This window comes from Rhineura floridana, chromosome 9 (assembly GCF_030035675.1).
Source record: "Rhineura floridana isolate rRhiFlo1 chromosome 9, rRhiFlo1.hap2, whole genome shotgun sequence".
Taxonomy (NCBI): Eukaryota; Metazoa; Chordata; class Lepidosauria; order Squamata; family Rhineuridae; genus Rhineura; species Rhineura floridana.
Window position 1 is genome coordinate 94,433,649 of NC_084488.1, and position 72,089 is coordinate 94,505,737.

The following is a 72,089-nucleotide window of genomic DNA, read 5'->3' on the forward strand; positions in this document are numbered from 1 at the left end:
TAATTAAAAGCGTTAATATCATTATATGGTTTATTTTTCCGACAGGTGTTTCTTCATTAAGTTCCTATATTGAATGGTTGCTACAGTAAATTTGGCGACTACAAAGGTCACCTCCGGTGAATGGTTGCCTAACAAATAATCTAAATAAAATGATTGAGTCCTACGTGGGAAAGATAGTAAAATAGGTAGAATTAGTTTATTTCTTAGATCACAATAATAAGTACAACGCAGAAGAACATGCTCGTTAGATTCAATTTCTCCTTCAGCACATGGACAGAGTCGCTCAGAATATGGAATTTTGTTATATCTGCCATCAACGACAGCAGATGGCAAAATATTTAGTCTCATTAGCGTAAAGGCTCTGCGATAGTTGGGGAGCTCCAAGGTTGAGAGATAGGACATTAAGGTACAAAATTTGGGGTTATGCCTTTGGTTTCTGACGAGAAGTAAATGATGCTGAAAATCAATATCTCTAAGTCGTTGTTTAACTAAATCGCGAGCAGGTTCAAAGCCCAGTTGTAAAATATAAGATGGGGATAAACCTAAATTAGATATTTTGTCGTGAATCATTTTTTCCCAGGGCGAATGATGGTTATCTGAGAGAACATGTGGAGCCAATCCAGAGGGGTTAAAAATCAATTTCAACCATGTCATCTGATAGTCCTCACTTTGCCTTTTAGTTCGCTCTTTCCCAATTAAAAAAACACACTTTTTTGCACCCGCACACGCAGCGGTAAGACCCCTACATTTTTTTTGCTTTTTCTAAGCTCCGCCTCTAAAACCTCCCCCTATCAACCAATTGGTCAGCAAAAAAATTAGGTATGCTCCTCTCCCCCTTTGCAACAAAGCACAATATGGCTGTAAAGGAGTTCTCGCCTCCAAGGAAAGGCTGCTGGTCGGTTTCAAGTCTGCCTTCCCACAGAGAATGAAATTGACAAAAATTTCCAGAGCAGGCTTGAAACCGACCAGAAGCCCTTTTCTTGTTTGCATTTGCCATATTACACTTAAAAATGTATGCTTTTCTGATTTGAAGCAAAAACCCCAGCAAGTAGAATGAAATTGACAAAGCTTTCCTAGGCAGGCTGAAACCGACCACCACCCCGTTCTCACTTGCTGTGCATTGCAGATCTCACCCAGAGCAGCTGCCTAGTTTGCAGGCTGGCAAAAAATAAAATGCATCTGTGCAGTAGTTGCAGATTGACCCCCAACACCCCACCATTGCGATGATTGGTTCAATTTTCCTGGGCTTATTCTCGCACATGCACAAAAGCACAGATACGTGATTGGCTGGAATGAGGAGAAGGGGCAAGGGGAAACGCCCAAGAACCGCCCATCAGCTGTAAAGTCCCGGTATTGCATCCTAACTCCTGAAGGCACAGCAGATGATTCCCGATTTTAAACAGCAAATCGCATTTTTGCTGGTATTGCAAGGAGCGGATTTAACCCGCGAAAATGCGTAACAGTGCTAGACATCATTTGGACGACCGAAAAATAATGAACACACATAGCAGGCGTGTCACACATTTTGCAGTCATCTAGATGAGCCCTTAGATAGAAAATTGCATGCACAAATTTCTGCTGTGCATCCAGTTCCCTTGCCCAATCAAAAAACCAGGGTCATCCACAAGACTTTGTCCCATTCACATATTCTGAATGCTTACTCAGAAACCTAATAAACTTTTGAAAGCTTATTTTAGCAGTCCTGGCTTCTTACATTAGCAATCCTGGCATCTCACCCATTTCATGTTCGAATAGGAAACTAAGCAGCTGTTAGAAAAACTTCAAAAGAGTATTATTATTATTATTATTATTATTATTATTATTGGCAGTTAGGTAGCGGGCTACATCCATTATTATCTCCGTGAGATTGCAATCTAATCAAAGGTCTCAGGGAGGCTCACATTTTCCATTTGGTGGAAGGCGCTGGGAGGAATAAAGCCGCTTGGGTCTTTCCTCTCTTTGTAACTTCTGGGATTCAGGGTTGTTAAGAGCTATTTCAGTGCAAGTGGGAGACCTCCCAGTGCAGCGCGCCCCCCTTCCCCTTCTCCTCTTGAAAGGCCTCTCCAGAGGCACCGCTTCTTCCCGGCGACCGCCTGCAAATGGTTAAGAGGGGGGAAATGGCTGAGAGAGGGGGGTGGCTGGGGGAGAGAGAAAAAGAGAGGGAGGTGAGGGGTGCTTATGAAGAGCATCCTTCTCTAACAAGCAAGGACCTTCCCACTTCATTCTGCGGCGGGGGCGGGAGGAAGCCTCTCTCGCCTTGCCCGTCCAAGCCTTCTCTCAGCATTGAGAGAGCCGTCGACTCGAGCACGCCCTCAGACACCCCCACCCCGCGTGCTTTGCTCTTCCCCTCCAGTCCTGGCCTCCCTTGCGCTCTCCGCACGCACGCACAGAGGCAAGTTAATGGAGAATAAAGAGGCTGGAGTCCACGGCAAGTGCCTGCTCCTTACAAATGAGCCTCCAGGCAGCTTTTCCCACCAACCTACCCCGACTCCGCCGCCCGCCCCTATGCTGAGAAAGGGGGGGCGGCCAAACGTGGCCGCTCGCTGCGTTGAGCGCTCTGAAGGAGAAGGGTGCGGGGGAGGGGATTGGTGAGGAAAAGAGGAGCAGTGGCCCGTGCGCGGCTCTTGTTCCCGGTGTAATTTGCAGCCAATCATCAGTAGGTGTCCACATCCCTGCATCCTCCTCACCTCCTTGGCGCGGCTCAGCCTCCCCTCCCCCCGCGCTCTTTCCCTCCCCCTCCGCCTCTTCATTTTCCTCCCCTCCCCCAGCAACCACACACACGCAGACACACACAAACAGAGAGGGGGAGAGCGAGCCTCCCCCGGGTCCCTCCCTCCCTCGCACACAGCGACTGGAGAGACGGACGGAGCGCGACGCGCAGGGAGAGGAGACCACCGAGCACCACCGAGCCAAGCGCTCTCACACATTCACGCGCTCACGGACACACACACACACATTCAGCGCCTGCTCTTTCCTCTCGCCCGCTCCCTTGCCCCCCCCTCCTCCTCCTTTCTCTGCAACAAGGAGAGAGAGGGAAAGAGGAAAAAAAAGAAAGCCACTTACAGGTATTTGCTTAGTGGATCGGCGTCTTTATCTCTTCCCCACCAACCAAACTCCCCTCCCCCCATCACCGCCCTTTACAGTTTGTTTACAAGTATCAAAGTTGTAATTGAGGAGCTGCCAACGACACATCGGGATATTCTGCTTTTTTTTTTAACCCCCTCCTTTGTGTTAGGGAGTGATGTGCAACTAATTAAAGACAGACAGGCGGGCTACACGTCTGCAAATCCAAGTGTCCCCCTCCCAATACAGACGGGTAAGTGATTGTTTTTGGATCTCTCCCCCCCTTTCTTTCTCTTTTCTTTCTTTTTCTACCTTCCCCCTTCCTGCTCTCTCTCTTTCTCTCTCCGCCCGACTCTTGGTCCGTTGGGGTTGTTAAAGTAGATGAACGCCAGGCTTGGGCAATAAAAGGCGCTGCTGTGTTAATTTATTAATTAATCTGCACCAGCCCCTCCTCCTGAATGTTAAATATGACCTTTGATCTCTCTTGTCTCTAGCAGAACAGATATGCAATATTGAACATGTGCAGTCACATTGGCTTAAGCAGCGAGCAAATCGGGGATTCTTTAGCTGCTTTTAATTATCCTTAAAAAAAAGATCGTACGATAGTTTTATTTTTTTTTAAAAAAATCAGTACCTCTGGCTTAGATACCTCTTTCGCGCTCCAGAGATGCATCGATTAAACAATAATGACCTGGTTGGTGGGCACAATAATTTTCTCGTTTCTGGTAATAATAAACCTTGAAAGAGGATTTGGTGATGATTGGAAGAGGCTAGAATTGTAAGAAAGAGAGCTTTTGTGGAGAAAAAAGCCACTTTACTGTTACGAAAATGGGGGCATAGATGCCTGTTCTATTTAGAGCCTGTATTATTTTTTGAATGAAGACTCAAACATTAGTGCTATGCTTTCCTCTGTGAGTGGATGACCTACACAGAATCTGTAAAACTACTTGTATTAAGTGGTTGTTGTTAATGAAAATAGTTTATTTGTAAAGTAGCCTTATTTCATACATGTAACCTTTCTATGGTTGGTGTGGTTTTTGTGTGTTTTAAAAGTAGAAAGATATTTTTCATTGTCACCAAATCCCTACAGGAAGCAATGATTTTCATTTTTTTTCCTGATGTGATAATGCAGAGGTGGCTCTTGTATGATTAGGGTCTTTCAGTGATTGAATGGTTGCATGTTGGTTCTCATGCCAGGCAAAGCTGAGATGACTTTTTCTGGATTTGCTCCATCATAATCTGGACTAGTTTTCCTAAAACCCTGCTTTTTAGTATATCCCATCAATTAAATTATCCAGCCCCCCCCCAGGTGGTAGGTTGGGCTGGAAATAGTTCATTAGTCCAATTATGACTGTAATTAGTATAATTGATAACTATTTTTCAACTGCAGGAATTGAGTATAAAACTGTACCTGGGCCCTTTTTTAGTGGCTTTGGAGGACCTAATATTCTGTTAACAAGTTTTTTTAAAAAAAAGGTTGGGGGGGCAATGATGCAAGTGAAATATTTTTGAGGGAGAAACCAGATTCTGGATTACAAAGAGCTGGAGCTGCATCTTGTGTTGTTTGGCTTACAGTTTGTTTTACTTCCTAAAGGTTGTGCTTTCTCGCTGTGTTACAAATTAAAACACCCTCTCACATATTGATGTATGGGTGGCCTATGTGGAATAAAAACAATAAAAACCCGTAACCCATATTAAGGTGGAGGTGGTGTGTCCCTCCTTGTCTTTTGTGTGTGTGGGTGTAAAATGCAAATATATGCCTCCCTGGTTTGGAGGTTGTATACCATGTTCAGAGAAGATATGGATATTCGGTCCCTATGCAGCTGCAAGATCTCAGACCAAAACCTGTGAAATTGCCTTGCATATATTTCACCCCTCCCCCACCCAACCCAGTCACCTTCTTTTTTACTTAATTTGGGAGGGGGTGGGACGAAGAACCTTGGATGCCCCTTCACCAGAGACCTGGCCTGGAGACCCTGTAGCAGAGCCGGCTGTGCTAAGGTTCAGACTAATGACCCTCAGACACAGAAGGGCACAGTGTGGCAGCTGGCAATTAATAGAATTTTTAAAAAAAGATATTCCGATTGAGGAAAGCAGGCGCTTGGCGGCATTGTGCTTGCTTCCAGTTTACTTTTCAACGCCTGGCCAGACTTTTTCCCCTTCTCCTCCTCCTCGGCACTCCGTTTGCTAATTTCCTCTTCGTTTACTCCTTCCAGCCTGCCCTGGCAGCCCGGCTTGTTCACACATTTTCTAATGTTCTGATGCCCTTTGGTTAGAGGATTTGGAGTCCTTTTCCTCCCACCATTTGCATGTGTTTAGCACTCCAATTGCCCCTTCTCCCTTGGCATTTGTCAGCCCTCCCTCTCCTCTCCCCCCTGCCGCTATTAAAGCATTTACTGGTGGTGTGCGTGCGTGCGTGCGTGGAGGTTAAGGAAAGGTAGCCAGCGGGAGGAGAGTGGTGGTGGGGAAGAGGAGGAGGGGGGGAGGCTGCGGCGGTCGGATCATGTCTTTATTGATTGTTATGCAAACGAGCTGGAATGACTGATGGGCATTTTTCCTCTGCGTGTGTTGTGTAGTGTCTTTTTAACAAAAACAAAACAAAACCGCACACGCACACACGGTGTTTCCTCTCCCGCCCCCCTCGTTCTGTGTCTTTTTCTCCCTCTTGGTAGACTTTTTTCCCGAAATGACTTTCTTTATTTCAGTAGTGACAGTTCCCGGAGAGGAGGATGCAAGCGAAGAAGCTGCCTGAGACTTCGCCGTCTTCCGAGATGCATCCCAAAGAGGATTAAAGGGCACCGTTTCCCCCCCTCCCCTTCCCCTCCCCTTGACCCCTCTGGCTACCCAGCATCCCTCCCTGCCCACCCGACGGCTCCAGTGGCCCTCCTCCCCACCCTGCCCTTCCCTCCCCTGGCCCTCCCCGGTCCCCCCTTCCTCTCCTCGCCCCCCTCCTCCTCTTCCTCCTTCCCCTCCACCCTGTTGCCCCAGGCCCACCCCCACCACCCCTTGGGCACCATGAACACCAACGTGTGCGTGGAGACGGGGCCCAACCCGGAGGCGCCGGGGCTGCCCAAGGAGAACCACCTGCCCGACGGCGCCCTCAACAGCCTTGTGGATTACAACTCGGAGATGGAGAGGTACCGCTCCTTCGCCACTTTCTACAAGACTAACGGCGGGGCCTTCCCGCAGGCGGCCAAGATCGCGCGCATCACCACCCCCATCTTTCCCAGCGCCGCCGCCGCGGCCGCCGCGCGCATCGGTATGTCCCCCTGGAACTGCGACACAGCCACGGCCGCCGCCGCCACCGCCATGCTGTGGGGCAGCGGCGCGGGAGGCGGAGGGGCGGGCGTCGGCGGCCCGAACCCCGCGGCCGCCGTGGCCGGCGGCGTGGCTCGGAAAGCGTCGTCCTCCGCGGCGGCCGCCGCAGCCGCCGCGTCAGTAGCAGCGTCGTCGTCGTCGTCTTCGCCCGCCTCTTTGCACGCCGCCAACAGAAGCGGCGGCGGCGGCCTGCACCATCGGAACGACTCCCAGCGGCTGGGCAAGCCTGGCTGCCCGCCAGCCGAGCAGCCCTCGTTGCAAATGGCAAATAATAATTTCCTCTCCACCTTAGCCCCTGAACACTGCAGACCTTTGGCTGGGGAATGCATGAACAAGCTCAAATGCGGCGCTGCTGAAGCAGAGATAATGAATCTCCCCGAGCGCGTGGGGACTTTTTCCGCTATCCCGGCTTTAGGGGGCATCTCATTACCTCCCGGGGTCATCGTCATGACAGCCCTTCACTCCCCCGCAGCAGCCTCAGCAGCCGTCACAGACAGTGCGTTTCAAATTGCCAATCTGGCAGACTGCCCGCAGAGCCATTCCTCCTCCTCTTCGTCCTCCTCCTCCCTGGGAGCCGCCGGAGGAGGAGGCGGGGGAGGCGGGGGAGGCGGCGGCGCGGGAGGAGCTGGTGGCGGCGGTGGAGGAGGAGGAGGAGGGGCAGGCAACCCTGCCAAGAAGAAGAGGAAAAGGTGCGGGGTCTGCGTGCCCTGCAAAAGGCTCATCAACTGTGGAGTCTGCAGCAGTTGCAGGAACCGCAAAACGGGACACCAGATCTGCAAATTTAGGAAATGTGAAGAGCTAAAGAAAAAACCTGGCACTTCGCTAGAGGTCAGAGGAGATGATTTCTTTCTTCCCAGCCTCCCGCCGTCCCTCGTGAACCCCCTCCCCCCACCTCTCCAGTGCTTCTTGTCTAGTTTCAAGATGCAGCATCCCTTCTCTGAAGCCTCCTTCAGGTTGTGAGGGGGAGGAGAGAGCCCCCACCCACCTGCCGTCTCCCTCGCCCCAGTTTGGCCTCTCCACATTACCGCCCACATGCAACATAGCCACAGGCGCCCAGCCACTGGTTTGGACCGACCATGAACCCACTTTAAAAGGGAGGAGGGTGGCAGGTCCCCTGGAATAAATCTATGGCAGGGGATTTGGGGGTTGCCCACTTTTAATTTTTATTTCCTTTTGATCCTATGGAAAAGAAATGGGGAATGGGGGAAGTCCATTAATTTTGCTATGTGGAAATGACAATTATTTAACATCAGAGAAAAGGATTTTTTTATATATATAAAAAAATCATTATATGAAGATATAAAAAACTTCAACACAAGTTGAGCTTATTACACTATACATTGATCTGAACAAATTCTGTATATTTTATCTGTTACTATAAAGAGTTCTGTCTGGTGACATGTAATCTATTTTTTACTTATGTGAAAATGGTGAAGGGTGAACCTTTTGAAAATCTGAAATATTTTTAATGCACATGAAACATTTATTTTTAAGTTTTAAATTAATTGTGGCCATTCGGAGGGATTCCTGCCCCCCCCTTTTGTGTGTGTCTCCTGTGTGGATTTTGCTTCATTTGGAGGTTAGGGCAGGAAACCTTTTTGTTTTGTTTTTAGTTGAACCCCCCAATGTTATTGTCATCAGTTCAGAACAAATTAATAGCTAGCTAATATTTAGGGTGACTTTTTAGGGGGCAAGTTGGTGGTAATTTGATGCAAGAAAATAATTGGTGGTAGAGGTAAAGGAGTTGGTGAAGTGTGCTAAGAATAACATACTTTTTGGCAACACATCTTTACCAAAAATAACCCTTTGTGGTATGTTTTACAATCAGATAAAGTACACCTACGACTGAAGTTGTTATGTGTGACAAATGTATATACATTTATTTTTTAAAAAATCTTGTTCTCAGAATTGACAAAGTATTGAGTATCACAGAGCTGTAAAGACGGATTTTCCAGTTTGGTAGGCAACACAAACAACAGCCATGAGGGGATGTTGAAATTTCAGTTCATGAATTTAGTCTAGCAGGCAGCAAAAAAAAAATATAGAAAAAATAGGGAAAATGTGTAAAATGACTAATAGTATTATTTTTAGATGGAGGAAAACAAGAGGAAAGACTTGTAATCATATTTAAACCCCTGTCATTATTAAAATTATAGTGTGGCTGGTAAGATGAACATATCAGAAGAGACTGTTTGTGGTGGGAAACAACTTAAATGGTATAGAAAGTACTTTACTGGCTGAGAGATGTAAAGCAGGGATGGGGAACCTGTGGACCCTCCAGACATTGCTGGCCTTCAACCACATCAGCCCCAGCCAGTGTGGCCAGTGGTCAGGGATGATGGGAGCTGTAGTCCAATAATATCTGGAAGGGCACATGTTCCCCATCCCTGATGTAAAGTCACTAAAATTAGCAGTGTGATGAGAATTGCAACTGTGACCAACAGGAATTCTATCAATGGAGCCATTGTATTGGTATTAATGTTACAACTAAGTTAAAGGTTTTTATTTTAGAAAGTAATACTTGGATTATGATAGTTTTATTTTGCCCTTGTGTGATTGAACTATCCTTTTGGCAAGTTTAATACCTCAGGCTGCAATCCTATGCACACTTTCCTGAGAGTAAGCCCCATTGAACACAGCAGATCTTGCTTTTGAGTAAACATGCATAGGATTGCATTGTCATTCCTTCTTTATTTCCCATTGCTGCTTATTGTGCATATATGATAAATGAATCTCGCAGAATGCAACAACCTCTATGGATTATATTTCAGATGGTAGAAATCGGTTGTATATAGATTTGCCTGTTATTTTTGGTTGAGAATGCACTCCTGTTTATTTCATAGAACATTTCAAAGAATGTATATTGTGATTTTTACAATAAACAGTAAATGCTGGATTTGAAGACTGAACCAAGACTAAACTAAAAATAATTTTTATTTCTGTTCCTGGTGGCAGTAAATGTAATCTTTTCTACAGTTATTTGATTCTCCTCCTTAGACACAATGACCGCGATTTAGCTAGTTTTGTTATGATTACAGCAAGGCTGTAAGCACATTTACTCAGGAGTAAGTCTCATTTAAAACAATGGGACTTTAGAGTGGGCTTAATATCCTACTCAAATCAGTGGGAAAAATTTTGTAATGACCTGAAGTTTCATTGCTGTAAATTGACATGTAATCTAATCCTATGCGTGTTAACAGAAATATATCCCCCTATGTTCAGCGGGACATATTCCCAAGTAAGTGTGCAGAGGCATTGTGACCTTAACAATTAACTAGACCTTGTTTTGGCAAATGCATGTTTCCATACCCATATCTGCTGAAACAATGAGAGCAAGTGCCCTCTCCGTGGTTAAGGAAAACTACTTGGGAGACATTAGAAGGGTATTTGTCAGTGGGGGTGAAGACTGAAACACTCCTTCCTATCCTCCAGTTCTTTTCTGTAAGTGCCCCCTATTTGCTGCATAAGTGTTACAAGGGGAACACACATGGTTAGAACTCCATGATACCCTCAAAATATCTGCTGTCCTCAGTCACAGCTTAACTTTTTAGCTGGACTGTGGCCAAAGTCTTATTTCCATCAGGTCTGCAATTTTTTGCAAAGTAACTTGTTTTGTGAACTTTTTCTAATGTTTCCAGCCCAGTCCTAAATAAGCACTCAAAAGTAATTCTGAATTTAGTTCAATTTGCTTCCTAGCAACTATGCTTAAAATTGTAGCCATATAGTATTATTGTAATATAGCTTTGGGGTATAACTTATTGATCTGTCCAATCAGCAAGACAGTGGGAGAAGGAATGTGTGGGAGGACTAATTTATGAATGAAGATTTGGCAGGTGTCTCTAGGCACATGGGATGAACTTTCTTTTTGCCTGACAAAAAAGTATTTTAAAATTGCCCAAGTGTGTCATATGAGATCCTTGCATATTAAAATGGCTTAAAGGATGTGGCTAAACAAAAGCATGGTTTTATTACTACTTTCAGAACCACCCTCCTTAACTTTGTTGTTGCTTATCTCCTCTCTGTCTCTCTCATACACACCCTGTGCTGTTGCATCTGGACTAGAAATAATCTGATCTCCTTTTCTAACACTAGAGTTATTCTATCATTCTAACACTAGAGTTAACATTAACTTCTCTGTAGATCATAGCCAATGAGTCACAAAATATATTGTGCCATGTGGCTAATATCATAGGCACATTACTTGCTAGACTGAAAGAAGTTCAAATTGAATCATTTTCTATTTCAGTTAGCCCCCCCCTTATTTATCAATTCCCCTCCCTCTTCCCTTTTTATTTTAATTGGATAATAAAGAGTGACAACATGACTGCCTAAAGCACATGTGCAGCAACAACGGGGTCTGGTTGTAAGGCAACCAGCTGGAAGCATGTCAGAGACTGACAGGGCCTACATGACTGAACTGACTCCTCCACAGCGGTTGCAGGTGGGTGAGAATAGTCTCCCTGCTGAACTGGCTTCTGAGGCTGAGATTGGCTTGTGGTCTCTGTCAATCAGTGTTTGGGCCAGCAGTGAATCATTGCAGTCTAGATGGGCACAAAATTCATCATACATTGCCTGGAAGACATGGAAATGCCTGGAATGGAAGGCAGAGACAGTATGCACGCCATCCTCAAGTTGTACTTCTTCCTCCTCCCCCCCTTTAATAGAACTTGATTTTAATTCAGTGCTGTTCTAAGCCAGAGACTCTGATGTACAAGGAAATGCTTGCTGGTGTACAAAGAGAGATACTCAGTGGCCCATGGATATTTTGCTCTCAGAAGCCTTTTGCATTTATAAAATGGTCCTGAGCTCTAAAGCAGGGATGGGGAGCCTGTGGCCTTCCAAATGTTGCTGGACTACAACTCTCATCATCCTTGACCATTGGCCATACTGGTTGGTGTCCCAACAACATCTGGAGGACCACAGGCGAAGAGAACAGAGGAATCTCTTGACTCCAGTGGCAGCTGGTGGCTCCATGAGTACCACCAAATACCTTGGACAGCTCCTTGAAAGTTCACACTAAAACCCGGAGAGGATTTCATTGCGCCACTGGCATGGAGCCACCAGCTGCCACTGCTAGGTTCTTGTGGATCCTTGTTGAGTTTAGGATTGGCACAGTGGAGTTTAAAGCTGCTTCACATATACATCCACATGTTTGCTTGGGATATTGGAACATTGGCAACAGAGATTGCACTGTAGTATGCCTTCTGCTAAATGTGTGCAGAACCAGTAAGTCTTGGGACCACTCTCAAAGCGTCTTTCCCCTCCCATTTAGCTCGCAAATAAGTACAGAAGTTTATAGCCACATTTTTTTCTTGCTAGCCACATACTAGGGCAAGTCATTTGTATTAGCTAGTCTGGAAGGGAAAAAGAAATCAACTCTGTTCCTGTTTAGAAAAATTGACACTGTTGATCACTTGGAGGCAATTCCTGTTAGTCACAAACAGATATAAAAGTTGCTATCTACAAACCAGTCTATTTTATGCCTGACCTTTGTACTTTTGAATGAAGAGTTGCCTCCTAATATATGTATGTGTATATATCTATATGGTTTTATTTTTCTTACATAAATCTCACCCAAAGAGCACTTGGTGACTGATTGATTTTTTTTAAAGTAACATATAATAATATGAAAATTCAGTGCATGCAATTAATAATAGCAAATACATAAAATAAGATTGATGTCATGTAGAGCCCTGTGTATTTACACCCATCCACAGTGTTCATTTAGATTTATGGCATGTTTAAAAAGGCATAATCATTATTTATCCAGAGAGACTACTTATTTGCCTCCCATTAGTGTACATTAATATAATTCCTACTGTAAATTATAGACTAGGGGGCATGGCCAACATTGCCTCTCATGCACACTGAAAAATCAAAGGGTTTGGTTGTACTTCATTTTGCTTGCCAATATTTTACATTTTGTCCAATATTAGTGATTTTAGCAACAAGATACCCACATTTACACCACTTTGCTTCCAAAACCAGATCCTATGGGGCAGAGATAGGCAAACTGACATGGGGCTATAATATTTCAGAACTGATTCTTGAACAAAATGTTTTACATGTTCATCATATTAAGCCTTTGTGTTGTTAAATATCTCCCCCCACATCCCATGCATTGACTCTAATTGTGATCATTAAACTTTTCAGTATAACTATTTATTTCAAGCATTAGGTCTGTCTAAGGGTTCAATTCTATTCATATTTAGAAGTAAGTAAGTAAGCTCCATAGAGAGTTCCAAATATGTTCTGAAATCAGTAGGACTGAACCTTCGAGTCAGGATATAACTTCACTTGGGAGTTTATGGACCATAATATATATATTTTTAGAGGCAGGTACAAAACTGCTTTTATTTAAGCCAGCTATGTACCATGAAATGTGTTGACTGAGACCCAGAATCTGACCTACTGATTGAAATGGAAGGCTCTGGCCCTTAAAACATAGTCTCATATGCTGCAGCCGCTAGGGAGGAACTAGGTCCTGTGGCCAGCATTACACAGTCTGCTCCTTGTTTTTCTGGGGGATGGAAAGGTTGTTAATGTATCTCCATTGAGCTCTTTGGATAGGGATCAATTAGGAAGAGCCTCAAAGGAGATATTTCCCTCCTTTGCCTTCTTCTAGCTGTAGATTGCATTCTGTGACTGCAATCAGCTGTGTAGGGAGATTATAGGAGACTAAAATGGAACAGGCAGCTAACATGATTAGGGTAGCTAACTGGAAAATCAGCAGAAAAGATGGTCTGCTTTCTGGCTGCTTGACTGTCACAGGGAGAAAAATATCCAACCAATACACCCATATTTGTTTGGTGTTTAGCCTTGAATTGCACTGCTTGAAATTATGTAAATAGTCGTGTCACCAGAACATAGCCATAACCTCGTGTTTAGGCTCACACTCGCAACAATTTTAGACCATTCCAATTAATGACAGTTTAATTATGGCAGAATGCACTTCTATTATTTCTGGATTCTAACCTGTTGTGAGGGGTCTTGAGGTGCTTCCAGTTGATCTATTTATTGAAGATTCATTCTCCTTTGCAGGGAGGTTAAATGAAGTTGGCTATTCAGTGAGCATTTTTTCTGATTTGTTTGTGGGGAGGCTAAATGATGTTGTGACAAAGCAAGTGTTATTCCACACTTTCCACTGCATTTCCCTGTCACTTTCCTTATCACAAAAAGTCCACAACCTTTTCGGGAAGAGGGTTTGTTGTGCAAGAACTCCCAATCAACTATAACTGCACAACCTGAATATGCTGATACATGATTGAATCCAACTCCAAAATAGTGACAGTCTGGGAAGCACCCTTGTTATTCAACATGGGATAGAAAAATGTAATCTAAAACAGGGACAGGGAACCTTTGAACCTCTAGTTCAGTGGTTCCCAACCTTTATGAGTATGGAGCCCCCATGCTAATTGTAATTTTAGTCTCTGTTAATTGAAAAAAAATGGTGCCTGGTAAAATCACATCTCCAAATATCCCTTTCCATTAAAAGCTCCCTGCAGACAGGGAGATGTTGCTTTCTTTTCTTAATGCAAAGATTCCATCAAATTGGTATTCCCCTCCCCCCCCCCACAATCTGAAGATGTACATTCCTGTCTCCCAACATCAGTGGGTTACAGTGTTGGACTAAGAACTAGGTTCAAATCCCCACCCAGCCATGAAGCCCACTGTGTGACCTTAGACCAAACACAGTCTCTCAGCCTGACCTATCTCACAGGGTCTGTGTAAGGATAATATGGAAAGGGGGGGACCATGTGCACCACCTTGAGCAACTTGGAGGAAAGGTGGGATATAAATGCAATAATAATTAATTAAATAAAAACATTTCTGCTGCAATACCAGGATCCCAACCTCAGCCAAACTGCTGAGCTTTCTTTTTAAAAATAATTAAGAAGCAGCAGTGTTGGTGATGGAGATGCTAGATTGTGCACTGCAGACAACAAGGTGCACAGACTGAGGAGGGGGGTTAGTGCTTTTAGGCCTTGGGATGATCATCAGAACTAATGACTTGGTTAGTGTGCACTTGGGGAATGAAAGTGGAGCTGAAGACAGATCTGTGCATGCACACACAAACACACATGCCCCTCCTGCAAGCATGGAGTGCATGCATTCGGGCACGTGGGAGGGGAGAAGCCCTCAATTGCTGCAGCATCTTGGAGAGAGAGACTGGGGGGGGTGGAGTGAAGGTGGAAGAAAGGAGGGACCTTGGCACACACACAGACTCAGAAATGGAGGGTGAGCAAGTCCTGAGCTTTCTCATTGCTTGTTGGCTCTGGGTTGAAGGCAAGAACTGGGCGGCCTCGCAAATCAGAATAATTTTTAAAAAGAGGTGGCAGCGAAGCAGGAGCCAAGAAAGGCAGGCAGGCTGGCTGTCAGGAAGGAAAGGGGAAAACAGCTTTTCTTTGCAGCCTTGCTTCTTTTTGCTTCACGAAAAGCCCTCTTCTCTTGTTCTGAGCAAGGGCGTTGTCAGCAGTGGCAGTGCGTGGAGACAGGAGACGGCAATAGTAATCCCCTCTTCCTGGTAGCTCTGCCATCAGCCTCCTTTGGCATCTGCCACGTGTTTTATAGGCAGACACCTGCCCTCGGAACAGCAAAAGTCCTCTCCTCTTGTTTCGAGCAAGGGGGGGTGTCATCTGCAGTGGCAGTGGGGAGCAGACAGCATCTAGGGAGGGAAGCCTTTTTTAAAAAAATCATTTCTTTACTGTTCGTGTCCCCCCAGATTACTTCACGGCCTCCAGATTGGGAGCAACTGCTCTAGATTTTGGACTCCAACTCCCATCAGTCCTGACCATTAGCAATGCTGGTGGGGACTGATGGGAATTACACTCCAGCAACATTTAGAAGGCCACAGATTCCCATCCTTAATCTAAAACACACTTACCTTAGCAGTTGTAAATTTAGTTAGTGTTTTTGTCTTTCAGTTGCAAAGCAAAAATGGATTGGTGTACTGTTGAACATTTCACTCCTTAAGCTGTTGCCAATTTCACTGTGAGTGGAGGCAGGCTTTTGTTTTATAAACCGCATATATTTAATGTTTGTATTCTTCATATGTTTAATGTTTGTATTCTTCATCAGTATGTATGATAAACTACAATAGTTTGGACATCCTGAATTAATAAGCAAATTGTAGCCATTTGAGATCTCACCAAAGCTGTGCATCTTCCTACTTCAAGGCATATTTTCTGAAATAATGAAGCAATGCCTGTGGCAATTAATGTGATTCTCCCCCTCCCGACTTTAATGGGAACTGAATTGATCCTAAACTTTGACTGCTATCAAGTTCATAATTTATCTCTTTTTTCATGGAACCATCTGTAATCCTGGAAGTTTTTGATTGGGGAGATACAAGAGTTTTAAATATTGCCACGGGAGTCACTATGCACCTGGCAATGTCAGACCAATGGATTAAGCAACAGGATCAAATCTATAGTCTCTTTGCTGATCAGCTGTTCTAATGGTCCCTTGATCTTTAAAACTCTTAGAGGACTTCATATCTTCTTAAACACAGCTGAAATTTAATCCCCTTCATTCAGTTTTCTGTTATTCTCACAAATTCTTACCCACACAATTTTTAAATAAAAGCAAGCCATAAAAAAGTGCACCACATGCATAGTGTGGATGTATGTGCTGTACATATGTTTCTGTTTATTAGTAGGTATGCATGTATGCAAAGGGTATACATGTGACCTATCCCACATAAACCTCATTGAAATGAAAAGGAATTCTATTGAGAGCACAGTTCTGTTCTGTTGTTCAGTTGATGGAGCTCCTTTGAGATTGTGTGCATAAAAATGCCAGATTCTTTCCTTCTACCTCTGTTTTAAAGGGGGAAATATACAAATTTCTATTAAAACCAACTCATGGGCACTCTTACTTTGTGAGAAAAGAAAAAAAATAATGAAATCAGGAAAGCAGTTAAGTCTAGAAAAGATACTAACCCATAACAGCTTGTTTGCTGACATAACTGTTAATAATTTGTAGTACGTACATGGCCTGAAAGAATGACAGAACAAGCTCTCTCCTGATTTTTGAATTGAATAAGGTTTGAATTGAATACATGCTGAAAGTAAATGGACCTTCTCTTCAACAGACTATTTTTATAAGCTGCAAGTGTAATTTGTCCCCTTCCAGTAAAAGTTACAGAAGCTGCTCAATTGTTCTATTCTCTCATGTTTAGTTTGAAAACACATAATTTACTACCATAGATTTAAGTTCACAAAAGGATGATCATGGACCTTGACATTCAGATTGCAAAGTAAAAAAAATGACTCTTTAAACTAGTGCTGGGCCCCTCCCCCAAACCACCCAGTTTTTCCTTATTCTCTATCAATTAATGAGAAAAGAAATTGCATTTGAAAATTATGAAAGGGAAGAGAAAAATTCAGTGAAATTCTCATGAGTGAGGTTGTGCTTACTATACATTTGAGATGGCTGAGGGGTGTTTGTGAGTGTCATCTCTTTCATTCTACAAGTCATCTCTCCGGTAGTCTGTACTATGCAGCCTTCCTGGGTGACCACACTTTGATTAAAGCCCAGGAGAAGACACCATGAGATAACTTCTTCCATGGAGCCTTTTCAGACCAGGAAGTGCAAGCAGCTGGGGAGACTTAAGAGCCCTAGAAAAATCTAGGTCTCCAGTAGGCACAGAAAAGATAACAGATGGTACCTGTCTAATATTTAAGGAGAGGGAATTCCAAAGTATCAGTGCCACAACTATGTATCTCATCCTATGACATAACCCCCAACATACTGTGATTCTGCATTGTGAGGTGTCCTACTAGCTTGCACAAAAACTCATGGAACAGCAATAATATCCTTTCTCTGGTCCACACACTGTTGGATTCAACCCCATAGCATCCATATGTGATATTCAACAAGATAAACCAATGTGCACATGTTGGACTAAAAGCTGTTTGCTATGTTTCCATGAGTGGTTAAACCAATCAGTTCACTTTTCTAATTTGGATGAAAGTTAACACAATCAATTCCTAAGAGTCTCTTGCTATTTTAAAGTACTGTATTTCCTTCTGAAGCCCACAATTTTGTTTTTATTCATTAAGGTTTTTAAGGTGCACACAGTTTTATATGTACAACTGTCACTGATATTTGTGGAATTCACACATACCTGACTGGGAAGAGGACTGCTGCTTAGGGGGCACAAGCACTGATCAACCACAATCTCTCTATCCTTTTAATTAGACTTGCATAAGAACAGAATTTGGTAGATTTTATTATTATTATTATTATTATTAAATTTATTAGTCGCCCATCTGGCTGGTTGTCCAGCCACTCTGGGCGATGTACAAAACAAAACGTACAAACGTATTTGGCAGTATTCAAGGTTTACTGAGTTCTCCTTCCGAAGTCAATGAATGTTTTGTTTAAATAAGCAGAGAGGTCTTAATTGCTCTGTAATGCATTAGAAAACCTTTCCTAGTTCTATACAATATACTTGGCATTTAATAGGTCTGCTTCAAAATTGTGCACCCTGATTTGATCTGTTTACTCAAAAATAAGTCCCAGTGAATTCAATAGGGTTTCCAAGTAAGCACGCATAGGATTGCAGCCTAAGGTTGTTGATTTTTTAAAATTTCCTAAAATTGACCTTGGAGTTGTTTGAGGGACAAAATAGATGTGAGGGTTTGTTGTTATTCTGTAAATTGTAGCTGTGCAATAGGCTGCTTCAGAGAGGCAATTTTTGTCCTCAATTTAGCAGGGAGAGACAGACTTAAATTCCCTCTGTGCACTACTCAGTCTAAGGCTGCTCAGGCTCCCCTGCAGCTGCTATTACAAACTGCATTCATGCAATTAACCTCAGCATAGTTTGGCCTCAAGTATCAAGGGGCTCTTAGCATTCATCCTGATTTGCTTGCACAACACTTATGCGGTGGTTAGACAATGATCGGTCTGTTGAGCATTCATTGGGCAATGGGCATTCATCTTGCATGTATCCTGATTTGCTTGCAGGACATTTACACCACATCTTGGTAATTATTTGTTCATCTCACATATTTCAATGCATTTCCCTGTCACTTTCCAAAACGTAACAAGTCCTTAAAAAAAGAAAAGTGGATCTGCTGCACTAGGGCAAGAGAGTACTTTAATCCACTTTAAGTGCACAAACCCAACATTCTGGTATGCACTTGAATCCCTTCTGCAGAATATTGATAGTCTGGAGGCGCCGAAAGCAATTTTTATAAGCAATAACACAGAGAAATGGTGATGAGGGATGGTTGACTGTGTTAATTCTGGATTTGTTTCACCCAGCTATGTTTATTGGTTTGAAACATAACAAAAGTAGCCACAAGGCATTCTGTATTCTTATCCATGGCTGATTTGCAACTTGATGGGGTAGAACAATAACAAACCAAATTACCTCCTTTAGAGACTGGAGCTGAGTAGGCCTAACGAACAGAGGTGGCCCAAAGGCCTCTCCAAATGTAACTTAGTGGGTAAAAGATGGGTAGAGGATCATAGATATCCTCACAAAGAACAATGGAAACTAGTGAGGGCCTGAAGCAACTCACTGGGTGGGGTGGAGCCACTACACTAGCTTCCTGGCAGGTGGGTCACTGTTGCTTACCAGGAGGGGGAGGCAGGAGGGAGGAGTGCTGGATTCACTCCACTGTTGCATTTACCTTGTGCCAACCTCCTTGATGCCTTGCCCCTCCAATAAGCACCAGTGACCACCTGCCAGGAAACTAGTATAGTGTCTCTGTCCCACCTGGCGAGCTACTTCTGGTGAGGACACTGAGAACTATTTTTTTAAAAGATTGAACATAACATAGGGACATAGGAACGTATGGATCAGGCTGCTGGATCAGGCCAGAGGTCCATCTAGTCCAGCATTCTGTTTTTGCAGTGGACAGCCAGATGCCTGTGGGAGATCTGCAAGCGGGACCTGAGCACAACAGTACCCTCCCCTCCTGCAGTTTCCAGCAACTGGTATTCAGAAGCGTAGAGGAAGAACATATCCATTGGGGTTAGAAGCCATTGATCGCCTTACCTTACATGAATTTGCCCAATCCTCTTTTAAAGCCATCCAAGTTAGTGGCCATCTCTGCCTCCTGTGGGAGCAAATTCCATAGTTTAGCTATGCACAATGTGTAAGAAGGACTTTTTTTGGTCTGTCCTGAATTTTCCAACATTCAGCTTCATTGGGTGTCCACGAGTTCAAATCTTCTGAGAGAGGAAGAGAAGCTTTTGCCTATTTACTTTCTCCATGCCATGCTTAATTTTATACACTTCTATCACATCACCACTTACCTTTTCTCTAAACTAAAGGCCCCATAGTGCTCCAACTGTTTTTCTGAAGAGAGGCACTCCATCCCCTTGGTCATTTCGGTTGAACTTTTCTGAACCCTTTCCAACTCTACAATATCCTTTTTGAGGTGAGGCCACCATATCTGTATGCAGTATTCAAAATGTGGCCACACATAGATTTGTATAATAATCCCTAGCATGGAATTCACCTTTTTCACAGCTTCCAAATACTGGGTTCACATCTTCTTAGAGCTATCCACTACAACTCCAAAGTCTTGCTCCTGGTCAGTCACTTCCAGGTCGGACTCATGAGCACATATATGACATTAAGATTTTTTGCCCCAACATGCATCACTCTACACTTTTTTACATTGAATTGCATTTGTCATTTTACCACCCATTCACTAAGTTTGGAGAGGTCCTTCTGGAGCTCTTCACAATCACTTTTTGTTTTAACCACCCTGTCCAATTTAGTATCATCAGCAAGCTTGGCTACCTCACTGTCCATCACTAACCCTAGACTGTTTATGAATAAGTTAAAAAGCACAGGTCCGAATACCAATCCTTGGGGAACGCAAAGTCTCTCGGGTTCAAGGATCACAGGTTAAAAAGCACATACCCCAGTACCCCTTAGGAGACTCCATTGCTAGCTGTCACTTAGAATTACAGCCTTCTTTATACTTAGCTGGCATTCAGCGGCTGCTTCTACACCAGTCCAGATATGTATAAAAATGTTTGCGGTCGCACACATGATTTGTTGATCGTGTGTTTGTATATTTGTGGATGCTTGGTCCCTTGGAAAGTGTGTTAACCATGTGTTATATGATACATCATCAGGATGAACCATGTGGTCAGACCTCAGGGGTGGCAGCATCCACACTAGCCAGGTACGTATAAAGGATGCGTGGATGGGAGTGTTTTAGATTACAAGGCTCCTTGTCTGCATTCAACAGGCTTGAAACTAGTTCACATTCGTAAGGTAAACATTCTGTTTTCCCTTGCAGTGACTGTTGTAATTTAGAGACACTTTCTTACAAACAACACAGGGATGGGGGTTTCAAAATTATCACTGGAGGAGTGGAATGGAGTAAAGCTGACAACAAACTGAGAAGAGGAGCTTCAACAGATGCTGCTAGTAATTATTTCAGTTTGGTAATAAAACGTTAACTTCTTCTTGGTGAGATCTTTATGTGAGTGAACCAGTAACTTACTATATGGTATTACCAGTGAGAGATAAATTCACGCCTACATTTGGAAGGAAGTGTCTCTAAACTACAACAATCACTACAGGCTTGATATGCTTTTTCTACCTTAATTTAGAAGGGAAGCAGTGCTGGTAGATTCTGGCCAGTTAAAGCCATTGCCTGGCTGGCAGCCCTACTGCCACTGACTCATCAGTTCAATGGGTTTCCTGATTTGCTAGCCTTCCCTCAGTTCTTTCAAGGAGTATCTGAGTCAAATGAAAATGTTTAATCTCTGCCATGATTGTGGGGTCTTCCTGTCACTTCTCCCCTCAGCAGGATTCCTGAAGTTGGGAAGGGCTTAGCTCCTAATATCTGTTTCTGTTTCCTCTGGGGCCATTTTCTCTTGTTCTGGAGCAAGGTAGTTTTGGAGGAATCATTACTTCTTGCATCCCCATGTTGATGGGAGCCTATTCCTCCAGGAATGGTTGATGGGGCTTACTTACCTATTTAACTTAGTCCTCATCTCCAGAGGAATCATATAGCCCACATGAGGAATATTTCATTTTGTTTCAAAGAGTCAAGTCTATTGCTTTGGGTGCAATCCTGTTTCTACTCCAGGGGTAGCCAGGCAACTCATTCATGCTGCAATCCTATGTGCATATTTATAGTAGTAAGTCCCATTGAATACAGTGAGACCCTTCTGAGTAAACATGCATAACATGGTGCTGTGAAGACAAGAGATTCTCAACAGCTCATCGTGCAGTAAAGCTGTTCCATTCAGACTGTTTTTTCATAGTGAAAAACAAATACACACACACACACACACATGTAAAATACCCCGAGATGTAAGGAACAATTGTTTTAGCCTACACAACATGATGAAATAAGATTCAATAATGCAATTGTCCGCCTGCAATCTGAAGTGGTGCAGCCCAGGAATAATTTTATCTGTGATGAGCTGTTTGCCTAGAGCTGGGATGAGGAATCTGTGGCCATCCAGATGTTGTTGGACTACAACCCCCATCATTCCCCTACCATTGGCCATTCTCAGGCTGGGGCTGATGGGAGTTACAATTCAATAGCATCTAGGTTCACAAGTTCCTTACCCCAGCTTAGAGAGTTTCATGTGGCTTATTTTTGTTTAGGGAGTGCTTTGGGGAAGGGCCATAGCTCAGTGGCAGAGCATTTGCCTTGCATGCAGAAGATCTCAAGTTCAATCCCTGGCATCTCCAGGTACGACTGGGAGAGATCCCTTTCTGAAATGCTGGAGAGCCACTGCCAGTCAGTGTAGACTATTCTAAGCTAGATGACCCAGTGGTCTGTCTTAGTGTGTAAGGCTGCTTCCTACATTCCTATATACATGAGTAAGACGGGACTGCAGTGACACCGGAGCACTTTGAGTATGTAGAAAATGCATTCTAATAAATAGTTCTTATGACTGGATGGAGTAAACAGATGAATTCTACTCCTTTCAATGATGAGGGCTTCCAACTTTTCTTTGTAGTGATTGCAGCAAGCATGTTTAAAAGAGGTCACAGTGCTCTCTTTGGATTTGTAAAGGAAACGTGTGCAGGATCAGGTCAGAGTACAATGCTGTGTTCTTTATATTTGGTGGGAGTCTTTTTCACACTTCCAGCATGGTGCAGTCCTTATAACAGACAAGGTGATGCAAACTTATTTGACTCATTATAAACAATAGCCATGGGCCATTGCCATATATAGATAAGCAGCTGTACTTTATACAGCTATATTGTTGCAAGTGGAGTGTGCTCTTTTTGAGGCAGTAGAACTGAAGGTCTGTAACTGTTTTCACAAAAGACCTTAAAAGTGCTTTTTAGTTCTTCCATGGCTGTAAAGTGAATGTAAGACTAGAATGCACACAGCCTAAAAAATGTCCCTCTTTCTCTTATGGTTTTCCATTCTGCAGTTGCAACATTCACATGCTGTTTCTGTGTGTATTTATCATGTTTGTATCCATCCTACCTTACAGCACCATAAGTAGGATATTCCCCAATATATTTACACAACAACCCTGTGAGGTAGATTGGGCAAAGAGTGCAACTAGATGTGATGTGTGAAATCTGCATCCCACAATAGATAAAAAAGCTGGGGTGTGTGGAGGGGGAGTACCCTTTCTCCCACATTATTATACTGGTCAAAACCACTCCCTAAACTTGCTATTTGCTCTAGAGGAAAACTTATGGATATGTGTAAGTTACAAACGTAGCAAGCTGCCTTATACTATGTCAGACCATTGGCGCGTGTAGCTCAGTGACGTCTGCACTGACTAGTAGTATCTTTCCAGGATTTCAGATGAGTCCCAACCCTTTGGAACATTTTGCATACAAAGCAGATGCTCTGCCACTGAGTTGTAAGAAGCTGGATAAATATTTACCCACAGAACAAATCATAGCTATTTCAAATTGGGGAAACAGCACTGTGTGTGTGTGTGGGGGGGATAAACCCTCCTTCACCAGCATTCTGCTCCTGATCTGATTTTCCACTCCCACAACTATTATTATTTTTTAAAAGCAACCATGGGAAATCTGTTATTAGATCTGTCACATCTCGTTACACCCTGAGAGATGGTGACTGTCGGATTCATGGCTGAGCAGGGATTTGAACCAAGTCCAAGACCCTGTCTCCTACATCAAACTGGCTCTCATTCACACAAACAGCATGAGAGTGACTGAAAGGTTCACGTAGATTTAGAATCATGTGTGAAAATATCCATTGTCTTTTAACATGTCTGCACTATAAATTTAAGCTAGTTTATCATGCTTTCCTCCATGGAACCCAAGGACTTATGATTTTGTGAAGGGCCAGCACTTTTAACAAAATCCTGACTATGATTACAACGGTTCCCAGAATTCTTAGAGAACGAATGAGAGTAAAACCAGTCAATATTGTAGTAGGGTGATAGAACTCATGTGCTAGCAAAGCTATGTCGGCATCTTTAGTTTGTTATTTTTCTCCTAGGAACCCTTGAGCATGTGTTAGGGTATCTCATGAGTACACTTTCATTTGTACCACAATAGTTGAATCGGGTTTTGTTTCAGATGGAGCTTAGCAATGGGGTTTATTTATGCTCTGCTATATGGTGGTTATCATATCTTATTTAATTAATTCCACTTCATTCCAATATAAGTATGTATCTGTGTGTATGGAAGCATACGTGCTAATGTATGTGTATGTTTGCAAGAGTTTATGACTGGTCTCTTCAGGGGTGAATTTTTAATTTCTGGAACAAGAATGAATAAGGAGGGCATTAGGGTGCAATGGACAGAAAGCACATTGGGATTGTGTTTGGGGCGGAGCACAGTTCTATCAACATATTAAGCCCACTGTGCTGCTTTGAGGAAGTCATTATTTCCTAGCCCAAAGTATTTAATGCAGTTGCGAAAATACAGTAATACCTCAGTTAACAAAGTAGATGTGTTCTTTACTTCTTTAACATAAACTTTATTTATTTATTACATTTATAACCCCCCTTTCTTTTCATGATAAAAACCCAAGGCGGCTTACATATGGTTCCCAGGCAGTCTCCCATCCAGGCACTGGTCAGACCTGACCCTGCTTAGCTTCAGCAGGGAGGCAGCCTTACATGTCTTCAGACCATAGCCTGGGACTATATAAACTTTGGTTCCAGAGGTAGGAATAACATGAAAAGAGTAGGGCTAGGTTCCTACACCTGTTCCATAGATGGTGGTGGGAGCTGCAACAGGGGCTTTAAAGGGTGCCTATGCAGAACCCTCCCCCTCCCTCTCTCCTCTGAATCCTATTTGCAAAGCAAAAACACAGGCTTCTCAGTTTCACCCTAGCAAAGCAAAGGCATTGGTTTGAAAGTTTATCCATAGCAAAGCAAACACATGGGCCAGTCAGTTTCACCTTAAAGCAAAGGCACAGGCTTGAACGTTTTTCCATAGCAAACCAAAGCTGGTCAGTTTCAACTTTAAAAAAGCCTTCCTTAAAAGGAGCTTGGTTTTGGAGGATTCCTTAGCTGAGGTGTTAACTGTATATGCAAACTGCAAAGTTCTCCATACACTGACAAGTTCTGTAGAAATACTAAAAATATAATAGTGATGTAGCTCTGCCTTCAGATACCCTACAAATATAATTTGGTAATATTTTACTTCAGATATCTTAGCACTTCAGTTTTTTTTTTTAATCCTAATCTCTCCCTCACCCCCTTATAGAATCAACTGCATTTCTGGAGAAAATATCTAGTTGAAAGAATATTAAAGCATTTAGGAATTTGCTGTGAGAAAGATGCTTTAGCATGGACAGATCCAGAATCTTTGACTTTTAAAATAGAGGTTCTTGTTCATTTATTGATCATAGCATTAAAAAAGACTTGGTTTAAAGAGCCTCAAGTGCCCTATTTTTCTGGCAAAAGGCACCACACAACTAATCTGTAATGGTGTAATACGAAAGCCTTGGAATAAACCCTAACCATGATTAATTTATCCTGTTTTGCCTGAAGTGTCATACCCCACTCTGACTGTGACATCAGAGCAGCTGAGCTAACGGCAGTCAGAGGGGCAGTGACTAGGGTTGCCAGGCTCAGGGCCTGAGATTGATTCTGTATCTTTAGGAGAAGAGAAAGTCAGCCAAGTGCAGGTGTTCTTGCAACAATGTAATGGGGAAAACCACAAGGTGCAATTCTCCCTTCCCCCTGCACAACTTTTAAAGATACAGAAGACCTCTTGGCCCAGCCTCCAAGAGGTCTTCTGTATCTTTAAAAGTTGTGCAGGGGGAAGGGAGAATTGCACCTTGTGGTTTTCCCCATTACATTGTTGCAAGAACACCTGCACTTGGCTGACTTTCTCTTCTTCTAAAGATACAGGATCAATCTCAGGCCCTGAACCTGGCAACCCTAACAGTGACACATTCGGATGTTCATCAAGTCCTTTGATGGCACAGAGGGCCATGCCAGCCTAGGGCCAAGCAGCTGATTCACTTCGAAGGGGAACTCCAGACCCTGTGAGATCAAAACAGATCGACCAATAACACTAAGCAGAGAACTGGAGCAGAGGGGGGGAAAGCAACAGCAAGGACCAAGATTTGTGGATAGGCAAGGCCCAATGTATTGCCCAGCTCTTTTCCAGTGCAGTGGGGGACATTACTTACAAAAATAGCCTTGATCCAGAAGCCCCCTTCATGTGTCACTTGTGTGAAGGGAGCATAAGCCCCTGTTGCTGTGTGTCACTTTGGGACTCTAGCCTATGTGTAAATATAAAATATGCATGTTTCCTGAAAGCCTTAGCTTAGATATTTATGCTCTTTTGGAACACAAAGTTCTGTGTGTGTGTGTGTTCATGTGACAGCCTCCTTTTTAGTTGCTTCCCCAGCCCCCAACCCCCCGCCACCACATTGCTGTATCTTGTTCTCTCATGCAAACACCTGTCCTCAAATTGAATTATTCTGCAGGGTAATCTAAAGTCTCCCCCACTCGGCATCATATGTTTTCTCTTGTTTATTGAGTTATGTTGCGCCATACTTCAGATGCGACAGCCATTTAATAATCTTGAAGCCTTAGCTCTGCAGGGGCTAAAAAGATCCCAGCAGGCTTGTTAACTTCTGCTCTGAAACATTATGGGAAATATTTTCTCCTCCTTGGGATCCATGGGCTTCCAATTAATTTATTTTAAGGCTATAAAAATCCATAGCCAGGTATGTGGTAGGCATATTGAATGCCCCCCACCCCATTTGTTAAGGCTGCAATCCTATGTACACAGTGGGGTTTACTTCTAAATAAACATGCATAGGATTGCAGTGTAAATTTCCCTTTTTTCTCCAGGAATTAGGTGGTCATACTGCATACCAGATAGTAATAGTTTCATACTGCATACCATATACTAAAAGGAACATTGCTAGATGTGTTTATGAAATGCACACTTTACTCCCCTCTTTTGAACAATTTTCTTCAAACATTTAACTATGGTTTACTAATTTCTTTTAGAATATACACACACATAAAGGTCATTGTTAAGGTTAAGAGAATAAAGATTTTCAACTGGAGAAAATTATTCAGAGTTGGGTATGAAAGAGCATTCCTGAAAAAAATGGATGCAAAAATAAGCCTGGCAAATTTTAAGGAGAAAGGGGGTTCAAATGTAATAGAAGTAATATTGTTGATGAAAATGAACTGAACAATAGGTTTGAGTGGAATAAATATATAATAATATATATTCTTTGTAGACAGCAATTCTGATTGACGTTCAGAACCTGGTGAAACTAATGAGTGACATGGTCTAGTATGGATAGGACAGTTGATGTGCTGTACCAAAAATGTAAAATTCCTTACTAAAAAAGAAAAAAGTTCAGCTTCTTAAAACTAAAACAAAATATTTCCACATAATAAGTTAAGCAAATCATTTAAATATATACTAGGCTTCTTGTTTTGTACATTATGCTCAGTTGGCCAACCTTATTAGACCTCTTCAATCATTAAGAAGTGGTAAGCATGTTGAACATGCAGGACCCTGTGTGCCACCTCTGCTCCTGACCCCTCCATCCTTACCTTGCTGCACTAAGACAGTGTGGTGTAACAATTAGAGTGTTAGACTAGGGCAGGGATGGGGAATTCCTCCAGATGTTGTGATTCTCCAGATGTTGTTGGACTCCCACACCCCATACAGTATGGCCAATGATCAAGGATGATCCAACATCTGGAGTGCCACAGGTACCCCACCCTTGGAATAGGACTTGGGAAGCCAGGGTGCAAATCCCCACTCAGCCATAAAGGTCACAGGGTGACCTTGGGCCAGTCACAGTCAATCAGCCCAACATACCTCACAGGGTTGTGAGGATAAAATGGGGAGGGGGAAGCCACCTTGAGCTCCTTGGAGGAAAGGCAGGATATAAATGTAATAAATAAGGAATAGCACAAGCTTCCTTGTGATTGGGAGCTCAGAGCAATTAGGGTTTCTGAAGTGGAAGTATAGGGGAACAGTTGCAGCACGAGGGGACTGAGGAAGACCTGCCCTGGGAGTGAGTATCTGGCATCTGGGTGCTGGCTACTAGCTCCTTTGGGCTGCTGTCTGTCCAGACAGCTGAAGTCCCTGGTAAGTGCTGCAAGGACTGGGACCCCCCTGCCTGGCCCTTGCTCCAGAGAGAGGCTACAGTTAATCTCGCAGCCCCTTGCAACAGCTGCTGGCTGGGCCAGGAGGCATAAAAGCCCAGCTGCCCTTGAGCAGCGGGTCTGTTGCCACCAAAGGGGTGCCACCAAAGGGAGTTGCCCCTTGGGGAGCCCCTTAGGGAGTCCCGAGGGTGCTACCCCTTCTATTATTTTTTCTTGTTTTGTATTTCTTAATTTGTTTTCTGTTAAACCAGTCTAGAGGAGATTGGTGGTGGGGAGGGCATGTGGCGCATGTGTAGTTCCTGCACAGGGTGGGAGCCTGTGCAGTGAACTGAATGATAGGAGAAAGTCGCCAGATGCCTTCAGAGTGAGAGTCTGTAATTGGCAGAAGGCTGGCCCTCCCTGGGTGTGAGACAGGAGGGGGAGTAGATGGGCCCTGTGTGAGTAAGTTTGACTGTGTGTGACTGTTCCCAATCCTTGCAGAGGCCTACTGGGATAATTCGCTCCGGCAGGCTTTGTTGGTGGGCTCTTGTTGAGCCCATATCAGGTATTCAGGAGGAGTCTTAGCACGGAGGAACATGGGTGATGCCACCCCAATTTCAGTGATTACGGGCAGAGGGAAATATAGCCATGGGGATGTGCTGAATTACCACAGAAGGCGAAGGCAAGGCTACCTGTACCTTGTTCCTTGCTGCCACTCCTCTCATGGATGGGTTCCTCGTTGCTCATCTGCTGTGCCCACTGGCCTGTGTGTGTTGTTGTTTAACGCCAGATCGGTACATAATAAGATCACTCTCATCCATGACTTGATTGTGGATGAAGGTGCCGATTTGGTGTGTATTACCGAGACCTGAGTGGGTGAGCTGGGAGGAGTTGATCTAACCCAACTTTGCCCACCTGGATACTCGCTGCAGCACCAGCACAGGTTGCAGGGATGGGGGGGGGAGTAGTTGCTGTTGTCTACAGAACTTCAATCTCTGTCACCAGGAAACCACTCTATCTTGGAGCTGGCTGTGAGGGCCTGCACCTGATGTCGGGCCGAGGAGACAGCAAACTAGGGTTGCTGCTGGTGTACAATCCATCCTGCTGTCCGGCAGCTTCTGTGACCGAGCTGGTGGAGGTCGTCTCGGCTGTGGCATTGGAACAGCCCAGAATGATAGTGCTGGGTGATTTCAGTGTCCATGCTGAGGCTGCCTCTAGTGTTCCGGCTCAGGACTTCATGGCCTCCATGACGACCATGGGGCTGTCTCAATTTGTTACTGGCCCAACACATAGGGCAGGGCACACCCTCGACTTGGTTTTTGCTCCAGATGGAGGAAGGGGTGGTCTGGAGATAGTGGGGGTGGATGTCACCCCATTGTCATGGTCAGATCACTTCCTGGTGAAGTTTAGACTTACGGCTCCGATCCTTCCCTGCAGGGGTGGTGGACAGATTAAGATGGTCTGCCCCCAGAGACTAATGAAATCCACTGGATTCCTGAATGCCCTGGGGGAGTTCCCGGTAGAGCAGGTGACCCTGTTGAAGCCCTTGTCACGCTGTGGAACAGCGAGGCACATCGGGCTGTCGACACGGTTGCCCCCAAGCACCCTCTCCGGCATTGTGGAGCCCGGTCTGCACCTTGGTACACTAATGAGCTAAGGGCAGTGAAACAGGTGGGACGACGGCTAGAGTGCAAGTGGTGAAAAACGTGCTGTGAGGCTGATCGGGCACAAGTAAAACATCATAACTGTGCCTACTGTGTGGCGGTGAGGGCGGCGAAGAAGGCTCACTTCTCTGCCTCCATCGCATCCTCAAGTAGCCGTCCGGTGGAGCTTTTCTGTATTGTCAGGGGTCTGTTGACATCAACTCCAGGAAATGGAGTCTTAGACCCTTTGGAGGCCCACTGTGAATTGTTGGCAAGGCACTTTGAGGGTAAAGTTGCTTGCCTCCATAGCAGTCTTGATGCCCCATCTACATATACTGTAGTCCCAAATGAGGTGTCCAGTGCAACGTCTGCTGCAACTTCTTGGGAATTGTTTCAGTTGATGCGGCCTGATGACATGGACAAGGTGCTTGCGATGATGCAGCCAGCAACGTATCTTCTCAACCCTTGCCCTTCTTGGCTCATTAAAGCTTGCCGAGGGGGTCTGACCGAGTGGATCCAGGGTGTGGTCAACACATCATTGCGGGAGGGAGTGGTTCCAGCTGCCTTGAAAGAGGCGGTGATTCAACCAGTCCTGGAAAAGCCCACCCTGGACCCATTGGTTTGTGACAACTACCGACCAGTTGCAAATACTCCCTTTTTAGGGAAGATGATTGAGAGGGTTGTGGCGCAGCAACTGCAAGTACTCTTGGATGAAACAGATTATCTTGACCCATCCCAGTCTGGGTTCAGGCCTGGTTATGGGACTGAATCGGCCTTGGTTGCCCGGATGGATGACTTTTATCAGGAGAAGAACAGAGGGAGTGCGACCCTGTTGTTCTTACTTGATCTCTCAGCGCCTTTTAATACCATTGACCATGGTATCCTTCTGGGCCAACTTGGTGAGATGGGTATTACACTGTGAGATGGGTATTACACTGTTTTACAGTGGTTCCAATCCTATCTCCAGGGTCGTTCTCAGAGAATAGCATTGGGTGACTGTCTTTCGGCCCCTGGCAGCTGTGCTGTGAGATGCCGCAGGGTACCATCTTGTTCCCTATGCTGTTTAACATCTATATGAAGCCCTTGGGAGGGGTCATCAGGAGATATGGGGTGAGGTGTCAGCAGTATGTAGATGATACCCAGCTCTATTTCTCCGTAACATCTGAATCGGGAGAGGCCATGCAAGCCCTGGACCGCTGCCTGGACTTGGTGGTGGGCTGGATGAGGGCCAATAAACTGAGTCTGAATCCTAGCAAGACAGAGGCACTGTAGGTTGGTGGTTTCCGAGTTCGGATAATTGGTCAGTTGCCTGCTTTGGACGGGGTCGTACTCCCTCTGAAAGAGCAGGTCCGTAGCCTGGGGGTGCTCCTGGATCTATCTTTGTCGCTAGATGCCCAGGTGACCTCAGTGGCTAGGAGTGCCTTTTACCAGCTTCGACTGGTGAGGTAGCTGCGGCCGTTTCTGGACCGGGATAGCCTGACCACTGTTGTCCACGCACTGGTAACCTCCAGGCTCGATTACTGTAATGCGCTCTATGTGGGGCTGCCCTTGAGATTGGTCTGGAAGCTGCAGCTGGTGCAAAATGTGGTGGCGAGACTGCTCACTGGGGCAGGTATCGCCAACATGTCACCCCGCTACTGAAAGAATTGCACTGGCTGCCCATTTGCTACCGGGCCAAGTTCAAGGTTCTAGTCTTGGTGTACAAAACCTTATACAGCTTAGGACCAGGTTACCTGAAAGACACTCTTATCCCTTATATACCCAGTCGATCACTGCGCTCTGCAGGTGAGGGCCTCCTGCAGGTACCATCTTATCAGGAGGTTCATTCTGCACAATATAGGAAACAGACCTTTAGTGTAGCAGCACCTACCCTGTGGAATTCCCTCCCTTTGAATATTAGGCAGGCGCCATTTCTGCTATCTTTTCGGCACCTTTTGAAGACTTTTCTTTTTCAATAAGCCTTTTAAGTTGAGAGCTATCCCAGTCTGTGTCTGTGTCAGAATTGCTTAATATGTTTTTAACCCTTTTTAAAAAAGTTTTTAAAATGTTTTTGACGCTGTTTTGTCTTAATGTATTTTAAGATTTGTTTTTATGATGTTTTAAAGTGCTTTTGGTGCCTTGTTTGCCGCCCTGGGCTCCTGCTGGGAGGAAGGGCGGGACACAAATTAAATTAATAATAATAATAGTCAGATGAATCTTCTCACAAAACACCTTCAGGACTTGCTACTCAGTGGAGCAAGGTTGAGGGGACAGCGCACACAGCCCCATGGTTCCTAAATCAGTATTTGAATCTTTTTAGAAACTGGATTTTTTTTGCAGCGAGAGCCTGGTTAACACATGCATATATGGTACCTATGTGACAGGTGGCTTATCCATCTCCTTCTTGAAGGCCTCCAGCATTGGAGAGCCTGTCATACTGCTCTAACAATTAGAAAGTTTTTCCTGGTGTTCAGCCAAAATCTGGCTTCCTACAAGTTGAGCTCATTATTCCATGTCCTGCACTCTGGGATGATGAAGAAGAGATCCTGGCCCTCTTCTGTGTGACAACCTTTCAAGTACTTGAAGAGTGCTGTCATATCTCCTCCCAGTCTTCTCTTCTTAAGGCTAAACATGTCTAGTTCTTTCAGTCTCTCCTCATAGGTTTTGTTTCCAGTCCCCTGATCATCCTTGTTGCCCTCCTCTGAACATGTTCCAGTTTGTCTGCATTCTTCTTAAAATGTGGTGTCCAGAACTGGATGCTGTACTCAAGATGAGGACTAACCAGTGCTAAAAAGAGAAGTAGTAGTACGCTGTTTGGAAACTATGCTTCTGTTAATGTAGCCTAAACTAGCATTTGCCTTTTTTGCAGCCACATCACACTGTTGGCTCATATTCAGCTTCTGATCAACAATAATTCCAAGATCCTTCTTGCATGTAGTATTGCTGAGCCAAATATCCCCCATCTTATAAATGCATGTAGTGTATAGATCACTTTTGCCAAGTGATCACTTCCATCGGGACTGGGTTACTTGTGGTACTCCAGATGTTGCTCATCATTCTTGACCATTGACCATGTTGTCTGGAGCTGATGGAAGTTGGAGTCCAACAACATCGGGAGGGTCATAGGTTCTCTGTAAAATTTCCATAATGAGAGCCAGGAACTTGCTTTTAGAAAGAAAGAAAGAAAGAAAGAAAGAAAGAAAGAAAGAAAGAAAGAAAGGATTTTGTATCAATTACCATGTTCCAGTTATGAAATGAAGATAAATTGCTTTAGGCATGGCTTATCTTTTGTAAGCCACCATGAGAACTTTTTGTTATGGGATGGCATACAAATGTCATAAATAAATAAAATAGAATGGCCTTGCAACTCAGAAAAAACGACAACCAGAACATAAAAAGATTACTCGTACTAAAAAATATAATTTGTCCACCTAGCTCAGCATTCCACGCCTGTACAAAACCCTGGAGAGCCACTGCCAGTCAGTGCAGACCAGAGATGGGAAGACTGTGGCCCCTCCAGATATTGTTGGACTACAATTCCCATCATCCCTATTGGCCATGCTGGCTTGGGCTGATGGGAGATGGAGTCCAACAACATCTAGAGAGCCACAGTTTCCCCATCTATGTTCTACACCAGTGTTTCCCAACTAGTGGGCCACCAGATGTTGTTGGACCACAATTCCCATCTTTCCTGACCATTGTCAATGCTGGCTGAGGCTGATGGGAGTTGTGGTCCAACAACATCTGGTGGCCCACTAGTTGGGAAAGGCTGTTCTATACTGACTAGCAGCAGCCCTCTTGGGTTCAATATAGAGGACTTTTCTAGCCCTAGCTGGAGACGCCAGGGATTGAACCTGAGACCTTGCATGCAAGGTATGTGCTTTCCCGCCGACTCTTTAAATGTTAATGGGGATCCAATTAACTGTTGGAGTCACATAACAAAAGATAGCTTGCATGCCAGCTTCACCCTGACTCCTCCATCCTGACCTTACTGCACTGAGACAGTGGATAGCTGGTGGTGCTACCACCACCATCTGAGGCTAAATGGCCTGTACTAAAAACAGTGGGTTTTTTTGAGTGGAATTACTTCCCAAGAGATGACTCACCTGATCATCTCAATTGGTGCTTTTAGAAGGGCTGCAAAGATAACTCTCCTCTGCCAGGCCTTTAAGTGTAGGCTGCTGAGAGCTGATAATTGGTTTTTAGAGGTTGCCTCCCATTTTCCTGTTGTGTGCCATCCTTTGTATTTTATTCTTGTGTTCTGTTTTTAATGGTACTCATAAGGATTTTATTGCACTTTTTTGTTATAATATTGTGGTAGTCATATACATACCAGTGTGGTGTAGTGGTTCAAGTGTTGGACTATGACCTGGGAGACCCGGGTTCGAATGCCCCCACAGCCATGAAGCTCATTGGGTGACCTTGGGCCACTCACTGCCTCTCAGCCTCAGAGGAAGGCAATGGTAAACCACCTCTGAATACCGCTTACCATGAAAACCCTATTCATAGGGTCGCCATAAGTCGGGATCGACTTGAAGGCAGTCCATTCCCCCCCCCATGGTTGTTAGAAATGCAGGATTGACATTTTTAAAAAATAAATGTAAAAGCAAATAACAAAATGTATGAATTGGAGAAGGGAACGGTGATAGCATCAGTAAAGATTTCAGCAGGACCTGTTCCTCCAAGAATTTTGGACCGTGCGTGTAGGAAAACAGAGAGATAATAGAAATCCAGGGGGAAAATGCTCAGAGCACAACTTTTATTGCCAAAGACTTTGATCTTTGGAGCAAAATTGAGGCTTGAGCTGCCGAGGATAACTGTGGAATCAGAAACATGAGCCTGTGGGATTTACCCAGGAAATAGACTTCTGCCATAGATAGATTTCTGGAGTAGGATGTTATGGGATTTGCCAAGAGCTGCTGTCGTAAGGACAGAATGAGAAACAATGGGAATAAGAGCAGGCCAAAAACACAGAAGGGGAAAATACAGGCCACAGAAAGAGGGTGCTGAGCCAACTATGCCTTTGGTCTCGAGAAAGGGGGAGTAACTGGCGACACCAAAAGAGATACTGAAAACAAGCAGAGGGAAAAGATCATCTGCTTTGAGACCAGGCAGTATGCTCTTAACTATTCACTACACAGAGCCGGTCATTGTAGGGGGAAAAAAGATAAAAAGCCAGATAACAGAAGTTAATATATTTGGCCTAGGACAGATCTTTAAAAGCTAGGAAATCACTCTTTGTTTAGGACAAAGAGAAGAGAGGTGTGCATGGTCCTAACAATTCTTTGGGTAGTCATATTCATTCTCTATACCTTGCTGACGAAACTTGGGGAAATTGTTTTATGACAGCAAATGGGTGTATCCGACTGGCATTAGAAAAGCAATAGATCAGCCTTCTCTAACCTGGTGCCCTTCAGATGTTTTGGTTTACAATTCCCATCAGCCTCAGCCAGCATGGCTAATAGTCAGGGATGATGGCAATTATAGTAAAAAAACATCTGGAGGGCACCAGGTTGGAGAAGGTGGGTCTATGGGACGGCAAGCATCCTTATGCTACCCCTTTCACTTTTTATCCTTCTTGGACTCTTGGGGGATGACTCCCCCCCCCGACGTCTGCTGGGAGACTGAAGGCAGCTTTGTTGAACATCCCGCATTACTGGAAAAGGAAACTCAATGTGTTTGTGAGCTTCCTTCCTTCACTCCATACTTCCACATAACATTTGAAGATACCTCAAGACAGCCGACCTGGTGCTCTCTGGGGTTTTTGGATTACAACTCCCATCAGCCTCAGCCAGCATATTGTGCTAGCAGGGACTGATCAAAGTTGTAGTCCAAAACATCTGCAGGGCACCAGGACAGAGAAGGCTACCCTTAGTACGAATAATAGCCAAATGAACAAAAGCTTCTCTCTCACTTTGGATAAGGCTTCATTTCACTCAGATTAAGAAGAAAGAGGCCATATCCATGGGTAATGCCAGAAGAAGGGAAAGTGGGAATGAAAAATCATTTTGAAGGCATACTTGAAAGAGGAAGTGTGTTTAAAAAAGAAACAGACGTAAAAGAAGTGGCCGGATCTTCAGTACATTGTTCCTTTCAAGGGCAAGGAATAGGATACTACAGCAGGCAAAACAATCCTTTCTCCTAAATTGCCATCACTTACTCAGCACAACACAAAGTCATAGAGATTATGCATTATTACTATAATATAAAAGAAAGTAGAGCTGAGCCGAAATTCCTTAGAATTTTTTTCTGAGATTTGTCTTTTTCTCACCCCCATAAGAATATTATGGGAGAATATTTTCCAGAATATTCTGCAATTATTCTCCACCAGTTTTTGCAGGTGGCTGGCATTCTGTCCCCTACCCCATCCCTGTGTCATGGAACTGCACTAGGTCCAGAGCATTGAGAAGTTGCAGAATGGTGGCAGACCACCAAGAGTCACCGTTGCAACCCCTTGCAATGACAGCAACAAAACCCAAAACCTTGGGGGGGGGGAGAAAGAAGCTATGGTACTGCCACTGCTAATGGAAAGCCTCAGCCCCAAGAAACTGTCAAAGAATTTCTCTTTCCCCTTGAGAAATTCAGGGAATTTGTCCTCTCAGTTTCTTTGCCTACTCATAGGGTGGGCATTTTTGAGAAGCCGTTTGCACACAGTTCTAAAAAGTTTGTTCAGGATCATCTGAGCATACTGATGTACGCCTCCTCCACTTGGATTTAAATATTTCTTTGCTGCAAAGTAGCACTCCTGGATGCAATGCAAATATCAGTTCCTTTTTTTCCTCTCCTACTCTTATAGGGCTAGTTGCTACAAGAGTTTTTGTATGCGGGTTTGAATACCTGAGTACAAAATAAACAAGTGGAACCTCAACTGTGAAGTGCACCTGTGTGTATTGATGTCTCAATGTCTCCTTAAAGCACATGTGGGTGTGGGGCACAGTAGTCACATGCCTGTGTTTAAAGGTAGAATTCGGATAATAATGCCTGCAGGTGGATTCACATCGGTTGCACCACTTGTGGATCCTGTACTTAGGGATTCATGCGGGTATACAAAAAATGTCAGAGGAAACGGCTCTAACAGAGGGACAGAATCTCAGAACACATCTTGGCATCTTAAATTAAGGGGCTGGGTGTTCCTAACCTATTGATATGGATTTGGGACCATATGGCTATAAGGAGTTGGATGACTTCCATTTGATCAGGATCTCCTGGATGCAAGCAGCAACAACAACAACATTAATAATATCCCACCCAATCTCTAGTCATGAAGACAAGATACTTTAATAATTATTTTATATTACCATTATTTATCATTATTAGTGAGTTGCATGGAAGCTGTCACTGGCAATTTGATCTGGTTTGCTTCTAGTGTTCCAAGGGATAAAAACCATCTGGAATTAAAAATAGTGCTTTTGGAAGGATATCAGATAATCTAGTCAACAGGTGTTGACTAGATGATGAAGAAAAATAAATTCAACCTTCATAGAGCAATAACATTTTAAAATATTCTAATTTGTGATGTATTATTTCTTTGTGAGAAAGCATTATTGCTGCCATACCTCCTGATCGGGGAAGACCATAACAGGAAGTAAAAACATCAGTGCCCTGTCTGTTCTCCAGCTCAAGGGAAAAAGAAAACCTGTATTTGCATCTGCTAACGTGGGTCCTTTCCAGGGCTGGTTCCAGAGGGCGGCAAGGTTGGACATTTGTCAGAGCCCCCCAAGACCAGGAGGGGGCACGCTGCTTTAGCAGTAATAACAGTATCATTTTGCACAGGGTATCCAAAAAGATCAGATGCAACCTAAGAGAATTCTCACTTGCATGTCCCACTTTTTCCAGATTAGGGCCCCGCACTCATCTCCTGTGTCTGAGGGACACCCAGATTCTGGAGCCAGTACTAGCTCTAGCCCATGAAGTTTGCCATGACATATGTGTTAGTATTTAAGGTGCCACAAAATGTTACTACTTTTGCAACATGAAGAATGTTACTTCTCCTCACAGGCAGGTAGGTAAAGTGTAGGGATAGGCGAGAAATTAGATTCAATTAGAAATTAGATTAAATCCACACTTTTTGAAACAATATGAAAACTGAAACACAGCTATCTTTTGAAATTTGCACTTCTTTCAGTTTTGCAATGTCGTTGGCCAACCAATGTTTACAAAAATGCTTATGTTAGGGGAAAGTGTGCATAAAAATGAATATTTGACTGAAAAGAATATACAAACATACATTATATGATAAGAAATTGGTTGCAAAAATGTGCATTAATCAAAACTGCCTACAAAAATGTGTTTATTAGGAGAAATTCACACTAAAATGCTGAAGAATTTTCATGAGAATTTTTTTCAAAAAAACATCACAAATTGCTGCAGGAATGTAGACAACTGAATTTAAGATTGGAAAAATGACAAACTAAGAGAACCGAAACTGACAGAGCTTTCTATCCCTAGCGTAGTGACAGCTGAGTTCTGAAAAAGTGCCCATCAGTAAAAAGTGAGTTGACATGGGAAAGAGCTCCAGCAAATGACTTTCTCACAAATAAGGAGAAGAAGCCTTGTTCAGGCTTCATGAGTAACTGGATTTCTGCTACATGAACAAGCTACAGCAAATCTGAGGCTCATGTGCTCACCCTCCCTTTTCCTCTTTTGTGGCTGCAAAAGGCAATTGGAAGCATGCATTTAACAAACCACAGTTTCCTGTTGTGTCTGAACTCAGAGATCTGTGGGTTTGTTTAAACTATAGTTAGTGAGGAAAAAACAGAATCAAACCATGGTTTCAGTTCTTAACAAGAGTTAAACTAAGATGAAGGAGTTTTGAAAATTGGAGGAAGAAATATCAATAATTAAGATATGCAGACGATACTATACTGCTAGCAGAAACCAGTAATGATTTGAAATGAATGCTGATGAAAGTTCAAGAGGAAAGCACAAAAGCAGGACTGCAGCTGAACATCAAAAAGACTAAAGTAATGACAACAGAAGATTTATGTAACTTTACAGTGGACAATGAGGACATTGAACTTGTCACAGTCATTAACCAAACTGGAGACAATAGGCAAGAAATCAGAAGAAGGCTAGGACTGGGGAGGGCAGCTATGAGAAAACTAGAAAAGGTCCTCAAATGCAAAGATGTATCACTGAACACTAAAGTCAGGATCATTCAGACCATGATATTCCCGATCTCTATGTATGGATGTGAAAGCTGGACAGTGAAAAAAGCGGACAATAGAAAAATCAACTCATTTGAAATGTGGTGTTGGAGAAGAGCTTTGCGCATAACATGGACTGCAAAAAAGACAAATAATTGGGTGTTAGAACAAATTAAACCAGAACTGTCACTAGAAGCCAAAATGTTGAAACTGAGGTTATCATACTTTGGACACATCATGAGAAGACCTGATTCACTAGAAAAGACAATAATGCTGGGAAAAACAGGAGGGAGTAGAAAAAGAGGAAGGTCAAACAAGAGATGGATTGATTCCATAAAGGAAGCTCTTATTTGCTTCTGTCATGATGCTCTTTAAGTGCTTCTTTCTCCTTCCCAGAGTGATTGTAGCCAATCAGGGAACATATTAAAGGTGATAGCATCATGCCATCTAATAACCAATGAAATTTGGCTGTGCTGATGTTTCTGAGGGAAATTGAGGTCCATTCACACTCTGAGCAATGCTTCCTGGATTACTCACATAAATGATCCTAGCTGATTAAAGACTGCATAATGAATACGATGACATCATGATGTTACATAGACAATTGGATTTAGCTAGTGCTGACATCAGTGAGAGCAAACAAACATATTCAGAGTGAGAGCAATGCTTCCTGAATAGCTAAAACATTTTGTCTCTTTTCAAAGCAATCACTGAAATATCACCAATTAGGGACAGTATTTATTCACAAAACTCCTCCAACCCTCCTCCTCCTTTTCATCCCATCCCTAATTCTAGGCACATTTACTTTAGAAGGAAGTGTCAGGATCACAATGGAGGATTGTATCTTATTCTCAAATGATTGCACTGCAATCACAGGGACTACTGTATGAACAAAATACTAAGGCTGAGACCCTGAAAGTAACATCCATTGCTGTTTTTATGCAGAATTAAACGTTATGTTTTATTCTCTGTGTGTGAAGCTGATGGAACTGAAATTCAGATGAGCTTCTGTATCTGGTTTCTGTCAAATAAAATATAGGAGACATGTAACAGAAGAGGAAAAATAGCTGCCAAAGAGTAGATTCATGGCCTTTCAATGCAAACAAAATTCACTTAAAAAAATTGATGGCAAGTCTCAGATAAGGTAGGGGAAAAGTAGCAGGGCCTGGAACTGTTAAGATCCCTTTTCTTCAGAAGTCTGGAAAGTTAGCCGGCTCACATTTCTCTACTTTTAAGATGCATTTAATGGCCACCTCTGCAATCCGTCAGAAAAATACAGATGTTCACAATCACATTTTGCTTCTTTTAGTGCAGGTATGGGGAGCCTGTGCCCTTCCAAATGTTGTTGGACCCCAACTCTCATCAGCTCCAGCCAGAACGGAAAATAGATAGGGAAGATGGGAGGTGGAGTCCAGCAACCTGGGGAGAGGGCAGGTTTTCCTTCCCTGCCCTAATGAGCTGTTCAGCTACTTTTAGTGATTTCTTACACACTTCTAATCTGAGTTGGAGAAAGTATAACAGGATTGGAACTTGAACACCAATTCTCACTTTACTGTATGAAAGTGTGTATACATTGGCTGTTACAAAATAAACATATGCTGTGTCAGAAGTGCAGTGCACATGCATGCATTTCATTTTCGTGTGTGGGCTCTTGCTCAGGTGCATTTTGAAGAAACAAGTGCACAGAGAAAGAAAGAGAGTTCAGACACACACACGTTTCACATCTGATGTAGCACATGTCTATTTTGTACTCTGGCATAAATATCTCATTACTAAAAGTAAAGTGAGAATTGGCCAGGAGTCAGAGGCATGTCAGCAAGTATCCACTGAAGCAACTGCAGCAAAGTTTTTGTCAGCTGCCAGCAACACAAATAATTTTGCAATTTGTGTGTGATTTCACCAAATTTCTCACCTAGTTCTATTTTGACTGGTTAACATACGGACATAAGAAGGGCCCTGCTGGATCAGACCTGTCTAGTCCAGTGTCCTGTTCTCACAGTGGCCAACCAGATGCTTGTGTTAGTCACACAACTAATCTGCCCATTCGTTTCAAGCATGCTTGCCTTTTGTTTGGATTGGGATCACTGCATTTTTAGCCGCTCTCCAGAGCTGGCATACTGAATGAAATTCATTGACACAGGATGTGGTGATAAGCTCTTGCTTAGATGGCTTTGCAAAAGATACATTTACAGAGGAATATTAGTCATCATATCCTCCATGTTCAAAGGCAATATACCTGATTATTATCAGATACTATGGAGACGGGATTGACAGTCTCTCTCTATCATGTCCTGGTTGTTAGCTGACTGACCACTGATATAAGCAGTGTGGTGGACTAGATGGACATTTGGTCTGATCCAAAAAGGCAGTTCTTGCGGGGTTTTTTAATGTTATTTTCTGTTTGGTAAGAGAAGGTGTGACTGCACTTGGAATACTATGTACAGTTCTGGTTGCCTCACCTCAAAAAGAATATTTACAGCTGGAAAAGTTTCAAAAAAGGATAACCGAGGTAGTCAAGGGGATGGAGCAACTTCCCTATGAGGAAAGGTTGCAGCATTTGGGGCTTTTTAGTTTAGAGAGAAGGAAGTGACATGATAGAAGTGTATAAACTTATGCTTGGGTGTGGAGAGAAAGTGGACAGAGGAACGTTTCTCTTTCATAACACTTGGGACTCTGGGACATCCAATGTTGGAAGATTCAGGACAGACAAAACAAAGTACTTCTTTATACAGCACATAATTAAACTATGGAATTTGCTCCCACAAGATCATGATGACCACCAACATGGAGAGCTTTAAAAGAGGGTTAGACAAATTCATGGAGATTAAAACTCTCCATGGCTACTAGCCACAATGGCTATGTTCTGCCGCCACTGGCAGAGGCTTGCTGGAAACTGCAGGAGGGGAGAGTGCTCTTGTGCTCAGGTCCTGCTTGCGGGGTTCCCATAGGCATCTGGTTGGCCACTGAAAAAAAGGAGGCTGGACTAAATGGGCCATTGGCCTGATGCAGCAGGCTCTTCTTATGTTCTTAAGGGGATGGGATCAAACTGAACACACAGTTCCTCAGCTGTGGTTGCTTACTTGGGGAAAATTGGACATAATGTGGGTGAACCATGAACTCCCACTGCAGCGGGACCCTAATGAAGTTAGGATCAGGTTAGGAAGTGAGAAAGGGGAAATTTAATGATCCCCCAAGTCCCCCTGTCAATTAAAATGCCCCCTCCTAGAGCTGATATTTGCCCAGTGGGGGAAAGTTTACTGGTTTCTTAGGGATAAGTTTTCCTTAGTAGGTCAAATAACTTCAAGGAATCATATCATCATGATCCTGCCACTCCTCCCAAAGGAGTCCTGGGTGGCAAACAACAAGCAATAAAACATATTTGAAAACAAATCAGTTTCCTCCCTCATTGTTGTGGCACCAGTTTGATAACTCACCCCCATCCAGTGGCTGCTGTTAATTTAAAGCGAGAAAAATGAGGGAGGTCCATCTGCTACAGCATGTCTAGTTGTACCCTCCATTACTGATTTCTAGCATAAAATAGGGAAACAATATTTCTGAATAGTTGCAAAATTAGGGCGGGGAGGGGAAATGTGTCCTATTAATGCATTGATAAAGACTGATTCTTTCATATAGCACCTGGAATGATTCAGAGAGAATTCTATTCTGGATTCCAGAACAAAATGTAGAATATACAGATTTCACAGAATTTCCCTTTTTTATGTCACAGTACTACAGAACACAATGATTGCCCCATATTTCAACATGTCACAGCTCTGCAGAGCGTTGTATAGAATGTGCATTACAGCTTTGCTGTGTACTTTTAAAATGTTGATCTGGCAATTGTTGATTCACTTTCTGTCTTCCCTTAAGCTTCCCATTGTTTCTGTGAAGCAGAATGGTAAGATCTCCTATCACGTGTGACATTACTGTGTGCAGAGAAGGTGCAAGTGTGAGTTTCACATGGCCTTTCCCCACAGAGTTGAGCTGGACTCGCAAAGTGAACTGAATGTAGTACACTCTGGAAGGGGCAGAAAGAGAGAGGAAAGTCAGATCTGAATCCAGGCTGTGGACAGAGAGGACATCCTCTGATGCATTCACAGCTGAATACAGGAAGTGTCAGTGCAGAGAGCTTGTTCAAAGACTTCCTTTGATTTACGAAGTATTCCTTGCTTCCGCAAGTCCCTGATTTCCTAGAGGACCCAAAGGCATCTTAGAATGGCAGTTTATGAAATTTTAACTAAGGGTACCATGTCTGGACAAGTGTGTACTACCTTCTCCTTTCATCCACTTTGTGCTCAAAAATGTCATTTCTCTTATGTCCCCTAATGCTAACACACACCGGTGGCTCACATACATAGCAGGGGCCTTGTAATATGAAGAAAATAATTTGTATTTAGCATGGCAAATACTGCCCTGCTTGATCTCTGGAAGGGTGTGCTGGATGTTTGCCACAATCTCAGTCAATTTTAATCATCTGTTCACTCATCTGTTCTGAAGGCTCTGCACAATAACCTTGAATCTGCCATGCATCTGCCTAGCTATCATCTGCAGAGTCAGCACAGAGGACTTGATAAGAGTCATGTGTCAACACTGTATACCAGGGACGAGGAACCTGTGTCCCTACAGATGTCCTGAGGCTCCCCCCAACTCCCTTCAGCCCCAGCCAGCATGGCCAGTGGTCAGGGATGATGAAAACTGTGTAGATGATGTAGATGCTGAATGTAAGAACAGAATTGCCCACATCCACTTAAACCCTTTCAAACTGCTGTTTGGACAGAAATCTAGGACTCTGATGTGAGGATTATAATTCCAGTTCATTCCCTCTTCACAAGTGGAGATTTGCTTTCCCTTCTTCTTGAAAAGAATTTGAAGAACTGCCCTAAATTCATCCTTTGTACTCACAATAATGAGAATGCATGTGTGTGTGTGTGAGAGAGAGAGACAGAGAGAGAAAGGAAAGGAAGCAGAATTTAAATTTCTGATACACAGCTGGATCCCTCTACCTTTGATGTGCAATTGTACAAATTAAGCAATCCACAGTAAATACAGGGAAGCAAAATGAATGCACAATTGTGCAATTCTTAAGAATAATTAGAAGAGGGTTAAGGGGAAACTGGAAGTTAGGTATCTCACACAGCAGGGGTTCCCCCTCCCCAATTGAAATCAGGCCTGAAAGAAGGACTTTATTGTTGCCAATAGACAAGGATGCAGTGTGTGCTTGGTTGTGATGTGTGTGTGTGTGTGATGTCCACAACAGTTTCTCTGGTTTGCCAATGTGCCCAGGGGCCCAGAGAAATTGGTTAGTCTCCTGCCCTAGAAACAGTTCATCGGTTCTTGAGTACCCCAGGTGTATGCAGAGGCAGACCAAGATGTAGCCTCAAGTTCAGGTGTAATACAGATTCATGTCATATCAGCACTGATTTTAATGCTGTGTATCCAACACTGCACAAAGTAGTAAAAGTGCATTCACTTGCAATGAGGGGTTGTGAAATGTAAATCCACATGGCACTACAAAGGCAATTAAAGAGAGCCTCTTTAGAAAATGAAAGCAATAAAGTGCCACTGTGGTTGAAGTATTTATTGTCCAGTGTGGGCTATGTGTACTCTGCTAATTTTATAGCAAAGTAGCCCAAATATTTGGACTACAAAAGTTGTTGAGACCTGTAGAAATTATGCAAATTAAACTAATTTTATTGGGTGATATCCAACTAAGTCACACTCGGAGCAGATTTAAATAAATAGCCTTAAGTCACTGATTTCAGTGTGTCTACTCTGAATGTGATTAACAAATTACATTCCAACAAATGTTGAAAAATCCTCTCTATATTTGGTTGCTTTACATGTTGTATTCTGCTAGTTATGATGAGAGGCAAGGTACTGTATACAGCAATGATGTCCTGATACTGTAAAGGCTAATATGTTCCTATTTGTGGAGGTTCACTTCACTTTGTATTGCCCACACACTTTGAAGACTATCTTAGCAACCATGAGAGCTAGAAACTTGCCCTTTTAAGACAAAAATGAACTCTCAAGATGCTGTATTGGACCAGCAAATGATACACCTTCACATAGCTTGGAGACATCCGGCAGATTGTACAGTTGATTGATTTAACTGAAAAGAAACAACACCTTGTAATTCTGTGACCCAAAATTATTAGCATAGGCTAGAATTGCCTGTTTGGCATGGGTTAGAAAATAATTTCATGATTTAAAATGTGTTCTCAGGATCACACATTGAAGATTCATTGTCCCTTAGCATGCATTAACCATTCTTCTCTTCTCGCCACTTAGGAATCTTAAACATTGTGACTAAATTAGGAGTTTCTGTCCACGGATTTCCTAAAAATACATGCAACCAAAGCTGCTGTGTCTGGTTGTTTGGAATATTCTGCGGCCAAGTTTGGGGCTGTATGAAGGATTCAGTTCACATTTAAAGCCGAATCTATCAAACTTGCACATTCCAAAACAACATGAGAACCAAAACACTTGAAATTTGCACTTATCCAAATTTTGCTATGCAATTCACCAACCAGTGTGCAGTGTAAAATGCATATATTAGGGGGAAATGTGCATAAAAATGAATATATCAGTGAAAACAATATACTACAATTAGGAGAAATTGCTTGCAAAAATTAGTCAAAACTTCATACAAGAACAGGTTTAGTAAGAGAAATTTGCACTGAAATGCTGAAGAATTTCTTTCCATTTTTTTAAAAACACATGAATTGCCACAGAAATGTGAAGAACTGAATTTAATACTGGAAAAACAGGAAATGGAGAGAACTGAAATTGAGAGATCCTCCCATCTCTCAGCTGTATGTGTAATGCTCTGGCACTAAGCTTGTGCTCTACATTTATTATCAGTGCTTTTATATCTCTGATGATGCTGATCACTTCAGAACTTCTCTTATTCCTCCATCTCCAGATCCGCTTTTATTCTCCCTCCTCACATGTGATCAGCATCCTCACCATGTGTTCAGTGGCCAGGGGAGGAGAGAAGATGGACTCTAGGTAAACAGTGAGCACACAGCTCTCTGCTTTGCTTGTAATTTTGTGGATTGGGGCAATGGACTCCCTGGCCTCCCCCTCCTCCACTCAGATTTATTGGTGCCTATTCCTTTGTTAATCTTTCTTTTTCATATCAGATTAGGAGTGTCTCTTCATAGTCACAAATTGAGGTCCAAATTACCATCCCAGAATTTTAAATGTTGTTGAGGGGAAAACACAGCTCATCCTATTACTGTTGTGTGACAAGAAAGTCTGAATCTGTTTTAAATTAGTTTGCTAGTACTCCCTTAGAACTCCTTTGCCTGGTACTTCTCTCCTGTCATGCCTGGCACAGTGCCAGATTCCCATGGTGTCACATAAGTCAGTAGAGAACCTGATAGTCCAAAACGCATCATTTCATTCACCCAAGATGCAATGCAAGATGGGTGTCTTCCCTCCTGGGCTGAAGAATAAAGGAGTTTTGCCCCAGAGACAACACGTTGTAGTCCTAAGATTCTTAGCAATGGGGAAACATTCAGGAACCTCCTGGCTACATCCTTTTATGCAGCTTGCCTTTTCCACACACTATTGTGAAGTGGTTGCCCTTCACTGTTCCTTTTGAGGTTTTTGAGAGCTCCACTTTGCCACACATATTTAACAGCAGAAAAAAATGGAGGCTGGATGTAGGGAAATGGCATCCCTCTGGAATTTTTTGCCTCAAGCAATTGCTGCATGCCATGGAAAAATTGCAAGTGCGCTGTCCCACCAGGGCTGATCAGCTGGGCATGTCCAAACTAGATTCCACAAACTTAATCTGCTTAGATTTACTGACATCTGTGTTTATATATCAGGGAAAGTGGTTTGTGGATTGAAACCTTGGTTTAATTATACTAGGGTGTGTATTGTTTGGGTCAGTTTCAAGTGTGTCAAATTTCCTACACAGATAGCACTTCCATTTCAGGGGAAAAGAGCATGCAAGCCATGCCTAGACAGTGTGTGTGTGAACAACAGCTCAGGAGCTGCAGTGCATGTATACGCAATGCAATAGAGGGGTGTGTGTGTGTGTGTGTATGTGTTTGTGTTCAACAGTTACATGTGATGATGACCTGCATATATTTTGTATGCTTCTCCTATATCAGGTAGGGTGGCAGAGGGAAATAGGCTTTAGCTCATGTCACCTGTGAAGAATTTTGTGTACAATTGTCTGAATATTTGGTTGAAAATGAGGTGTGTATGTGTAATACAGTCATCAATGACATTTGATTTTATTTCTTGTAAGTTTATAAAATGGGCAAAGTGCAACACAGAGTAAGTTTTATGGGGAAACAATCATAATCTCACAACAATATAGCTTTGTTGGTTTTTCCCTTTTGGTTTGCATGGCCCCCATATGCTGTTAAAATCTTTTTGAAATGTAGAACTTTTCACCCTGGTGCCATGGATAATTATTTCTAAAAAGGCAATCAGCAGTTGCCACAGGCTTAGATACCAACTCTGTTTACGAGCTGCTCCCATCTCAATGGCACAAAATAAACACTTTAAAAATTCTCCTTTCTTGCAGCAAACTAAGTTGTGTAGCTTAAGCAGAGTCTGTGAGGAAGAATAACAATCATGGCAGTAGATCATTTTGTTTGATCTATGAGACAGGCCACAGTGGGGTGCGAGTGTGTGTGATAGCTAGAAGATAAATCCAAACCATAGGCACAACTATATATGATGCAGGAGAGAGTATGGCTTTAGGAATATATTTGGAGGGCTACACAGGTTTATATCTGAGCTGAATACATCACAGTTAGCACTGGACCAGTCCAGAAATATGCTGTTTCAACTAATTTTAACAACATTCCCTCCTCTAGCCCCGGCAAAAAAGAACATGAATTTCTAGATTATTGCTGATTACATCCAGATGTACCCTTATTTTGGAATTAGTATGTATAAGCAAGAGACTTATAACTTTAAAAATATCAGAATATATGTCATTCATATCATAATATGACAGATACATAATTTAACTAAAATGCAGAATGAGAATACATATGCCTTGATACACAATAAAGGTATTTCTATATTAATTTCTCTGATTGATAAGAGTATATTATGCAAAACTACAGTCATATGATATTATATAATAATGTTCAGTAATAAGAGTGATCACCATTAGCTCTGCTTCATCTCTAACCATTATCAAAATATTGTGAACCAATAACCTGTACTGGGCACTACTTATTGTGGTCCCTTACAAGCTGATCCCTTATGTTGAAGTCAATGCTGAAGTCAAATGAAAACGCTGAAGTCAAATGAAATTCCTTTGGCTGTGAAGGGGCTTTAAAACAATATAAAACTTATGTATGAAATGTCATGCGTTTATGTTGTTCTTGTTACCATCATTATGATGACATTGCTTTTATGCCTCATCCTTCCTCCAAGAGAATGAAGGTGGCATACCCTGGGCTTGTCCTATCCTCACAATGATTCTGGATTGTTCACATATAATCAGGGCCAGTGCCAGGCATGACTGGGCCCTTGGGCACTTCTCTAAGGGGCTGATGCCCCCGCCGCCATCTTGGTTGATGGCATGCATGCGCGATAAGCTATGTGCGTGCACATGCATGCCATCAACCAAGATGGCAGTAGGGGCATCAGCCCTTTAAAGAAGCCTCCACCGCCATCTTGGTTGATGGCAGCCCTGCACCTGCAGCACACACAGTAGCAGGAGAGAGGTAGGTGGAGCAAGCAAATGGGTGGGAGGCCTGGAAGCTCTCTCCCTGCGATCCACGGCAGGGTCCCTGCTGCAGATTGCGGAAGGGGAGCACTACTCTCCCACCCTAACAAGGGGCCCTTCAGGGCCCGTCCTGGCAGCCTTTTGGTGCTGTCCCTGCATATTATACACAGGCATAAGCTGCCTCTGCATATGCACAAGTTTGTGTGAACATATGCATATGTTTGTGTGACAGAGCGAACACTTGCTGATTTGACAGCTCAGCGATTGTGTACCCAGCTATGTAGATTGTACACTTGTTGAATGTAACATGTGAACACTCCTTCTGTGAGGTAGGCTAGGCTGAGAGAGTAACCTGCCTAAAATCACCCAGTGGGCATTACAAACCACTGTAATTAGAATACAAAGTTGTATGTAATACTCCCTCTTTTTATTTTAGTTTGGGAAAAAAGCCTTTTTTATTAAAATTAACCAATAGATACATACTGAATGGAGAGCTGAAGACCTGAAGGTTATCAGCTTATGTTTTGGTAAATCCTTCAGAATGCCAATGCTTTTATAGCATTACTGTTAGCAGAAACTGGAACAGCAGGATTTTTGAGTTTCCTCTGGGGAACAAGGCTGCTGTTTGTCAGTATTTGCACCTGCATGAGCAGTGAAGGCTGTCTTAAACAATGCTGATCAATTCCAATTTTATTCCTGACTTCCCCTCCCCCTAACTTCCAGAGGAATCTGTCTTCCTTGTCACTCAGGATAATGATCCCCCTGCAAGCATAGCCGAGAATCCAGAAACTCACTGTAATCTCATCAAGACTTTGATTCCCCAGCAGGGACTGTTGAATTTATACAACCAGGAGGCTGGGGCACTTTAGCTTCCCACGTCTGTGTGTGTTCAGCCACCAAAATGGACAGATTTCCTTCTGGCTTTTTAACTCTGCTTGTTTTAGTGAGGCAAAAACCAAAGGATTTCATTCCACAAATTGGTTTGTTTTTTCTAACTCTAAATACATGTGCTGTTGTTTTTTCCTCTTAAATGTGAACTTTTAAAGAAAGCGTAGCAGCGCCCAATCTCAGAATCAGAGATTATCATTATCATTAATAACTTCCGTAGCATTTGGATGCTGTAACCCTATTACAAATTGTGTGTGTGCAAGCACTATTGAAATAAATGGGACTTGCAGGTATTTAACTGTCCATTCTGCAAAGTATACATCCTGATCCCAACCATCTTTACTTGGAAGCAAGTCCCCTGTATCAGGCATCAAGAGTTCAGTTCTATTTCCATTCGGTGTAACTTTTACATGTCTTCATTCGTAAATTAATTCCATCCTGATTCTGCATTCATCTGATTTTTTTAAAAAGCATTGTAAAAATCATATTTAAATCTATATAATCTTAATGACTTCATTTTAAAATGTATGTTATGCTAAAATAATTGTTTTTGATACATTTTGGTTCTTTCTTTCTTTTTTTGAGCCAAGAACTAAATTCAGAGGACTACGCTGTCCTAAGTATAATTATGTTCTGGTCCACACTTTAATCTGGGATGTGTGAATCAGCTCAGTTCATATTGGAATTCACAGAAATCAGATTCCTCACGCATCCAAACTCTGTATTCCAGTGAAACCTATCACCTTGTAAGTGCCCTTAGGAGTGCAACCTTTATGATCCTTAACTCATTCATTCCAACACCAACTCTGTGAGGCAGTTCACTGAAGTTGCCATGGGGAACTGTGGCTGAGAACATTACAGTCAAAACATTATAGCTGCGGTGTAGAAGCCATTTTAAACTGCACCATGTGATAGCAGGTATCACGTGGCAAGCTGCTTTTGTGCAGTGGTGTACTGTAAAGTTGGGTTGATGTCTGTTATTTGTTTGTGAGTCCTTTAAGTCTGTAGAAACTAGGGATTGCAACTGCAATTAAGAAAATAGTCCCAGCTGTTTCTCAGCTGTTCATGGAGTGATTTAAAGTAGCTTCCATATAATACTTGCAGTGTCTCTACTGATCCTTCTTTATCAAAACCCAGGCAGTGAATCAGTGGCTGAATCTCTTTGGAATCACCACAGTGATACCTACAAAAGCTGCTCACCAGGTTGGGGGCGAAGCCACTATGCTAGTTTCCCAGCAGGTCAGTCACTGTTATGGAGAGGGGGGAGATGGTGGGGAGGTCAGCATGGCGCAAACGCACTGGCAGAGCCAATCTGGCACTCCTGCCAGTATGTCTGCAGCACACCTACATCCCTGCTGCCTAACCCCTCCCCCTCCCCAGAAGCCAGGGGGGTAGCTTAGTAGCTCCACCCCAGAAAGCTACTGTGGTGGCTCTGCCCCAGCCATCAAGTGGCTTCTGGATATCTATTTATTCATAAATTACATTTTAATTCTAACCTTCCTCCAAGGAGATCAGGACAGCACACGTGGCCTCCTCCTCTTATCCTTATAAAAACTTGGTGAGGGCACCCAGGAAACTTCACAGCTGAGAGGAGATATGAACCCAGAACTTCCCAGTCTGCCCTAGCTTTTACTTTATTTTGTAAGGTGTCCGATTTATTGCAGTGCAGGGATGGCAGAAGGTCGGTCAGGATTTGCAGTCGATCGGCAGTAGATCAGTTTGCAGTAGATCAGCAAGGTTTTCTGACTCCCAATTGTTTAATAGTAGCCACAACAAAAAGGCTTTTCCCACCTAAATTAGGCTACTGAAATTAAGGATGCTAATCAGGACTTTGAGCTCAGTTCAGTTCTGGGTGCTGAAAACAAATTCCTAGGCTTAAAACGTGCATACATAGTGGCACCATGTTCTGTAATTCTATGTCTTTTGCACTTGGTTCTGGCTGGTACATCTGGGGTTCTGGTAAAAAAAAAAGTAGATCCAACAAGCTTGAATCTGCCTATCCCACCCTCTAGAGTTTAAAAAGACAATATACATGAGATGTTTTCAGCTGTCATATGTGATCTCCCAGCCCTAGTCATGTATGATTCAGGCCTGGAGCAAATCAACAAGAGCCAGAGAATATTATCTTGCCAGGGACATTGGCACCAGGCTTTCACCATCATCCCTTCTCCTCCTCCTGCCTTTACTCACTGGGAGGACAAAGGAGGGGAGCTGAGATTTTATCATGCAAAGGACCTGACAGGATGGTGCCTTTCCCATTCTAGCTCTTGGGAAAATAAATGGAGAAAGGTGACTGAGCTCCCTGCACTCCAGTTTATGTCAAAAGTCCCAGCATCTGGTTTGTAAAAACAGCAGTATTAAAGAGAAGCTTGTCTTTCCAAAATGGTATTTTGCATATTCACAGCCAAGGTCTGATTGACCTTTACTTTCTCTCAATTGATGTGCCATGTCTGACTAAACATGCTGTAGCAAGGGGAAAAAAGGCATCCTAAATCCTGTCATTTTCAGGGGAAAGGTGACATTTTAGTCATTTGCAATATCTTGCTCAAACACAGGTGCTATTTACATGTACCCCCTTTTATGTTCCTTTGAATTTGATTTGGGCACACGTGAATTGCTTGGCATCATTCTGAACTCAATCTCCTTTATACTCAACTTCTTTATAAATTATACATCCACTTGCCTTGTTTACTATCAGCAGCCATCTTACAGCCTACACAGTGCTGGCAGCAGTATATGCTGTGCTCTTGGTAGCTTTGGAAAGCAGTTTTACTTTGCTTTAGTACTCGTAACACCTTGCAACTTCTGTATGCATCAGTATAGAACAGGGATAGTTAGAGAAAATATATTCCCACCCTGGGATGCACTGGTACCAAAGAAAATCCTGAAATTCTGAATGTCTTTGTGAAACAAAGAAATTTGTAAGTCCTTGGAAAGTTAATATGATTCCTCCCCCCACAATTGAACTAACATATAGACTTCATGGCAGGCTGGTCACTAGGGGAAAGTGGGGCAGAATCCTACCAGCAGTTTTACTACTGCATTGCTTAAGTGACCACAGTATCTTTGCAAAAGAGGAGGATGGGAAGAAAATCAGAATGAGTTGGTCCTGCTTCCGGTAGGGTTGAGGAAGAATTCCAATTCAGTTTGCATTTAAAGGCCAATCTACCTAATTTGGACTTTCCAAAAATAAATAAATAAATAATATACGAACCAAAACTCAGCCATCTGAACTTTGCACTTTTCTGAATTTTGCAATGAAGTTCTCTAACCAAATAACGTTTACAAAAGTGCATATACTAGTGAAAATTACTTTGCAGAAATGTGTTTTTTAGACGAAATTGCATAAAAAAGTTGTATATTGGGAGAAATTAGCATGAAAATGCTGTTTAATTTTCCTGCGGACTTTTTTTATGAATCACATTTTGAAATGTGGAGAACTGAACTTAACTATGAACCTAAGCCTGGAAAAATGAGGCATTTTGAGACACCAAAATTGACAGATGCATCCCTAGCCTCTGGTGACCTTCTTGGCTGCCCCACCAGATTCAGTGGTTGCTAGCCACCACTGTTATACAGTATCACAGAAGTGACTGCAGTTTTAGAGTGGCTCAAGAACAAATACCATGGGATGAATCACAGGTGCACATTTGCATGATAGTGTTCTTGTGCACTTTTGTGCCATCTGTTAATTGCTTATCTCACACCCTCCTTGTTCCTTACCTATAAAATATGAGAATTAATTGCTTGCCCTTAATCATGTGTTTGTGTAGATCTGGAGACTATTTTTACATTTTCTGTTAGAATCTCTTGTCTGCGGTAGCTCAAGTGTAGATTTGTACATTTATGTTCAAATCATCCCATTATATTCCTTATGGAGCACAGTAAGCAATTTTTTCCTACCACCTGAACTAGCATGTTGCACCTATCTTTGCCTCCAAGCTATAGTTTTTTACCTTGCTCCTTTTGGTGAATCTTGGGGTTCTATTAAAAAATAAATCCCATAAGCCTGAAGTCTGTCCACCATTGCGTTAGTCCATAGAAACTCATACTACAATGAGTTTGTCAGGCATAAATCTTGATTTAATAATACTTAAGAGTAGGCCCACTGAAATATGTGGAACTTAAATTAATCATTACTTGATTTCAGTGGATTTATTCTATGTATGACTAAGGTTGCAATCCTAGCTCTACTTACCTGGAAGTGTTGTTGTTATGTGCCTTCAAGTCAATTTTGACTTATGGCGACCCTATCAGTCAGCAACCTTCAATAGCATCTGTTATAAACCACCCTGTTCAGATCTTGTAAGTTCAGGTCTGGAATCAATCCATCTCTTGCTTGGTCTTCCTCTTTTTCTACTCCCTTCTCTTTTTCCCAGCATTATTGTGTCTTGTCGTTATGTGTCCAAAGTATGAATTCAGTAGGACTTACTCCTGAATAGACATGCTAGGATTGCACTGTAATTCTAGATCCATCTCTTTATCTTCACGTTGCCAGTGGACTCTTGCTTATTTTAATGGGCACTGTGATGTCTTTGATACTTTTAAAAAAGTATATTATTACTTTTATATCCTACATTTTTTCCTACCTTGGAACCCAAGATGGTATAATGTGGTTCCCAGAGGTCACCCTTCCAGGCAATGACCAAATACAGCCCTGCTTAGCTTTGGCAATGAGGTAACCTCATGTGCTTTCAGACCATACCCCGGGACTCTTTTATTATTATTTCATCAAAACAAAAACTATAACCACGTATGTGCTTCATGGCTAAATAAATAAATAAATAAATAAATTCAGCTCAATCAAATGTACATTCACCTCATGGGTGATATTTTGTTTCCATTGGTAGAACCTACTTTGGCGGCCAGTGATCCATCCAATAGTTGTTTTGAAATAAAAGGGAGTGAGAAAATAATAATTACTAGAATGGCACCATTGCTAGCTGAGGTATTTCTTTTAATAATTAAGTCTCATGAGGAGCTGTATAATATCTAGATAACTGGAGAGCATGACTGACATGTCAAGGAAGAACAAAACAAAACAGATTAATGAAAACAAAGAACAAATCTTACAATGGAATGGAAAGAAAGCTTAACTTGTTTTCTTGCTTTTTTTTATAGAGAACACCAGTTCCCAGCGCCGAAGCATTCCGATGGTTCTTTTAAGCAGTAGTATATCTTATTTTCAAGGCAGCCTGAAGTGAATGGCAAGCTAAAGTCTTGTTTTAAGAAACTGCTTAGTCCACCACTGAAGAATATATTCAGATAACTATTTTCATTTATGTATAGGGGTTTCCTCAAAAAGAAAAGAAAACAAATTATGAAGGAGAGTGGTCTCCAGGTAAGAGGGGGCGGGGGGAGCATCTTTGAAGAACCTGTCTATGATAAAGCAGATGTCCCCCACTGAAATGCCTGAACATAAGATAGTACTGTTTGAGCTCCTGACCCATCATGTTCACGTTCACTGTCTTGTGTTTTCATGCTGTTCAGACAACCTTCCTTCCAGTCACTTGGCCTCCCACCCTCTCACCCAATGACCCTGTTGCATTTTTAGCAACTGGCTCCTATCTTAGCTACTGTCTTTTGCTTTCCTCTCTAAAGGCCCTCCAAATAAGAGAGCATGTCATGTCAGAGGACATTAACCAGCTTTGTGAGGGCCACTCTCTTATCAGGAGACCACCATTATCTGGGACCCTGCGGAATTGGCTGGTCTATTCACATTAAGTACACCAATTCTTTCTTTGATGTAATTTAGCTATACTAGTGAAGTTGTTGTCTATTTTTAAAGTGGCTGTAAAAAGTTTGGGTAAACCCCTGCTATAAAATAATGTATCTTTACAAAGTACCATATCTATACTTCATTTTCCAATATATGTGTTTCAGTTCTGTAAACTGTACAGATAGCAGCTTGTATTTTGTGTGTTTGGACACAAAGAGACAATCACGTCTAAGCATCTATGGAGAGTAACTGTTTGTACACAACAGTGTGGTTCTGCAAATTAAATCCGGAGCAATAAATCCATGTTTTTAAATTTTATTTTGGCCAGTTGTTCAGTAGCAGCGCTGTGTTTGCTGTTGTTACCTAATGCAAAATTGTGCAAGAGTAAAGATTATTATGCATCCAACAGATTCTTTTTGGACCATACTGTTGTATGAAAAGAAACACATGCAATGTAAAAGTTAATTGTTGTGAGCATGATATTAGGGTAGCAAATGCACCTTTGCATTGTTTCAGAAAGAGCTTTACAGAATGGGATCCCTCCAAAGCGTGTACATTTAGTTGACTGACTTTGCACTGCATCACACAATTGAGTTTACGCTTAGGTGGACATACAGAAACAATTTTACAAAGAGTGATATCGAAGTTGCTTCAGGATACAAAATGAAAAGGGTACCATATCTTTGGGGGGATGGGGTGGAAGTCTATCACTCAAAATATTTACCTTCCTGCGGGAAATTGGTTTATAGACTTGATTTTTTTTAACAACTTTATAAAGTATCTAAAACAATTTTTGGCTGATGTGCAACATTTAGTTCTTAGATTAGTTTGCAAATTTAGATGGAGTTTGATCTTCTCTGTAGATCATGAGAGCCTGAATATCTTTAAGATGTTCACAAATATTAGTACTTCTAATACAAGTTAAGTTGAAGAAAAAAGTGATCACTTTCTCCTCTGCCTACTTTTGCTACACTGGCTTTGCTGGGAGTCAGTCAAATTCTTTAACATGGAATTTCAGCTATACCTCCAAATAATTGGCTTTGCTGATTAGGCTATGGTTAAATCATTCAGAGCAAAATCCTATACATGTCCACTCATAAGTAAGCCCTATTGAGTTCAGTGAGACTTACTCCCAGGTAAGTGTGCACAGGATTGCAGTCTCAATCAAAAACAACACAATGTAGGAGAATGAATTTTTATCTCCTCCAGATTACTTCATAGCCATCTTGTTAAGGTCAGTGCTTTGTGTAATTAAAAAAAAGTGATAGTAGATGGATAGAAACAAATTATGGGGAAAGGTATTTAGGAGTGCTCATGGCCTCAGGTGTGCTCAAGACTGCTTGAACACAGAGTGTGAGAACTCCCACAGTATCCTGAAAATCTCAGGCAATATTAACTATACGTATATCTTTTAAAACTATGTTTATTCCCCCCCCCACTCCCTGATTGCAGAGAAAAAACTGAAAACATGCTGGCAATTTGCCAAAGGTTTACAGACCAGAGCTTCTTTGTATGGGGTTTCCAATGCTTTTGGTGAGGATGGATCTTGTAGTTAGGTACAGCTCACACTCCCATTATGGTTCTGACCTAAGGGTGCATGCACAAGATAGCTTAGCATTGATGTGCAGCTCCTTAACACACTTTAATTTCCCTTGTTTTACGCATGATTCCCCTGACATATTCGAAAGGATGAGTTTTCTACCCTTGTGATGCAGACTCAAGGGCATAGATTTCAACCAACATTTGCAAGTTTGAGTACAGAACTAGGTGATGGCAGATATTCCTGTTCAATTAATGTAACACAGCAGGGTGTGATCTCATGCATGCGGCTTCATATGTTTATTACCTCTATTAGAGTTTCATGAGTCCTTTCTCTTACCTGATATCCTCGTTCCCTCCAGTTAAAACAATGACAACATGTTGCATCAGGATCAAAAGGATTCAAATATATGCAAAGCTGGTTCTGTTGCACAATTTATTCCTATGGCGGAATGCCTTGTCACAGATGTTTTAGTACAGAATTCTAATGCACATACAGGGACAATAATAGGACAACATGTCCACGTAACATTTTCTTTCAGAATGTTATCCCAGCAATTTGTTTGTTTCCTTTCCTTTTTATCATGGGGCAAGTTCACAAGCTTGAAGAGTATTAGGTGTTTTGGACAGCATCAAAGAGTTTTGATTTAAGATGAGTAAGAAAAGGCCATAACTATGAACCATTTCCTCTTTCTGACTTTTCAGCTGCCTTTTAACACCAGGTGTTCATTATTAGATTTTTTAAATCAATTTTGTCGTAGTTTAACCCTTGAAAGGAGTAACACCAGGAGAGTAAATTGGTTCTCTCTTACTACACATGATGGGCTGGCTCACATATAATGCTACACCATAGTTTAGCTTTATGAATATGAGCCTAGCCTCCTCCCCAGGCTTGTGTACTCCCTGTCCAGTGCAGCCATGAAGAGGAGTTTGGAAGCTTTCGCTTGCATTTTAGAACAATTCAGCTTGCTGTGTCATCTGAATCCAGACAAACGGTGGTTAATGTTAACAATAGTTAGTTGAAACAAGCCAACTTCAAACCATAGTTCATGAAGCTAGCTTATTTTCACTAATCATAAATAAAATTAATCACAGCATGCTAAACCATACGTTCTAACAGCATGGTAAACTGCAGTTAATCTGAAATGGAAACAGAAGGTTCTGATGTTATGGCTGTGCTGGGAGGGGCACACAAGTCCTGGAGGAGGCTAGGCTGTCCTTGTAATACTAAACCATGGTTTGGTACTATGTCTGACAACACACTGTTGTATAATCTAGAGAAAGTGAAGCCTTCTTAAGTCCCATTGAAATCAGTGGAGTTGAAGGGTTTAAAAGTTATTCTCGAGACACATTTATTCCTATGAGATATAGGGGTTTAACCTTTTGAGGACTGAGTCTGCACAGTTCCACATTATTTTCACTGCTCAGCTTTATACATATTTGGAACATGCTGTCTGGTTTTCTACTAGAAGGCTTGCATGAAAGGGTACAATCTTGCTATGAAGAGTTGTAACAATATAAAGAAAAGGCTCAATAAAGTATGAAAAGTGTTTGTGTGAATGTTGCCATTTCCTAGTAGGAGACTTCTACCTCTCAGATAGACTGCACCTTGCTGTTGTTTTCATGTGTATATGCACTGATATATGAAGGATTTGGGAGGTTAGTCAAGAACCATGAAACAAGCAGGCAAGAGATAAGTAACAATTTAGGTTTGTTGGTTGTGTTTCAGACAGAAAGGTCAGAAGGAATGTGAGGAAGCCTAAACAGTACTGAGCTTGTACAACATTAGAAGGGCTGATATATTGCAGGTCATTTTAGCTGGTACATGGTCCCAAGCATGAAAAGTGACATCAAATCCATAAGTGCTGAAAATAAATCACATTTTAAATTAAGCTGATTAATCATATAAAATATTTTGTACCTGGTGTTATTTCCTGTAAGGTGATATGTTCAAGGGCTCTTCCAGACAGCTTTGAGGGTGAAAGCTCCTGCAACATCACAAGAGATCTTAAAATAACTTCTGGAACCATGTCTAGCGTTCCACCTTGTAGGCATCTGGGGTTGACCACATAAGGAAAGTTGGTGGACCTGTTTGGCTTGGCTTCCCAAGGTGGTCATGAAGATGTCCCATAGGAAAAGGTGCCTGTCTTTCCCTGGAGACCCTTCCTGCACTCCTTGTTGTGTGCCATCCTGGATGAGCCCTTGAATGTTTACCTTAACTCTTCAGCAGTGGCCAGGAATTTTAGGCCCAAGGGATGAATGCAGCCCTCTCTCTCTCTGGTTCTTAGGATCCTTCCCTGGGCCGCACCCCTCATCTGCCCTGCTTCACATCCTCTTTGAATGTTTTTGACTGGATGAAATGTATCCTTCAATTCTGGTAATGCTTCCTGTTTACCTGTTTGGAGGATAGAGAGGGGTGTGAGTGTGTGTGTAGAAACTAGCCTGTTGTATAGTATAAAGGTCACGATCACATTCATTGCTCTGACTACTTTTAGCTCTGGGCTTGCATACTACTGGTACATGGCCCTCACAAGATTACCAAGAAGGGAATGTGGTTTTGAGGCTGATTTATTTCTCCCAAACCTGCTCTAGAGCAAAGAAGTTGTATATGCCTTTTTTTAATTCCAAGAAAAAAACCCAAACTTTTTTTTATTTTTATTGATATCGATATAGTAAATGTTTGAAGCCTTACTGGCCCATCTTGAACTTGCCTTTTTTGGGAAAAAAATGAAATTTCTGTTGAAAGAAGGACCAGAAAAATTCAGTTCAGGCTACATTAGGTGTACAGTGATTCATAGCAATGAACTAACTGTCTAATACCCTGATGTTGCATGTGTAAATGTGATTTCATTTCTGTTTTCTGTTTGTTTGTTTGTTTGTTTGTTTGTTTGATTTTAAAAGAACTGATGAATTTGTATATGGTAATTGCGATGTTTTACATGTCAAATCCGAATGGTTAAAAATACCCAAACTGTTAATTATTATTATTGTTTTAAAAGAATATGAATATATTTACTTGGAACCCCGCAATTATTATTATAATTATTGGATTTTTAAAAATGTAATTCTACTAGCATCATCAAGATTTTTCATTTCACTGACACACAATTTGTATGATGCGTAGTGCATATATTTAGAATATTTTAGTTACAAGTGTTTTGAAGAAAGAAATCTCTTTTCTGGCCTCTTATCCTCTTTTTCTCCTGTATATGGTTATTATTTGTAGCATAGATTATTGTTAAGGTTTTGAATCTCATTTGTGTTTCCTCAAAAACTCCTTAAATAATTTAGGCTGCATTCCTAAAGTGTGTGGGGAGGGGCAGAAACAAAGGTGGTTTAACCATCCCATCGAACACCCTGCTGGATTCTGCTGGCAGGGTGGAAGTGAGGGCAGAGAAAAACTCCAGACATCCATCGCTGGGGCTGGGCTTACGTTTTTAAATACCCCCCATTGTTTCCAATGGGAGAGAAAGAAGAGGGAGAAGTTTTGACATGCTCAGAAAGACATCTGGATTTCCCCCTGGTTTGGGATAATGACAGAGGACCAGGAAGGCTTTAGGATCCATTGGATCCCAGCTGCTTCCTGAGATGCCTCTCCACTGTTGGAGCTCTGGTGGTTAACTAGGCAGTCAGAGGAGCCATCGGAGGCTCCAACTCACATCTCTCTCTCTCTTACATCAGAAGGGTTGAGCCGATCTGTTCTATGGCTACTGCAGTGCCTTCCCATGGATCATAGGACTGCACCCTTAATGTTTATAAGATGAGCTTTTAATACAGCCCCCCCCCAATATAATCTGGTCTGGCAGTTTTTTCCTGGAGTTCTTTTATTTCTGGCAGAGGAGCAACTCTGCATGAACCACTGGGTGCAACTGCAGAGATCACTGCTCCATTGAAGTGAATGGGGAACCAAAGCACACGTCATACAGGAGTTCTGTGCATGCCTCACAATATACATGAAGCTCTGGGCTGGGACAAAAGAGTATAACTTTGATGTCTTTTAGAACTGAGCACTACGTCTGCCAAACTGAATGCAGTATTTTTACCATATCCCAGACAAACCTGATCCGTTGTAAAGTTGCAAGTGAAGCATGCATAGGCATTATAAGAATTAATAATAGTCAACTCTATAAGAGAAAGGAAATATTCTCTTTTGTTCAGAACCCCCTGGTATGCAAGTCATACAATTAACACTAAAGAATATGAAGTCTTTAAACTGGCTGTGTCTGTAATCAAATAATGAAAAAAAAGAGAGAGAAAGCAATTAAATGAACATACCATCCAGGGTCGAATACATCCAGCAAAAGGCAGTGGTGGGTCTTTGATCATGGTTGGATGCATAGTGATATCAAACGGTTGGTTCTCATGTAACAGCTAAATGTTTCAGATTTTGTTTTTATTAGATTTGGCAGTTTCACACTGAGATCTGCTGATTCCTGGCAAATAAGAGACAGCTCAAATGTGAGAAAGTATTCCATTTTCACTATTGCAGGGAGCTAGGATTACTTTTTTCCCCCTCAGAAACATGGGCCACAAAAATGTACTCCTTTCATACTGTTCTCCTATTTCCGAACCGTGCAGTTATATATTAAATTTTCTAATAGATCTTTGTGTAAAGTGTATGTATGCTTGTGCAATTATGAAAAAAACAGTTTTTGAAAATGGTGTATTTATTTCAAATCACTTATGGGGCATGTACAAAACTGTATAAACCCATTCAATTTGCCCAGTAAAGTTGTTTTTGTGATATTTCTGTGTTGTTGAATAAAGGAATTTAGTACTCTAAAGATCTCTCTTTTTCCATGAACAGTATTTGAGGGATCTTAAATAATACAATGATTATCCTTGAAAACAACCATGCAAAATAACCAAAAAGGTTCAGATTCTTAATTCATACTTACTCCAATAAATGCAATGAGGTTTTGGTACGATAAATGTTTAGTGTTTTTTTCTTTATTAGCTTCAACCAGTCTCTTGAATTGTTTATTACATGTGTGTTCCATTATAAATACATATTTTTTAAAAGATCTGATATAAATCTTTGGACAAAAAAGTTACTGATCCAGAAGCATATATCTAGGGGATATAAATAACTGCATACAATTAATTCCAGAACACTTATACAGAGAATCATAGAATCGTAGGGTTGGAAGGGCTCTATAAGGCTATTGAGTCCAACCTCCTGTTCAGTGCAGGAATCCATGTTAAAGCATATGCAACAGGTGGTTGTCCAGCTACATGTTGAATGTCTCCAGTATTGAAGAGCCCACCATCTCCTTAGGTAATTGGTTCCATTGTTGTACCGCTCTAACAGTTAAGAATTTTTTTCTGATGTTCAGCCGAAATCTGTCTTCCTGTAACGAGCCCATTATTCCATGTCCTGCACTCTGGGATGATCAAGAAGAGATCCTGGCCTTCCTCTATGTGACAACCGTTCAAATACTTGAGTGCTATCATATTTCTCCTCAGTCTTCTCTGCTCAAGGCTAAACATGCCTAGTTCTATTCCTTGAATGATGAAAAGTCATCTACATTGAAAGTGGAATTTATTTAAGTTATCTACATGAAGGGGGCATGGAAGGAGGGCATTGCATCCCACACAGATATGACATAGAGCAGTATTATCATTCTGATGAAATTACCATTATGTTATTGTCTTAAAACATTTTTGGATTGTGAAGCTGTTTCAGTACGAGCGGTAGCACTTTACCTCTATTTTACTGCTTCATAATACAAAGTCCTGTTCACTAGATGCCTTGTAAACTCCCAGAGGTAGGAAAAACAGGTTCTTTGCCTTGTAAATCCATGTAGTAGTTACCAACACCTGGAACAACTTCAAACAGTTTTTGGCCACTATCCAATAGAGTGTAAAGTGCACTTAAGCCCAATTATATCAGTGGGCTTTAGCACGCCTTACTTTGTGCTGGATTGTGTTTTAAAAATAAACTTTGGAAGCATATTATATGAAGATATGATGAAACCATAGTAACTACTGCATCAAATGCTACTTGGTAAAGGTTCAGGAAGAAGATGATTTGATTGCTTCCCCCTTCCCTTATTGAACACTCAGAACTTTTGAACTGAACATACTGAATTGGATCCAGAGTTGCTTTTCCACAAATGGAAGCACTTCTTCCATTCAGTGAAAGAACTGAAATCTGTCAGAGACTCCCTCTGGAGAAAGGAGGGAAGATGAATTTCATTCATTTATTAGAGTTACATCCTACCTTTCCTCCAAAGAGCTCAAAGTGGCATACATTGTTCTCCTCCTCCCCATTTTATCCTCCCAACAATCCTGTGAGGTAGGTTTGACTGAGAGCCTGTGTCTGGCTCAAGGTTACCCACTGAGCTTCATGGCTGAGTGGGGTTTGAATCCTGGTCTCCCACATCCTAGTCCAGCCCTCTAACCACTATACCACTCTGGATCTCTGCTTCCCTGCATGACCTCTTGCATATATTCTGGATGACACCCCCCGAACCCTCTAGAGCAGATTTTTGAGAGGTACAGGAAGCTGCAGAGGGAATTTATTTATTTATTTATTTATTATTTAATTTGTATCCCACCCTTCCTCCCAGCAGGAGCCCAGGGCGGCAAACAAAACGCTAAAAACACTTTAAAACATCGTAAAAACAGATCTTAAAATACATTAAAACAAAACAGCGTTAAAAACATTTTTAAAAAACAACTTTTAAAAAGGGTTAAAAACATTAAAAAACATATTGAGCAATTCTAACACAGACACAGACTGGGACAGGTCTCAACCTAAAAGGCTTGTTGAAAGAGGAAAGAGGAATTGTCAAAAAGTGGCTCCTTCCTCTGGTGGAGTGCCCCCATAAGTGCCCCCATCAGTTTCTAAAAGTGCCCAACAAAGGTGAAGATATTTGAAGCCAGACTTTTCTCAATGGGCCAGACCTTTTGAGTTTTACAGCTAAATAGTACAGAGGGCAGATCCTAACAATCATTCCAAAGTGTTCAGCCCTGCAAGTCACTTAGAATACCTGGAGGCTTGCCTGATAAATGCTGCTGTGTCTGTCATATTATGGAATGGTTGGTGGAAGTAAGAATGGTTTCTCCATTCCTTTTAAACTCTTCCTGCTTCAATTTAAGAAAATGTAAATACTGAAGGTAAGTATTCTTCAGACCTTCCTCTTATTTTTGGTATTCAGAGTGGGGGGACTGTAACACCAAATCCAACAATTTATATTTAAAATGGCTTTTTGGCTACTTTAACTACTGAGTGGGCATACTACATGCTGGTCAAATCCTTTTTGCTTTTTACATGACTCCAAGATCCACCAACAGGAATCAGGTACAAAATAATGACTTGGGACGGACATGCTTAAAACTCAGCCTGTGTCAGCACATGCTCCTCCTAATTTTCCAGTACCAGTACTCACAGTCCTCCCACCTGAAAACCCACTCATCGTTGTCGGTCTCTTCCCCCCCCAGCTTCTTTGTTTTAGTGACTAAGGTGGTGCTGAGGGGAGGCATTTTAGTTATACGAGGCATGGGGGAGCAATTTGATTCCATTTGCATTTCAAAGCGAACCTACCAAATTTGCAATTTCCAAACCAATATGAGAACGGAATCACAGCCATCCTTCAAAATTCACACTTCTTCAAATTTGGCAGTGCAGTTCTCCAGCCAAATAGAAGACATGCATCTACAATTGTGGAAATGTGCACAACTGAATTCAAGATTGCAAAAATGAGAAACCAAAACAGACAAGATTTGCCCATCCCCCAGGTATAACTAATGTTAAACTATAGGAAGTAAGAAACCCTTGTAGATCTATTGCAAATCACCCATGAGATCTACCAGTAGACTCAGATCCACCTTCTGTCCACCCCTGATGTGAATAAGAACATAAGAAGAGCCCTGCTCTATGAGGCCGAAGGCCCATGTAGCCCAACATCCTGTTCTCACATTGGCCAACCAAATACATATGAGAAACCTGCAAGCAGGACCAGAATGCAACAGCATCTCCCACTATCTATTATTTAGAGTAGGGGTGGCAAACCTGTGGGTCTCTGGATGTTGTGATCCCTCATCACTGCCCATTTTGCCTGGGGTTGATGGGAGCTGGAGTCTGTCCACAACTGGAGGGCCATAGGCTCCCTATCCCTTGTTTAGAGAGTTTTCAGTGGCCAGGGTGATGTAATGTTTAGGGTGTTAGACTATGACCTGGGAAACTAGAATTCGAATCCCCTCTCAGCTGTGAAGCTCACTGGGTGACCTTGGGCCAATCATGATCTCTTAGCCTAACCTACATCAAAGGGCTGTTGTGAGGATAAAATGGAGAGGGGAGAACCATGTACACCAAACTGAGCTCCTTGGGGGAAAGGTGGAATATATACTACTACTATTACTACTACAATTATTATTAATAATAATAACATAATAATTAAAAATAAAAATACAAAGTCCTAGTTATGCAGTCTTCATAACTGTGTGAGGCAGATCCCCATTATTCCCAGTTGTCAGAATGGGGAATGGAATTGCCATCCAGTGAATTGCCCAAGGCCGCCCAGTTTGTTGTTGGATTTGCCACAATTTGAACTAATGCTTCCTGAGTCCAACATATACTATTCATTGGATCAGACTGGCTCTCAATTTAATCTCATTTTTTTTTCTTCACAAAGAAAATATTCTTCAGAACTGCACATAAGGAAAAACTCAATGGATTCACAGACTCAGCATGGCTACATAGGCAGTGTTATTATAGGAACTGAACTGCAATGTTGTTTTAACCACCAGCCACTTCCTCTTCTGAAGTATTTCTCTAAGGAACTGCTCTGCAATTATTAATGGCATGATCCCACAAGGTTCCACATGCTTGCCCAGAGATAGTGATCATCATTAAATTCTCACTTGCAAACTAATCAGGTTCTAATTATATGCATAACTCTTCCTTAAAAGACAATTATTAGGATAATTATTTGGATAAGGAGGATGGAAGTACAAAATGAATCCAACTAAGATCTGGCCCTGTGGAGGTCATCCATGTTCTAAAACCTTTGCTGTCGAAAGAGATAGTATGAGTAATGCTTGAGAGGGGACTGTGATAAAGTGATTTGCCAGCACGCAATAAGCCATTAGGAGAGAGACAAAAAGATAACCCAGATCTTCTGATTCTTTTGATGATACCCTGTAGGATTGAACCATTCTAAATCCCTTGCAGTCACAACAATTGCTTAAAGACAGACAACACAGGAACATTGTTACTTATGTGCAAGAAAATGCTCATATTCCTAAAATCCTGCCTTCAAAGGATTTTCTCTTGCAGCTTGGATGTGCAGATAGAGTGACTTGCTCCACATGCTTCTCAGCTAAATGGGGTGCGATGTGAACCTTTAGACCAGGGATAGAGAATTTCAGGTCCAGGAGCCAAAAGCGGACCTCCAAGCCCCTCTCTCTGGCCCTTGGTACTCAGGCCACCTCCCCTCCCCAGGCCACCTCCCTGTCTTGCCCTGCTTTGAACCCTCTTAGGTTTTTACCTGGCTGGAATGGGTCCTCGAACTTTGACAATGTTGTCTGCTTACCTGGATGAATGACGGGGGTGGGATTGAGTGTGTGTAGACATTCACATTCATTGCTCTGCCCACTTTTGCTTCTGGAACAGATATTATGGTGAAGAGGCTTCTGGCTAATATCTCTGAAAAGTAGCATTCTTGGTACGCAACCTTTGAGACGTGAGGAAACCTGTCAAAAGCATGGAATACTTCTGGAACCAAATTAACATTCCAAAAATAGCTTCAGTGTGTCAAAATGAAATGTTGCTATTACTCTTTCCAATATTTCAAGCAACAATTAGGGCAAAACCAAATATTTGCACACTATTTTTGTGCAAATAGTAAAAATGTAAAAAATGTAAAAATGATGGTAGTGTGAGTACTTATCTTCCTCTTCTCTCCTCAAATGTGGGCCATTCACTTCCTGCAAAGCCAGTCCAAAGTTTTATTTTCCTGTCAGGGGTGAGAGAAATCCAACAGCTGGACTATACAGAGCTGCTTTGGCTCTCTTAAAGTTAAGGATCTCTGCTAGAACAGAATTCCAAACAATTTCACAGTTAAATTGTGCAGATGTTGAGGTTAAACAAAGCCTCAGTGAATTATTTGCTATGGGTCTGCCTGATTTAACTTGTGAAGTATAAACATTCCAAAGGAGTGTTTATACTTTTTTTTCTTTTTTCATTTCTTTTAAAAACACTCAGTTTCAGGTCTTAATACTTCATGGCTTCTCTGCAGGAGAGATCAACAGGAAGGGAGAAAACAAACAAAAAGCAAAACTGATTTGCTAGTGAGAGGGAATTTTACACCAAATGAAGGCTAAAATATTTCAAGTCAGAGGTCTCTGTTCTTTATCCAAACCACCTGACAGTAATCCATATTAATGTTACAGCCCAACCATTTTTCACCACTAGATGTGCCATGTAAAGGTCTAAAAGTGATACAGGGAGTCTGGAGACTAGGCCAGAATTTTCTATATAGAAGATATTTCCATGTTGGGAAAAGCATAAAAATCCACATGACCCACATGATGATGATGTTAGTTAAATTTATATTCTACCCTTCCTCCCATAGGGAGCCCAGGGTCGCAAGCAAAGCACTAACATCTTAAAAACAAAACATCTTTAACACACCTTTAAAAAACCATTCCAGCACAGACACAGATGGAGATAAGGTCTCTACTTAAAAGGCTTTCTGGAAGAGGCTTATTGTCTTCAGTAGGTGCCAAAAAGATAACAGAGATGGCAGCTGTCTAATATTTAAGGGGAGGGAATTCCAAAGGGTAGGTGCCACTACGCTTAAGGTCCGTTTCCTATGTTGTGCAGAACAGACCTCCTGATAAGATGGTATCTACAAGAGGCTGTCACCTGCAGAGTGCAGTGATTGACTAAATAAATAAGAGGTAAGACAATCTTCTAGCTTTTCTGGTCCCAAGCTGTATAGGGCTTTATACACCAAAACCAGCACCTTGAACTTAGCCCGGTAGGTAATTGGCAGCCAGTGCAAATAGCTGCCAATTAGCATGGTATGAATAATGATATACGCATGATGATGGCACATCTGCCTCTTTTTCTATGTATATGTACAGTGAGAATCTATGATTATGAACACATGAGGCTGATTTATTCTGAATCAGATCTATTCCATGATTGGTGGTTTATGCAAGGCAGCCAACTGAGGCTACAATTATTGATTTATGACATTTATATCCCACCTTTTCCTTCAAGAGGCTCAGGGTTCTTTCTTCCACTCTTCTCCCAACATGATGAGGCTGAACAATTGTGGCAGCTCTACAAGGTCATCCATTAAGCTTCATGGCTGAAGGGAGATTTGAACCTGGCTCTCCCAAATCCCAGTGTGATGCTCTAACAAGTACACTGCAGAGAAGAACCCCTTAAAACCTTTCCTCTTCACCCTGAAAACCAATTCTGCCTCCTCCCCAGCTGCTTTTTCTCTCACTGAAAAAAAAATACAGGCACTTGTATTTCTTCCCCAGCTAGGGAACTTGCAACTTGGAGTTGCAATTTTAAGTAGGAGCACAGTGTGAAGGGAGATATAGTTTAGAAATTCCTCCCCCCCCACATCAGTCTTCCCCATCAAATCAGAGGGAGTCCAAGAATTCCTTCCATTTGCTCCTAGGGACAACACTATAGTAATGCTAGTTACAGTATCTGTAGACAGGGTGGAGATGTGTCCTCCTTTACAGGACAATCCTCTCTTTAAAGGAGTCCATGATTAGAAGGGCTGTCTGGTGCAAGAATGGTTTAAAGATAAAGAACCATAAGAGAGGAGAGCCTTGAAGTGGCCCAGTAGGCTGAGCAAGCGCTCAGGTAATGGTCTTCCAGGAGCAGCTCTCTCATTGGGGTAGTGTTGCAGCAATAGCCTCCTGGCAGCAACATTGTTGCCTCTAATTGGGAGAGGTAAGGTTGGGCTGCAAAGACAAAGTGATGTTGCTGCAAGGAGTCTACTGCTGCAGCTCCGCCTCACTGGGCGAGTCACTCCTTCAGTCTTCTTCACTAAGGTGTCAGTGGTGGCTGGTGCCCATTGGAACTCATGGGGCAGAAGGGGAGGGACCCAAACAGTAGGCAGAGCCAGAGCCAATGACAGGCAGAACCAATGAATTCTAGGCTGGTCCCCATCCTCCTTCCTGCTGAGTTCTACTAAGGCAACACTGAGACTGAGGAGGAAACCGACAACCAGGGCAGCCCTGTGGGGACTGGCTGAGGGCAAACTGTGGCTGGCAGGGCAGTGCCTTACTAGCCCCAATGGACCAGCCTGCATTGTATGGTGTGATGTATTGTATTTTAATTTAAATTGGAGTCATTCTTTCTAAATGTGCATCTGTACACATAAACCAGCATACGCACATATCACGCAAATGCGTATCATCCTTTGTCCCTTTTTTGTTTAGATTTATTTCCTCTTTCTTTTAATGAAATGGAAGCCCCCACCCTATCTATAGGAGAAGGGAAGGAGCATCTGGGATTCTCTCCAAATGTTTGTCACACACATCCCCACATTCCTAGTAGATCAGAGATCAAGGAAGGGCATTTTTAAACTGAGAAGATGCCGCCCTAAGCAACCACTTGGAACATTTGTGTGATCAGGTCAGTCCTATTTGTGAATTACTGTAGGTTTCTTTAATTAGGCATTGGGATAGCAACTTGTCAGTTGAAGGCTGACATGAAAAATCTATCACAGGCTAGAAAGATGCAGCTCATGTGCATGATTTAGCTGTATGCCTCTATGCTATGGCTGGCATTCAATATTTGTTGTTATATGCTTTCAAGTTGATTATGACTTATTATGACCCTATTGTAAGTTCAGGTCTGTGGCTTCCTTTCCAACATTTGTAACCAAGAGATATCTTAAGAACTCAAGTACCTGATTTCCTCCTCATATGAAGTTCTTGAACTCTTTGCTCTGAAGTATTTTTGTTTTCTTTTATGACAGGCTTGTGAAACTGGGAATACTACTTCAAGGCAAGTTGAATAGCAAATAGGAATGGAAGGATGGGACAGTTTTGATGCTCTCCATTCTTCATTTTTCCCACCTGAAATTTGGTTCTCCACATTTGTGCAGCAATTTGTGATATTTTCATTTTCAAAAATCCTCATGAAAATTCTTTAGCATTTTAGTGCAAATTTCTCCTAATAAATACATTTTTCATGCGGTTTTGACTAATGTTCACATTTTTGCAAGCAATTTCCCCTAATATAATACATTTTGTATGTTATTTTCATTAATATATTCATTTTTATGCACACTTTCCCCTAATAAACACATTTTTGTAAAGATTGGCTTGAGAATTGCATTGCAACATTCAGATAAACACAAATTTTAAATGCAATGGCTATGTTTCTGTTCTCATATTGTTTTGGAAAGTGCAAATATGATAAATTTGGCTTTAAATCTAAAATGATTGAATTTCTTCCCCATCTCTAATAGCAAATGGTTGAAACTTCACATTTACTCAAGTGAATCAAAATGATAGCATATTGATAAGTCTGTGTTTCCTCCTCCTCCTCCTCCTCCTGTGTTGCCTGAACTGATTTATTTATTTATTTATTTATTTAAAATATTTATACCCCGCCCTTTTTCCAAAGAACCCAGGGCAGCTTACAAAAATAATCATGAAGAGTTAAAACAGCAAATATACAGAATTAAAATAGTTAAAATGAATTAAATCAAATACAAGGTAAGAGTTAATTACCAATTCAATTAAAAGCCCGTCTGAATAGGATCGTCTTCACCTTAGCATGGAAGGAAAGAAGTGAGGAAGCTAATCGTACTTCACTGGGGAGGGAATTCCACATTCTGGGGGCAGCCAGTGAAAAAGCCATATTTTGTGTCTTTACAAGAGAAACTTGTGAAAAAGAAGGAGTAGAAAGTAAGGCCTCACCGGATGATCTCAGAGTCCGGGCAGAATCATAGGGGGAGATACGATCTAACAGATAACCTGGACCTAAGCCGTATAAGGCTTTATAGGTCAAAACCAGCACTTTGAATTGTGCCCGGAAACATATTGGCAGCCAGTGGAGCTGGTACAACAAAGGGGTTGTGTGTTCCCTGAGCCCAGCTCCAGTTAACATTCTGGCTGCAGCTCTTTGTATCAATTTAAGTTTCCGAGCAGTCTTCAAAGGCAGCCCTATGTAGAGCACGTTACAGTAGTCTAATCGGGATGTAACTAAGGCGTGTGTCACCGTAGTCAAGTCAGACAGGTCAAGGAACGGGCGCAGTTGGCGAACTAATCTTAATTGAGCAAAGGCACTCCCGGCAACAGTAGAAACCTGGGCCTCCAGGCTCAAAGCTGAGTCCAGGAGTACCCCCAAACTGCTCACCTGCGATTTCAGGGGGAGTGTAACCCCATCCAGCACAAGTTGAATCCCTATCCCCTGATCCGCCTTACGACTGACAAGGAGCACTTCTGTCTTGTCAGGATTTAATTTGCCTTCCTCTTGGTGAGCATCACATGAACCAATTGTTGGTTTCTTGTGAGCCATCAAACCCCAGCCTCCTGCTAACTTGGTGCTTTTGTGTGTGTGTGTGCCATGTCCCATAACCATTATTCACGTGTTGTCCTTAGTTTGCAGATGCAGAGTTTTACAGGTTAATAAACATGGGTTTGATCGGGATTAAAAGCAGAGAACGATCACTTCCCTTCTGCAGCTAAAAGAGCACAAACAAGCATAAGGCACATAAATCTGAAGGCGGCATAAACCGGATAGGACCAGATATTTGTAATTGTGCCTACAGCTGCTTCTGGTAGTAAACTCAGAAATGCCTGCTTACAGAACTCAAATCTTGATTTTAACATTCATTTCACATTTCATCCAGAGAGGAAGGATGTGAGAAAGTGAGCGATTTTGAATCTTTTTAAGAATTTTGGATGAGAGGACTGAGGAGAAAAACTGTTTTCCCTTTCATAGGTTATTTTGGTGCCTGGCAATATAACAAGAGTGACTCCAAGATAGGATGAATCTAGCGCAGCATTTACAATAAAATCTTTTGCCTCACCTGGCCAAACCAGATTACAAGATGCCTGTTTATGATGAAGTAGTATACAGGCCATGCATACAAAACGATCCACCTTTTTATGAAAAAAGCAATGGATGACCTCTAGGCTGAAGTCAGTGGAGATTATGCCTTTTGCTGCAGGGTGCTCAGAACTGGAACTTTTTGCTAGGTCAGTTAAAGACAGGATCTTAGTCTTGACCAATAATAAATGTGAACAAAAATACATTTGAAACCTCCTAGGCATGATGTCTCCCTTTGCATCTCTTCCCTCCAACACTTTAATGCAAGGATGGGGAACCTCTGGCCCTCCAGATGTTGCTGAACTACAGTTCCCATAATCCCCAGTAAGCATAGCCAATGGGATGATGGGAGATGGAGACCATCTTCATCTGTTGGGAGATGGAGACCATCTTCCCCACACCTGTTTTACATATGCACATTCTACCTGGTTGCATCAGAGGAAGAGGCAATGTTATGGAAATATATATATGCAGAGATTCTCAGTGGTCTGAGCTGTGTGTGTGCCAGTATGTGTATTTACTTAAGTAG

At 42.3% G+C, this 72,089-nt stretch overlaps 1 protein-coding gene across 4 annotated transcripts; it reads left to right on the forward strand.

Moving 5' to 3' along the window:
* The first annotated feature begins 2,631 nt into the window (after positions 1–2,631).
* CXXC4 (CXXC finger protein 4) lies at positions 2,632–59,533 on the forward strand. 4 transcript variants are annotated; one of them, XM_061585514.1, is made up of 3 exons: positions 3,678–3,757; positions 5,769–7,209; positions 54,381–59,533. In XM_061585514.1, the coding sequence occupies exons 1-3, from the start codon at positions 3,750–3,752 to the stop codon at positions 54,423–54,425; spliced, it is 1,494 nt and encodes a 497-aa protein (XP_061441498.1). In that variant the 5' UTR covers positions 3,678–3,749; the 3' UTR covers positions 54,426–59,533. The 4 variants fall into 4 exon arrangements, with proteins under 4 accessions (XP_061441500.1, XP_061441499.1, XP_061441498.1 ...); XM_061585516.1 differs by lacking the exons at positions 3,678–3,757; positions 54,381–59,533 and adding an exon at positions 2,632–3,316 and having other exon boundaries at positions 5,769–11,884; XM_061585515.1 differs by lacking the exons at positions 3,678–3,757; positions 54,381–59,533 and adding an exon at positions 2,632–3,065 and having other exon boundaries at positions 5,769–11,884.
* The last annotated feature ends 12,556 nt before the right edge of the window (positions 59,534–72,089 follow it).